A 71518-nucleotide genomic window follows, 5' to 3' on the forward strand; every position below is an offset into this window, starting at 1 on the left:
CAAAATTTTTTCAAAAATGTAAGGCACAACTGAGTGGACACCATTCGATAAATTCAGCTGGTTTTCGGTAAAAATTTTAACGGCTGATGAGAGATTTTGGTCTGGTAGTGTCGCCGTAAGGACGGCCCACGGCGCCTGACGGCGATCTGCGCTTCGAGGCGGCAGCGTCTCCAGAAAAAATGTTGATAAAGCAACGCGCGCCATCTCGAGCAGCGTGTGAAACAAAGGAATTCAGCCGAGAGGGTGGGACCACATCTCACTCAAGGCCTGCCCACAGGGAAATGACGTCACCGACACGCGTGAAAAAACTCACGCATGCGCACGAGGGTTCAAGCATGATTGGTGTAATCGCACGTCATTCAAATCCATATAGTTAAAAAAAAATAAAAGGGTCGGTTTATTATCTAATAGACCTCGTACCTATTTTATAAACATTACCTAATCTAGAGCCCGTGGATCCGCACAGACAACATGCTACTATACATGAAGGTTGCTGTTGCTCATTCTTTGTGTCGTTGAGGATCAGTCATTTTAAGCTGACAAGTTTTCACAAATTCTAAATTCAAGTTGAGGTGATCTTTTGGAACTGTTTGTCAGTGGATTTGCTGTAGGTTGATGATATGGAGAAAAATGTAAAAGATACATTTGAATTGAATCTAAATTGCTGCTGCTATGTGTCTTTAACATTGGCTTTTAATACAAAAATCACTTTAATACATAGAAGGGAAAAATTAAATAAGGATACAATTAAATGAATTTATTTCTATCTTAAATGTATGTGCACATAGTGTGGTTGGCTATACAGCTGCTGCCTGGTTGTATAACATTTATATGTACTTTGTAGAATAATGATACATTTTTCCTTAGGTGTTTGCACAGTAGACTTAACATCGGGGATCATTACTGTAGGCCCATCTTAGTTTGCTGCTGCATCAGTTGGTGTTGGCCGGATGCGCTGAACAATAACCTGTTGAAGAAAAGGAGGAACAGCAGGTAAGAAACAGTGACACCAGCAAAGCAAGAAAAAAGCCTCAGTGTCTTTAAGACAAGAAATACTTTTATGTGGTCAGAGGTTCCTGTGGATTTGGATAAGTAAGGTTCAAGTGATGTGAAAGAACGTTCTGAAAACCTGGCATCACTGTTAAGTTTAAAGAGAAAAGTTGTAGAATTTCAAAGCATCTAAAGACCTACAACAGGGGCCACCAAGCGTGCTCCTGGACATCATTTGTCCTGCACATTTCAGCTTTAGCCGCTCTAGACACAACTGATTATTGGAATCTGGTGTCTGTCAGTGGAACTGGTTGAGCTAATTAGCTGTCAGTTATGCAGAGTTGTCGTCTTATTCTTCTTCTTTCAGGTGCTCCTGTTAGGGTTCACCACAGCAGATCAGCTGTTTCCGTCTCGCCCTGTCCTCTGCCACACCAACCGCTGGCATGCCCTCCCACAGCACATCCATAAACCTCCTCTTTTGCCTCCCTTTTCTCCTCCTGCCTGGTGGCATCATCCTCAGCATCCTTCTCCCTATATATATCCTGGGTCCACCCTCTGCACATGACCAAACCACCTCAATATCACCTTGTTGTCTTTCTCTCCAAACCGTCCGACCTGAGCTGTTCCTCTGATATGTTAATTCCTAATCCTGTCCATCCTTCTCACTCCCAAAGTAAATCTTCAGCTCTGCCACCTCCAGCTCTGCCTCCTGCCTTTTTTTTAGTGCCACCGTAAGCGTGAGGCTAAGCTGTACAACATAGCTTGTTTCTTGTAGACTTGCCATACACTCTGGCAGATATCCTTCAGCCACATAAATCTCCTGCCACCTTTCTTCTGCCACTCCCCCCCTGCCTGCAGTCTCTTTTTCACCTCTCTGCCACATTATCGATTACCTTGGACATTTGACCCAAAGTATTTAAACTCATCTAATTTCACCACTTCTACTCCTTGTAACCTCTTGCTCCAACTAACTTTCATTCCCCTTCTCTCCAGAGCATATCTTTTTTCTCTCCAGAGCATATTTTTTCTCTCTCATTTTTTTCATTTATAAGCGCATCAAAATATTCCCTCAGCCTTCTTAATATACTCTTCCCACATTCCTGCCCTTGATACCATATCTACCCATTTCTTCCTCATCACCTCTGGTCCTTTCACCAACATGCCCACTGAAGTCTGCTCTAATCATGATTCTTTCATGCTTGGGTACACTCCAGAAATCTTCTTTCTCCATCATCTCACAACCTACCTATGGGGCATATGCAATGATGACATTCATCATTGTCCCTTCAATTTCCAATGTCACACTCATCACCCTGTCAGACAGACAACCAGCCATAAGGTGGCTTATGTAATTAATTTGCTTCGGGGCAAGGCACGCGCCTGGGCTACTGCGCTCTGGGAGCAGGACTCACAGCTCCTTTCGACATATACTGGGTTTATCAGGGAATTTTGACAGGTGTTCGATCATCCTAATAGAGGCGAGTCAGCTTCAAATATGCTGCTGTCAATGAGACAGGGACGTTGCAGTGCAGCTGATTACGCAATCGACTTCCGTGTTGTGGCAGCGAGGGCCGGTTGGAACTCAGTAGCACTCCGCGCCGCCTTTGTAAACGGGCTGTCTCCGGCCCTAAAGGAGCATCTGGTGGCTAAGGATCAGCCGCGGGATTTAGATGGGCTTATTGATCTGGTTATTCGCTTAGACAATCGGTTAGAGGAATTTAAGCGGGAGCGAGACGAAGGGCGTGGCTGGGTGCTCGCTGTCCCTCTCCCATCCAAATCCGAGTTAGTGCCGTCCTCTCCCCGCTCCAAAGCCAGGGCTCTCCGCGTTACACCAGCTCCCACTGCTGATATTGCCATGGAAATGAGCAGGGCAAAAGTGACAAAAAAGGAAAACCAAAGGAGACTGGCACATGGAGAGTGTGTTTACTGCGGCTCGAATGAGCATGCGCAGAATAAGGGGCCCCAGGCGGTTAAACAACAAGGCTCAACCTTAGAGACTGGGCTAAGAGTGAGTCATACTAACCATACGGGTGTCCCACGCAAATGCGCACGACTCCCAGTCACAATCCTCTGTGGAGATTTAACCCTTACCTCTCCAGCACTGATCGACACGGGGTCGGAAGGGAACCTACTGGACAGTAGGTGGGCTAAGGAGGTAGGGCTCCCTCTGGTGGCCGTTCCTTCACCATTGAAGGTGCAGGCACTAGATGGCACCCTACTCAGAAATCACACACCAGACACAACCTTTAACTTTGGTTGTCTATGTAAATCACAGGGAGGAAATTGTGTTCTTTGTAACACCTTCTACCTCCAGGATTATTTTGGGATTTCCATGGATGGTTAAGCACAGTCCCCGGATTGATTGGCCATCTGGGGTTGTGGCTCAATGGAGTGAAACCTGCCACCGGGAGTGTTTAGGATCCTCGGTGCCACCCAGCGATGAAGTTAAAGAGGAGATCAGAATCCCCCCCAATCTTACGGAGGTGCCGGCTGAGTATCATGACCTTGCTGACATCTTCAGCAAGGATCTGGCACTCACCCTGCCCCGCATAGACCGTATGATTGTGCCATTGATTTGGTTCCAGGCACTGAGTACCCATCCAGCAGACTGTACAACCTCTCACGTCCTGAACGCAAATCAATGGAGACCTACATCCGGGACTCATTAGCTGCCGGGCTAATCCGAAATTCTTCATCCCCGTTAGGTGCAGCTTTCTTTTTTGTGGGCAAGAAGGACGGCGGTCTCCATCCATGCATTGATTATAGAGGGCTGAACGAGATCATGGTTCGCAACCGATACCCGTTACCTCTATTGGATTCAGTGTCCACGCCTCTGCATGGAGCCAAAATATTCACAAAACTGAATCTTAGAAATGCTTTTCATCTGGTTCGGATACGGAAGGGAGACGAGTGGAAGACGGCATTTAACACCCCCTTAGGTCACTTTGAGTACCTGGTCATGCCGTTCGGCCTCACCAACGCCCCGCGACGTTCCAAGCTTTAGTTAACGATGTTCTACGGGATTTCCTGCACCGATTCGTCTTCGTATATCTAGACGACATCCTCATCTTCTCCCCGGACTCTGAGACTCATGTTAAGCATGTCCGTCAGGTCCTGCAGTGGTTATTGGAGAACCGGCTGTTTGTGAAGGCCGAGAAGTGAGGTCCACCGCACTTCTTTGTCCTTCCTAGGGTTTATCATCTCCTCCAACTCCGTCTCACCCGATCCGGCTAAGGTAGCGGCGGTGAGAGATTGGCCCCAACAGGTAAATTGTAGGAGGCTGCAACAGTTCCTAGGGTTCGCCAATTTTTACAGGAGGTTCATTAAAGTGGAGATGACACTTCAAAAATTAGGGAAAACTGATATAAATATCAAAATATACATACAGTATAGTAAGTTGAAAGTAATTTTACTCATTATCACTGAAAAATAAAGTTTGTACAGCTTCTCAAAAGTATGTTACTTGGACAGCGCGCTTGCAGCGCTCCTTCAGCGGTCACGTGATGCCGTGACGACACAGACTGGAGAGTCCCGTCTTTGTCTGTTCGATCGACAACAGGAACAGACAGACCTCAGCATGGCCAGTGACAAGATCGAGAACTTTTCTGACTCCTCTTCAAGTGTGGATTATTTCTGACTCGGATCCTGAGATTGTCGCAGCAGTGTTTAGACCCTACAGATTGGAGCTGTATCTTTTGGACGAACATTCAAACCAGGAGTATTCTGGCAGCGAAAATAATGCAGACGGTGTTTATGGCAGAGACGAAGCAAAGACAAGAGATGTGCCAATTCCGATGGATTTTGAAAGGCTGCAGAATATGGAATGTTAAGGGAGGCTTTGATTTTTGTTGCTGCTGTTTATAACACTATAATTACTGTATAGCATTTTCGATTCGAGCATCTGTTTACTGCCGTTGTTGTTGTTCCAGAGCCACGATAGTGTAGCTGCTACTTGCGGACCACCGTCATTACCTTCGGGTTTTTGCCATTTTCGAGTGCCTGGCATTGCATTCATCCATGTTTAGTTATGTTATTCTTTCACGAAAGAATAGGAAATAAACGGCGAAAGTTTCGAAAAAGGTCGCCGAAAACAACAGTGAACATGCTGCCGCCGTGTTTACATGCCGCCGTGTTTACATGCCGCTGCCGTTTACATGCCGCCGTGTTTACGTGCCGCTGCTGTGTTTACTTACGTAAGTTCCTTGACCATTTCAAGATTATTGTGAACATATTATTTGGGGTTCACATTTTATGGGTTCCTGTGAGCAGTGAGAACATGGAGACGGTAGAGGAAAGTGTCTGCTGTCGGGAGCAAATGTGTGTGTGCGAGCGGAGCAAGTGGCAGCCGGACATTTCGTGCATCACACAACAGCATGGCTTTTTATCCATCTGCCTGGACTTGAAAAGGCTAAAACCTTTCGCCCTTGTGTTTGCTGCGACACACTGGTCAGGCATATCGACAAGTCCCTGAGAGCTGTATTTAATCAAAGTTTCTGCCACTAAACAAAGTGTAAACAACGGGCGCCAGGCGCGCAAGCCGATACGGTCTACACGTAGTGACGTATTTTAGGCTTGGTCCTCAGCGGGAAGCTGATCACGGGGCGTGCACATTTTTCAGTGGCAGGACGTTCAAATGTTATATATAACGGGAGAATTGCGTCCATTTTCCCAAAACGCTTAGGTTGACCGAATGATATAACCTTTGTTACATGTAATAAGACTATGTTATCTTTAAGTGTCATATCCACTTTAAGGGCTATAGTCAGGTAGTCGGTCCCCTTACAGCCCTGACCTCCACAAAAGTCCCCTTCACCTGGTCGGATCGGTGCAAAGCCGCGTTTAGGGAGTTGAAACACCGGTTTTCAACTGCACCAGTTCTGGTGCAGCCTGATTCTAACCACCAGTTCATTGTTGAAGTGGATGCCTCTGACTCAGGGATAGGAGCCGTGCTGTCCCAGAGCAGGAAGTCCGATAGTGTTCTCCACCCTTGTGCTTACTTCTCCTGCAGGTTAACCCCCACTGAACGGAACTATGACGTTGGCAATTGGGAACTCCTGGTGGTGAAAGAGGCCCTCGAGGAGTGGAGACATCTGTTGGAAGGAGCTGTGGTCCCATTTGTGGTTCTCACTGACTATCAGAACCTGGAATACATCCAGACCGCTAAGCTTCTGAACCCCAGACAAGCCCGATGGTCACTGTTTTTTGGACGCTTCAACTTTAAGATCACCTATCTCCCCGGGACCAAGAACATCTGGTCTGACTCCCTGTCCCGGGTGCATGAAGAGGAAATTGGAGCAAGGCTGTTGGACCCACCGGACACAAGCATACCGGAATCCACTATCGTCACAGCCCTCACGTGGGATGTGGAGGGAGTGGTCAGGGAGGCCCTGACGCGACACCCAGATCCCGGATGTGGTCCTCCCAACAGGCTGTATGTCCCACCAGACGCTTGGACTGCCATATTGGACTTCTGTCATGGTTCCAAGCTCTCCTGCCATCCAGGGGTGCGAAGAACCGTGGCAGTGGTCCGGCAGCGGTTCTGGTGGGCGTCAGTCGAAGCAGACACTAGGGACTACATCCGGGCATGTACCATCTGCGCCAGGGGCAAGGCTACACACCAGCCGGAGAAGGGGCTCCTCCAGCCATTGCCTGTGCCTCGTCAACCCTGGTCCCACATAGGAGTGGACTTCGTCACGGGTCTCCCTGCATCCCAGGGTAAGACTGTCATCATGACGATAGTGGACCGGTTCTCCAAGGTGGCCCACTTTGTGGCCCTCCCGAAGCTCCCGACTGTCCAGGAGATTGCAGACCTCCTGGTCTACCACATCGTGCGTCTGCATGGTATCCCAACGGACATAGTGTCAGACCGTGGTCCTCAGTTCTCCTCGCAGGTCTGGAGGAGCTTCTGTAGGGAGCTGGGGGCCACAGTGAGCCTGTCGTCCGGGTACCACCCTCAAACAAACGGTCAAGCAGAGCGGGCTAACCAGGACCTAGAACAAGCCTTAAGGTGTATCACATCTGCGCACCCGACGGCCTGGAGTCAACACCTGGCCTGGATCGAGTACGCACACAACAGTCAAGTGTTGTCCTCTACCGGCCTCTCCCCGTTCGAGGTCTGCTTGGGGTATCAACCCCCGTTGTTTCCAGCTGTCGAGGGAGAGGTTGAGGTGCCATCGGTCCAGGGTGACCTCAGGAGATGCCGTCGGGTGTCGAAGAAAGCCCGCTCTGTTCTCCTGAAAGCCCGGACACGGGCTAAGGACCATGTGGACCGCCGACGAGCCCTGGCCCCAGTTTATCAGCCTGGGCAGGAGGTTTGGCTATCCACTAAAAACATCCCTCTTCAGACCGACTCACCAAAGCTCACCGACCGTTACATTGGACCATTTAAGATCGTCAAAGTGATCAGCCCCGCCGCAGTGAAGCTTCAACTCCCGGCTTCACTGTGGATTCACCCAGTTTTTCACGTCTCCAAAATCAAACTGTATCACACATCAGACCTCTGCAACCCCGGACCGGCGCCGCCTCCTGCCCGCATCATCGACGGTGAACCGGCGTGGACTGTCAGGAAGCTCTTGGATGTACGTCGGAGGGGTCGGGGGTACCAGTACCTGGTAGACTAGGAGGGTTATGGCCCAGAAGAAGAGGAGCTTCATTTTGGATCCCGCCCTCCTGGCGGATTTCTACAGGGAACACCCCGACAAGCCGGGTAGGGCACCAAGAGGCGCCCGTTGAGGGGGGGGGGGGTCCTGTTGTGTGGGCCGCTGAAGAGGAGGTACTGCTGGCCCACCACCAGATGGTGCCCTGCCATGCTGGCACCTTTTGCCCTGCAGAGGGCGCACGGACCGGTTGGATCTTCCAAGTGCACCGTTTTGGCTGTCAGCTGCCAGTCAATATTCATCACCACATCCATAAGAACCTGGGAGAGACACCATAACTCTGCCGAGTTATCAGCTTACCACGCAGGTAAACCGACTCAGCCGTTTTGTGCCGTTCGCACATTCATTGTTACTGAAGTCTTTGCAGTTGTGACTTATACTTGCAGCTTGTAGCCGAGTTTGTGGAAGTTGGAGGAGTTGGCGTCTCCACTCCTCATTTCTGACTTACTAAGTATAACAATTGACACTGCACGTCCTCCAGTTTTTCCTCTGCACTCTGGGAGTATCTGGATTTATTCCTACAAGAGGATTACTGTGAGTTGCTGACTGTTTGCTGGGTGTTCACACACCTGCCCTAACCTGTTTTTGTTCCTGCCAGCAGTACCGGGTCTGACAGCCACGAGCGGTGGCCACCTGGGGGAATCAGGACTTGGAGGCTCTGGTGTGTTGCAGGTCTCCGTTGGCGGTGGAACTTCGTGGGTTCCGGCTCTCCTCTGGATAGGCGTCTCCTACCCTCGGGCCTGCCCACGCGTCACATTTTTGATTACTGATTGACTGAAGCATATTTGGTTTTGTTTGCACATTTGCATAATAAATTGTCATTTATTTGACTTCCTATTGGCCGTTCATTTACGCCCCCTGGCGTGGGTCCGTGTACTTCACTTTCCCAACATGCACACCCCATGAAGCTGTCAGTTATGCAGAGTAAAAGGAAAAAAAGCATACAGGACAGGTGTTTTTCAGTCGTTATTTCCTGTTACAACTCCAGCCTTGTCCAGCAGATGGCAGACATGTCTAAGGGATATTACAAAATCAAAATAAATTTGCTTTTAGTATTGATGTCATGAATCAAAGTTAATGACATTTTAAACAGTTTGTCTTCATTATATGCCCATTTTGTTTGAGAGATTCACAAGATATCATTTATTATGTCCGCCAAGGATGTAATAAAATCATCAATATTTATTTATTTATTTGTCTGTCTGTTAGCAGGATTCCATCAAAACTACTGCATGCATTTTGATGAACTTTTCACCACAGACAGATATAAAGCCATGGAAAACTCCATTACATTTTGGAGGTGAGCTGGATCCGGATTCTGGATAAAGATTTCACTTTATATAGGCTTTGAAGGATTACGTCAAAACTACTTCACAGAGTCTCACCAAATTTGCACCACAAATAGATATTAGGTCATGGAAGTCTCCACTGAATTTTGGAGGGGATCTTGATCTGGATTTTGAATCAAGATTTCACTTTATATAGGCTTTGAAGGATTACGTAAAAAAAAAAAAAAAAAAAAAAAAAACTTCACAGATTCTCACCAAAATTGCACCACAAATAGATATTAGGCCATGGAAGACTTCACTGAATTTTGGAGGTGATCCAGATCACCGATTCTCAGCACATTTGCACCACAGATAGATATTAGGGCATGAAAGACTCTACTGAATTTTGGCGGTGATCTGGATGCGGACTGGTGGACGTCAGAAATCTCAGATTGCTCTTGTTGTTTTTGAGTTGTCATGTTCACAAACTGGATGGGATTAACCCATTTATCTTTATTCATTCACCCACGACATTTTCCAGAGAAAAAGCCTAGGATTTTGCCAAAGAGTCCAAGAGTTTTGCCATAGGACTAAGAGATAGGTCATTCATGACATAATTAGTTTCTAACAGGAAGCAGATGTGTATTTCAGTTCAATTTATTTAAATTGATTTAATTTAATCACAACAAAGCTGCCTTCAAGGCACTTCACACAAGTGTCTAACCTTACCAACCCTTAGAGCAAGCACACAGGCGACAGTGGTAAGGAAAAACTCCTTCTGTTGATTTGAGGAAGAAACCTCAAGCAGACCAGACTCAAAGGGGTGACCCACTGCTTTGGCCTTGCTACCGACACACTTAACAATACAAATATAGAGGAAATTTTGGGATTCCTTGCTGGTATACAGGACGGGAGGGTTGCAGAACAAGACACCCACTCCCACTTCTGGATGGAGCTGCACCTCAAACAGAGAGAGAGAAAAAAAACAAAATCAGGCAACAGAAAGACTACAAATAAGGTTTGTCAGCATTAAGCAACAAGAAAAACAGAAGAAATAATAATAAAGTGATCGCCGGCCACTAGCCCTAAGCTTCACTAAAAGACCCAGACTCTACATAAAGTTAAATGGTAAATGGACCGCATTTATATAGCACTTTTCCATCTGCATCAGATGCTCAAAGCGCTTTAAAATTATGCCTCACATTCACTCATTCACACACACACACACACACACACACACACACACACACACACACACACACACACACACACACACACACACACACACACACACACACACACACACACACACACACACACACACACACCAGTGTCAGTGTGCTGCCATGCAAGGTGCTTACTACACACCAGGAGCTACTCTGGGATTAAGGACCTTGCCCAAGGGCCCTTAGTAATTTTCCGGTCAGACTGGGGTTTAAACCGAGGGTCCTCTGGTCTGAAGCCCAACGCTTAACCACTAGACCATCACCTCCCCAAGTTGAGGCTGCGACCCGTTCTGTTTACTAATAAAATGAATTTAAAAGGGTAGGAAGCATAGTACCATACTATGCCAGTTGGCTAACCATACGAAAGGGAAAGTAAGTGCATCTTAAGTCTTGACTTGAAAGTTTCTATTACGCTATGTAACACAATTTTTGTTCCTGGCTTCTAAGTGTTATATTTCAACTGCTTATGTCTAAAATCTATGGAAAAATGACATTCACCACAAACTTTGATTTTATTTTTTTTTTTAACGTTCTAGAAAGTTCTAAAAGTTTCTTGGAATTTCTAGATAATTCTGGAAACTTCCAGAAAATTCTGGACAGTTCTAGCAGTTAAAGAATATTCTAGAAGACTACTCAGTAGTAGTGAAGGCGAATCAAGAATATTCTTGAAAACAGACAAATTTCAAAATATTGTCCTGATCACAGAAGCAAAGTTTCTGTGGAATAACAGCTATTTTCTATTTATTTAAGGTATAACAGGTTAGGAAAACACACTGTGTACCCAGGAACAAAACAAAAATAAGAATTTGTTACATAGTGTTTCAATGCAGGGAGATCATTCCACAAAGCAGGTGCATGAAAGAGAAAGCTCTGTGACCCGCAGACTTTTTATTCACCCTAGCGACACAAGGTAGTCCTGTGCCCTGAGAACGCAGAGCCCAGGCCGGTACATAGGGTTTAAATAGGTCAGCTAAGTAGGGAGGTGCTAGTCCCTGAATAATTTTATAGGTTAATACCAGAACCATAAAATCTGATCTCACAGGGATAAGAAGCCAGTGAAAGATGCCAAAATGGGTGTAATGTGGTCAAACGTTCTGCTTCCTGTCAAAAGTCTCCTATCATTCATTCCATACTATATGGTCATTCATAGATAAAGATTTAGACCTTGCTCTGGGACCTTAATTTTTGACCAAACTGTCTCACTATCAAATTACTATGCACACAGCTGACTTTCAACAATTTCCCCAAGTTCAACAAAAATTGGAGCAAAATTGTTTGGATTATCACACAGAGAAATGGACACGACTGAAAACAATATTGACAACATGAAAACCTGTGGAATATGGTGCATTACCTGACTGTGTGTGGATGTCAGTGCTGAACGTGCAACAGCAGTCAAGAAGATGAGGAGCACAGACACACAGAGAGAGGAAATGAACAATACACCTTCTATACACAGAAGCTGACTCTGAGAAACACAGAGACAAAGAATACGTTATTATCAGAGAATTTAAGAAAAGTGCAAGCTGATTTAAAAGCACATACATAACTCACCAGTCTGTTGCGTGACCACTCGTTCTCCAAATAGGAGATACTATTAGACAAAGAATAACCGAGTTCGGCAAAAGAGTTGATCCTGTAGCAAATTGAGACAACGATTCCCAGGAGAGAAACCACATACATCGCCAAACACACAGTCACCTGGGAAAAATACATTCAACAAGTTCCAAGTCACCGAGGAAAAAAACTGATTCTTTGGGTGACAGGAAAAAATAGAAGCTGAAGCATAAAATCAGATGCAGTATAATGTACAGTGCCTACCATCTTCTTGGATGGGTTCGTCTCCGTGTAGATGGAGAGATTTCCACACACAAAAAACTTAAAAAGGAAAAAAAACATAATTACTGATATTTACTGTATATAAATATGTTTAGTTGATATTTCAGACTGGTAGGATAGGCTACAGCCACCACCACCCCCCACCCCACCCCCCATTACCCTTAATTGGAGTAAGTGGGTATGGAAAATGGATGGATAGTTTCAGCCTTGTGCCAGTATGTTCATTAACCTTTAGCTTTTATTTCTACAGATTAAGATGGCAAGATGTGTTAAAACCTACGTCACAGCCGCATCCTCTTGTAATTTAAGTAATTATTTTTAACATCCCACATTTCATCACCGAAGTCTTAAAGCGGTCATAATATGCGCTTTTGCAGCGTGATCACAAATGTCACTAGTAGGCTTAAAAAAATTTAAGGTTTGGAGCCTAATGCATCTCACAGACACTGAAATAAGGAATCATACAATAAATGAACAAATGTTTTTGGTGTTTGTTAAATGATCTGGTTTTATGCCTGTTACTTTAAATAGAGAGGAGCTGTTCGTCACCACGCCCACAACAGACTTTGTGATGCTGACCAGCTCTGTTGATGTGACTCACAGAGAAAGCAGGAGTCCAAATGTAGATGTCTATGACATACGTCAGGTCAGGGGGCGTCCTGGTGCCATTTGTCGCTAAATCCACCACACTACAGAACTGCCGTGAGTCTTGGATGACAGCCACCCAGGGAGAAAACCAGACCATCCCCACTTCTGGAGAGCATCTGCCACAACCAGCTCTTTCCAGTTGCTACTGTATTCATCACTGAGACACCTGTATGGTGGATCACACCCAGAGAAATGCACCACATGGCCAAAATGTTAATCGTAACTGATGTTCCTTCACAAAACAGTGTTATTCCAGTGATACCTAATGATCCTCTGAAGAGACCTGGTACCAAAGACATCAGGTCATCCCACTGGGTTACTGGGTAGTGTCCAAGTCTATCAACTATACAGTAACATCCCACTTACACCTGGTCCATGACTTTGTTGCAATCAAAAAATGGCCTCTGATCGCCGTCACTCTCATTGACTCCCACTGGTGTTGCAGACTTGTTACAATGGGGTCTCCATGGTTGGAAAAAAGATCCCTATTGGTCTCCATCACTCCCCATCGGTCTCTAACAGGTGTGTGAGTGTATTGAACTGTTTAAAACATTCGCTCCAGTTGTGCGATCAGTTAACAGATACATAGGTCTCACAATGGGTCTTAATAAACTCTCACATCTCAACTCACTCTCAACGTAATAATGTGGGTCGTAATAGACTCTGCAAGGGGTTGCATCAATGATCGCAGATATTAACATGTTTTTCACTCGCGCAACTCAGTCCCAATGCATACTTGGTGTAAACACAAATAACAGATCACAACAGAGACCAGCCAAGACTTGAGAGAGTTGGTAAAATGTCAAGATCTTGTAGGTGTTATATAGGTCTCAATAAACGGGGCATTAGACAGGAAGTACCTTTCAAGTAACCTGGACCTTAACTCTCCTGCAAAGGTATTGGCATCGCCAAACAATTCTGCCCAGTGACGTCGTGACTCCATAAGCTCCTCCCAGGTGTGTCTGGACCTCAACAGCCTTGGACCCAGAGACATGAATGTTCCAACATGTTTAACTTACAGATATACTTCTGATGGCTGAGTGTCAGAACTCATTGAAAGACTGAATTTTAATCTTGTTCCAGAACAACTGCAAAGCAGATACTTTGATTCCTCACTCATCTTCTCAAGTGCTGCAATCAGATTAGATTAGCTAGAACTTTATTGATCCCTTGGGAAGACTCCCTCAGGGAAATTGACGGCATTATAGCAGCACACAGGGTAAGAAGCACACAGAGTATCAAAAGAAGAAGAAAAAAAAAAAGATAAACAGTTTGCAAATATAAATACAAATACACAATATAAATACCAGACATACCGATCAATACTGGTTTAGTGGCTACTACTGTTTCTCTCATTCTCATTCCGGACCTCTGTCTCCCTGTTACTCCTCCTCCCTCCACGTGAGGAGTTGTACAGTCTGAAGGCCTGAGGGTGAAAGGATTCTGCAATATCAGAGCATTGTCTGTGAAGGTCAGAAAATCTTTCATCATCAGCAAAGGATCCTACAATACGTCATTAGTTTCCACAACATGACACCAGTCCATGCAAACACTTAACAGCAAAATTCACTGAGAAGTTTCCACTCCTGCTCCGCACAGCGGTTGCAGGCTGGCTGTGATATCCAGCAACTTTCTAGGAAACATGCAAATCTTCATGATGTACCAGACAGCTGCCCAAACAACCAAATCAAATGATTTGTGAAAATCAACATTGGCTGACGTATGTCACAGAGGTGTAAAACAGGCCTTAATTTTCTTTAGAAGAGGTGAGTTTTTGCATGCACAGATATAATTATGGTTTTTTGAGGATGTTTAACTGTAAAATTCCAATAAACACAGACTTAAACACAAGATGACCCACTTGTCGAACATGACCACTGTTGTTAGAAATAAGAAAAACTGGCTGGACTGCAAACATGCATCCGTTTTTTTCTACCTCTGAAGTTATTGAATCAGCTTGTCGGTGCTAACACCCACATATTCCGTACCAAGGCCCCCTGCCAGAATGGAATGAAGATTGTGCAAGAGTTTTGGAGTGTTTCGCTGGCCAGCTTGAATCCCATGAGGAGCTCTGCACATCCAAAGATCAGAATCACAATCTGTGAAGGACAAGATTGTGGGATGAAAGCCTACATTGTCAAGTTTACCCGTCCCCTTTGTGCAGACACATTCTGTGCACATACAACTAATAAAGGTTTCGAGTGTAAGATTCATAAGTCGACAGTTTGAGGTGTTACCCCAAGATTTCGAGGTTCTTTTTGGACAAATCGATGCAGAGGCTTGCTGGACATCAGCACCATGTGGTTTGTCTCCTCATTTCCATTCTTCCCTGTTTCCACTCTGACGGCTGACTCCTCGTTCGACATTGTTGGAAAACAAAAACCTAAAAGCCCGTACAACAGGATTAATCCAACACTTTCTCAGCACAATATAACATTTCAAGCTGTAACACGTCTAAAATGTTGGATGTGGATGATCAGATCATCAAATTCACCAAAAAAAAAAAAAAAAAAAAAAGTCCCACCTTGTTTTAGTTCTCCATGCAGAGGAGGACTGTAAATAATAATGGAAAGGGAATTTTGTGGGTGGGAAGAGGAAGTAGGGAAACCTGAGACTGAGACTTTTTTTTTGTTAAAGAGGAGGCGCTGAACACAAGATAAAAGGCTGAAGCTATTTTTCAGTAAAATGTTCAGACAGAGAGTCAGAGTCACATCACAGACTGAACAACATGTTTACATACGTCTTGCAAAATTTCTCTGGGGAAAAAAAAAACAATTCCACAGAGCTGAGTATCAATAATTGTTTCTCATCATTAAGCAACAAAAACATTTTATAAGTGGGTCCCATCATTATACGTCATTAAACGATGCGTTTCACTGGCTTACAATCGGTTCTCAAAAACTGGAGTTGAGTGAAGGAAGCCACCAAGGCTCCTATTACAACGGTTGAGGAGTAATATGTGGATGCAATTGGAGAAAGTGTTAATAGTGTAATTTTTGTTTGCCTCACCAGTTAAGGAGTGGTACATGGAAGGATTTTCTTAAAAAAAAGAAGAAGAAAAAAAAAAAAAGAGGTTTCAGCTGTTTGCCAGAAGGTACATCAGAACATCGAGCTTATAGTCCATGGGCCAAGCAGGTTTTCGGTACCACTTAGGGGGGAAAAAAAAACGACACTTAGAATCCAGCCTTGGTCTATCATGGCCTACACTAAAATGTATGATAGCCATCTCAGGATAGTAGCTGTACGCAGGTAGGGATCAATGAAGATTTACACAGAGGTCAAACTTTAAAAATGCTCCAATCATGTTGAAAACTATGTCACATTACTTGTCTGATCATAACGATTCCAAAAAGGTATAGTTTGGACCATCTATGACGGAATGTTCTGGGGTTATGGGGTAAAAACAGCAAAAATGGTGAAAAAGGTCAATTTCAGTTTGTACAGGGGTCAAATATTAATTTGGGTTAATAGGGTTCTGAAAAAGAAGTTTGCACCATCTGTCATGCTTAGTTATCACGTTACAGGGTAACATATGTCACATATCATAGAATCCAATGGATGTTGGCCTTGTTTGACCTTTACTTTGGAGACAAAGCATTCAACACAGTCACACCTATTCCATTTATTGATCCTTTTATTTCAACCAATAATTTGCATCACTTTTTGCTGAAAATGGAGCAACTTTAACTTCTGACCCCTGTACAAACTGAAATTGACCTTTGTCACCATTGTTGCTGTTTTTACCCCATAACTCCAGAGCATTCCATCATAGATAGTCCAAACTATACCTTTTTGGAATTGTTATGATCAGACAAATAATGTGATATAGTTTTCAACATTTTTGGAGCATTTTAAAATTTGACCTCTGTGTAATTCTTCACTGCCCCCTACATGGCTACAGCTACCACCCTGGGATGGGTATCATACATTTTTGTGTAGGCCATGATACACTGAGGATGGATTCTAAGTGCCGTCCCCCCCTTAAGTGGTACCGATTAGGTCAAAATTCATGACTGGCTCAAGGACTATTAGATTTGATGTTTTCAGGTACTAAAATACTTCTCTACTCAAAGCGCTGTATGATGATGCCTCACATTCACTCATACACCGGTGCACTCAGCTGCATACCTGGAACAACTTGGCTTTAAGGATCTTGCTGAGTTGCCTGTATGACACGGAATCAAACTGAAAACCCACTGGACACAATATCATCACAGAAATGTGATGGAACCCACCAACCCTTTGGTTAATGACTAATCTAAAATCATCACTTTGGCCCAATTCTAATATCTGCCCTCACGGACTCATAGACCTTCAAGAGTATTGCCACGTGTGAGGGTTGAGGGCTGTCCCAATTAATAGTGGAGCAGATAACTGTAACAACCGTTCAACCTCTAGTGATCGTCTTCTTTGAGACGACAAGGGCTTAGCCAAGTCATTCACTGGTGTCTTGGCAGTTGTTCTGGGGTCTTTAGACATCTCTCGCTAGTTGTCTTTCCATTCTTTGAAATCTTTCAATTCCTTGGCTTGTTCTGTACTGTGAGCTCTTTGGATTTTTCGATACGTCTCATCCAGAGAATTATCCAGTTCTCGACACTTACAGAAAAGCTGTGGTAACTACTGCTCCTGCTTTGTGAGCACCAACTGATTTCTTTTTAACTTTCTCACGTGACAACTCAAACCCTTACTGTCGTTTTTATACTGTGTGTACATTGGAAGATAACCTGAAGTTTTAACTTGATTTTACAAGCTTTGAGCATTACAAAGTTAAACAACGTCATTGCACACCAGTGGTTTGTGCTGTGGTTCAACAAAAAGGTCAGTTCTTAAGGGGGTTAATAATAATGGTAGCTTTTGTGAAATTATTTTGTTTGTGTGCAAAGTAAAATAATGTAAGCATCCAAAATAAAATGAGGATGTCTAGAAGGGCTGTTAAAAATTCCTTGCTCTGTTAAATAAAGGGAAAATGTTACATTTCATTCGGGAGTGGCTAAAAATTTATCCTCATCTGTAAGTACGAGTAAATGTAACATGGTGAGTCCCATACTTAATTATACCATTTTGAACCCTTGCACTCTCTTTCACTCAGTCATTTTTCAGGTGATGTCATTTAGGGTTTAGTGGGTAGGGAGAATATGGGGATTGGATCTAAAAGTATTTAACCTCTGCCCACAAGAATAATTGCCCCAGTTTGTTGAAAAAAAAATTTGGTGACGGAGATGGATCAAGCCTAGAAAAAGAAGTAGCTCAATTTTGGGAACGGACGACAGGGTACATTTCAGTTTAATGAAACTTTTTTCCATAAACACATTTTAACTGATGGGGTGGGAAATCAGGGAAATTCTTTAGAAGGGAGGAAATAAAACCTGTTATGAAGCCTTTCATTCATAAACCCAATAATGCAACTAGAGTATCATTGTTCAGGAAATGTTCTAAACCCAAGTATGTAATTTCCTGCTTCCTAACTGGAGAAGGCTGAGATGATGTTAATGTTCCTGTGAGACAGACATCAGTACAATCACTTAATGTGTCATTTATCATAGTGATGAGGCTAAAAATCTCAGGGTGACTTTTGTTCCCACAATGTGGTTTGACAGACACATTTGAGGTTACAAGAATGCTTATAAAATCTTTAATTTTTTTAACATTTAATTTATATAGAACAATTTCATGATCCAGTTTAAAAATGACCACATTCTCATTTTTCTAGTTAAAATTTTCAGTATAAATTAGATACAACAACAGAAGACACCAACGACATACATTTAGAGCACCACACTCATAGAATGCACACCTCCGCCAACACTAGTTTCAAATTCCACAAATTTTTACCTTGGAAAAAATCTGCAAGGTCAAATTTCTGTTAGAAACGGTTTTTCATAAGCTAAAATATAGATCAAAACAGGCTTTTTAATGTTAAAAAGAATCAAATATCCACTAAATGTGCAATACAGATCAGATGAGGCTCAAACTTAGTCTATTCATTGAGAGTTCCAGTTTGCATCTCATTGTCACAAATGAGAGTGACTGAGTCACTTTTGATTGAGCTATAATACAAAATGTACACCAAAGGGGGTTTTCAATATTAAATTCAAATGTCCACAAAATCCACGACCCAGATCAAACTTTGTCAGGTGATAGTGAGTGCTAGTCTGCGACTCACTTTCAAATATGAGTGTTTGGGGCACGTCTGATTAAGATATAATGTAAAATATACATCAAATTGGGTTTCAATGTTAAATTTAAATGGCCACAAAATCTGTAATTTGGATCAGATCTGGATCAAACTTTGTCAGTTGATAAAGAATACCATCCTACATAACATACCCAAATATGAAAAATTAGCAGGCTCTCGGCTGTTCACAATCAGACAAACAAACAGGGCTGATAACATAACCTCCAACTTTGTTGACAGAGGTAATAATAATAAAAACAAGAGCAACAACTTTAAGTGCTAATTGCTCAGATGTTCAAATGTAAAGAAGCAAGAATGTGTCCTCAGGAGTCCCATATGGCACTGGTGTTTGGTCACAAGTACTCATCAGTGTCGTACTGCTGATTCTGAGACACCCGACATCACCAAGTAACATACACAGAACATTCATTGTTCAAATCCAAATTTGAAATACTGCACCCAAGTAGCAACCACAGTCCAAAAACTTTTAATTGTGCAATCGGACACCTAGACCTTGAGGTAGTGCTCCAGTAGGTATGTTGCTTTTCTTCGCAATTCCTCATTACTGTTGTACTGAATAGTTTCCAGCAGTGAAATCCCACCTTGTCTCGCAAAGTCCTCTGCTGTCTGAGGAGAAAGGACATATCACCTTATAATGCAGGTGTTACAAATATCACCATTTAATTAAAGTGATCTTACTGACCTGTGGACTATCAGCAACCAGCATGAACAGGATGTCCAGGCTCAGAATCACCATCTCACAGTCAGCCATTCTAAGTGTGGCACACAGTGCGGGCAGCAGTCCACTCTGGCTCAGCTGGGCACAGAAGTCCATCTTCTTATGGGCAACATTTCCTAAAACCCTCAGGACCTGAGCATGAAAAGAACACAGGAGATGGAAATGTAACAGTTTACAGTTACTACAATCACTGTGTGCCACAGTGGAAATCATCTATAAAAGTTCTACCATTGTGTTGATGCCTTGAGAAAATGGCAGTAGCTGAACCAGTCCAGGAACCAGGTTCAGCGTCAGCAAAGTTGAACAGAATGGACTGGAGTGAGCTGCAGCAGCAGAGAGACAAATCCACTTAAACAAACACAAAAGAGAGAAATACCAAATGTATGTGTGTGTGTGTTTTGGAATGAAAAGAATTCAGAAATTAACCTGTGAGGTTGTTGAGAACCCAGGCGCTCTCTCTAGCCAATGCAGGCTGGGTGTGGAGGTAGGTCTGAAGAAAAGTGCACAGTGCCACCAAGAGCTGAGCGTCACCCACATGTGTGTTCAGTTCTTCAATCAGGCCAGACGCCACAAAGTTTCCCACACACCGCAGCAAAGGACAAATCAGCTACAAAGGAACACACCCAAAACTCTTATCACCAATTTGTTCATACCGATAATCTTTCAAATTTTTTATGGCTTTGCTGCCTTTTTTATGAGGCTAAAGACACTTTGCACAGGCAATGTAGCATTATTACGCTAACAAGCTCAGTTTCTGTAAGTCTGAAGCCTCCCAACACGATTAACCACTGATCTCTGTACACTGGGTGGCGCTATAGTTTAGTTCACACTGCACATTTAATAATGCAACTTGAACTCAAAAATGCAAACCCACATCTGTCATGGGTTTATATGTTTAGAATATGTGCTGCCTCAAATGCAAATTAGCCCATTGGAAGATGTGCTAATCTGCACAAATGATCAACCCTGTAGGTTTTGCAACTCAGTAACCATAGAGACACAGAGGACGATGCATGGTCTTTGAGTAGCAAAAATACATGTGTGTTTTATGTTCATATTTCCATCTATAAAGTGGTCACAATTTTCAGACAACATATGGTGGCATTTTTTTCTGAATAGAGTGCATCCGGAAAGTAGCCACAGCACTTCACTTTGTCCACCTTTTGTTGTTACAGGCTTTTTCCAAAATAGAGTAAATTAATTTTTCACCCTCAAAATCCTACTCCCAACACCCCATAATGACAACATGAATAAAGATATAAATATATATTTTTTATTTTGGCAAATTTATTAAAAATAATAATAAAAAACCCTAAGAAATCACATGTACATAAGTATTTACACCCTTTGCTTAATACTTTGTTGATGCACCTATGGCAGCAATTACAGCCTTAAGTCTTCTTGAATATGATGCCACAAGCTTGGTGCACCCATCTTTGGGAAGTTTTGCCAGTTCCTCTTTGCAGCACCTCTCAAGCTCCATCAGCTTGGATGGGGAGTATCGGTGTACAACCATTTTCAGATCTCTCCAGAGATTCACAGAGTTGTCCTGAAGCCACTCCTTTGATATCGTGGTTGTGTGCTTAGGGTCATTGTCCTGTTGAAGGATGAACCATTGTTCCAGTCTGAAGTCATAAGCACTCTGGAGCAGGTTTTCATCCAGGATCTGTCTGTACATTGCTGCATTCATCTCTCCCACAATCCTGACTAATCGCTCAGTTCTTGCCGCTGAAAAACATCCCCACAGCATGATGCTGCCACCACCATGCTTCACTGTAGGGATGATGCCTGGCATTCATGCCAAAGAGTCCAATCTTTGTCTCATCAGACCAGAAAATTTTGTTTCTTTTTTGTACCATAAAAGCCTGATTGGTGGATTGCGGCAGAGATGGCTGTCCTCTCTCCTCTCTCCGCAAAGGAATGATGGAGCTCTGATAGAGTGACCATCAGGTGCTTGGTCACCTCCCTGACTAACACCCTTCTCCCCCTGGTTCAATCAGTTTAGACGGGCAGCCATCTATAGAAGAGTCCTGGTGGAAATGAACTTCTTCCATTCAGGGATTATGGAGGCCACTGTGCTCATTGAGACCTTCAAAGCTGCAGAAATGTTCCTGTACCCTTCTCCAGATTTATGCCTCAAGACAATCCTGTCTCGGAGGTCTACAGACAACTCCCTTGACTTCATGCTTGGTTTGTGCTCCGACCTGCACTGTCAACTGTGGGACCTTATATGTAGACAGGTGTGTGTCTCTCCAAATCATGTTGAATCATTTGAATTGACCCCAGGTGGACTCCAAGTAAGCTGTAGAAACATCTCAAGGATGATCAGTGGAAACAGGATGCACCAGAGCTCAATTTTGCACTTCATGGCAAAGGCTGTGAATAATTATGTACATGTGATTTCATAGGTTTTTAACTGTAACAAATTTGCAAAAATCTCAAAATAGACTTTTTTCACATTGTCATTATGTCTTGTGTGTAAAGGTTTGAGGGAAAAAAAAAAATTCCATTTTGGAATAAGGCTGTAACATAAAATGTGGAAAACGTGAAGCACTGTGAATACTTTCTGAATGCACTGTATGCCACAAAATGGAAGACCTTGGAATGTGGACAAACAAGAGTTTGCAGATTAATGACTGTGGTTACACCATCTACACGTCAGAGGACTGCAGTCACTCTGTGTCCACTTACAATTCGATTGTCCATCTACATTGCTCTGTGCTGTAAAATATGTGCGCTGATAAGGGCTTTATCCTCCTGAGATCCAGCCCATTCATTATGTCCTCTGTAGTGGACAAAAAAGTTAAACTGAAATATACTTTTTCCCCTCAGTTCTCAGGAGGATATGATGCATTCAACTACACCTGGTAGCAAATAAAAAGTAAAACTTGGTCATATATGGCTGAAATAATTGAGATTGTCAGCCAGAATTTGTAATATGTTTCCTTCTCAAACAAGTTTCTTTTCTCTGCATATTCATTTTCAAAATGTGGAAAGAGAGAGAGAAAACAATTTCTAAATCTAAAGTATGTTTTGAAAAATGGTCAAAAGCAAGATTTTTTGTTCAGAACGTTAAAAGAAAGGTCAACAGTGTTTAAAAGCTGAGCTGTTACACAATGCAACAAACCATTCCTTACCAGCTCCATTCCTCCTTTATTCCCTTCTACTACAGCACCACCTAGTGACACCAACAGTGAACTACATCGCAACAAAGCGTCCTGAGCCAGCAGTGCTCTGTTGTTCACAGCGCTATAGGTAAAAACCAGAAAAATGTAACATTATAATGGTTAGAAATCAGGAAAACCCATCTGTGCAACATTTACACACGTGAAATGGTGTAAATAAACAGAGGTAGTTCTTGTGGATGTTCCTTAGTTCTAACCTGCACGTGAGGTAGTGCAGACACCAGGCACTCTCGATGGCGGGAGCCAGGCCAAACTGAGGGTCAAGGGTCAGCATCGATAATAAATGTGACGGCAAGCTACTGTCCAGGACCACCCTATAGAGATGGAGCTTGTTACACAAATGACAAACTTTTATCTAATACCAGCAAACAAGAAATTTGATTTTACACAATACAGAAGTGATGACACATACTCTATGCTGCCTTCAGACTACCCAGAACTCAAAGAATTTTGTAGTGATGGAGCTGTTATTGGGTGTGTACCTCTGCTCCCCAGCTGTTTTACCTTGAGTTAAGAAGAAATGTTTTTTTCCCCCTGAAACAATACAAAAACAGCTGAGGTGGGGAGCAGGGTGCAATTGCGGCAACAACCTTGAAAAACCAATTTTCATGATTAAAGAAGATAATGCTGCTGGGTTACTACATGCGTTGCACAAAAATGCACATCCACTTCTTTGATCATGTGAAAATTCAGTGCAATCCTGTCTGACTTATTTTAGCTGTCACAGCCGTGTTGTGGGAGCTACAGAAATGACTTCCACCTGTGTGTGTGCCTATCTGTGTCCTTCACCATGTGATTTCTCAACACAAATCTCTGCAGACCTCAAATATTTGGTAACAGATATACAAGTTCATCTCACGTAGGTTCAGAGGGCACAGACCTTAAACTACTTTTTCTGGGTCAAATCAGGGAGGATTCAACTGTGAGTGAGTGAACAAATACTTTTCCCTCTACCAATACAAGAGGACAGATGTTTGGTCGGAAAAAAAAAAAAAACCCAAAAGGACCTCGAGTAGTAGGTCAACAAACAGACAGGCAGACATGACCTTGACCTCAATGATTGCCCTTTGGTAAAATTAAACTTGCCTGGGCAATGTCCAAACCCACCCACCTACTTACATATGTACCAAGTTTGGTGGACATGGGAGGAGAGATAAAGCAAAATTTAGACTTTTGACCCTAATGACCTTGACCTTTGCCAAATCAAAGCCCTTAAAGGGCGATTTTGGGGTTGAGTGTCATCCAAATTTTACATTTGGTGGAAATTGGCCAAAAGACGTGAGAGGAGTAGGGGACAAATAGATAGATAACCCAAATCTTTGACCCCAATGACCATGACCTTTGCTAAAACAGAGCCCTTAAGGGAAATTCTGGGGTCAATAAGGTACTGTGAGATATCTAAACCTTTGAAACTCCTGATGTAGTAGTGTACACAGTAAGTTTAATTAACAATAATAATTATAATTCTTTACTTTTCTACATGAAAGTTTCATAATACCAACATTGCAAACACTTCTGGATGAGAGACTGATTTAGTGCCATAAATTTCAACTGTCCAGCTTCTTACTTTGAAAATCGTGCAAGAACTGAATGAGAGCTTACGGGATAATTTTCTCTTCTGCATCTTTGGCCTGGAGAAGCTGCGAAAGTGTGAACGCCGCAGCTTCTACTACTGCTAGGTTATGTCGCTGGGTCTTGGTACAAACATAGACATGAAGACAGATATTATTATTAGTGTACATGTGTTTGGCACAGAGTTTAAAATGATTCTGCCAATTGTTTTGAAATCAATTTACTGCCAAATTCATAGGCAAAGCCCCTGAGAAAAAGTAGTTGTGTTGTTAAAATGAGAAAATCTGAATAAATCGTGTTTGGTTACCTCTATACAAGTGGCCAGAGCAGGTATAATTCCCTGGGCTAAGAGTTTCTCTGTTACAGCATCACTATCAGGGCACAAATTACCCAGCGTGTAAAGACACAGCTCCTGTAAACACACAAAGACAAACATCTTGCAGTAATTAGTGATAAAACATTGCGCATTACATTCACTACCTACACCATGAAGTACACCTTGCTAGCACCAGGTTGGACCTACACCAGTACACCACAACCAGCCTCAGCTGTTGGTACAAGGCAGGATGGAACCATCCTTCCATGTTTTTACATCACTTCTGACCCAGCCATCGGAATGTTCCACCAGAAACAGAGACCCAACAAGTTTTACAATCTTCCAGTTTCAAATTTTTTTCCATCTGTGCCCACTCTAGCTTCAGTTTTCCTGTAGCACACTGTGCGACATTCTGCTTCTGCAGCCCATGTGGCTGAAAGGTTAATGCTTTGGTGGTTTTGAGACAATCTTCTGACTGCAGCATAAAGCAGGAGTTCATCCCTTTGCAATATCATTTAAATGTCAAATAACTCAAATCGTTTCACCTCTCAATAATAGCATGTTACTCAAGGGTACCTCAGTGAGCTGCACGTCTAAAGAGGAATCTGTCACTGTCCTACCTCTTTGACCTGCAAGCTACCACTTCCCCAAAAGTGTGAATACCCTTTAATATAACATTTAAATCATCATATTTAAAGCCAGCGTTTTCTTTCTAACAAATCCAGGGATGAATACAAGAACACCTCCAACTAAATGAATATCTTTCAGAGTTCAGCTAAACCAATCAATAATAAGACAGTCTAGTACCAATATGGTACTGTAAGTTAATTTTCTTTGGGCAGGCTCACTTCAAAAACAATAGTGACAGTAGATGAGGCAGACTGGTGAGGGAAGCTCTGTAGTAGTTACAGCCTTCTGTGGATGTGATTGTAGTAACTTGGTAAAGAATTGTTCTTGTGTCCATCCACCAAATTCTTTGAAAGCCGGTTGAAGAAGTGACGATTTTGATGTGATATTTTAAAGGGAATGCATACTCACATTGACTTTTTGCTGCGATTGTCTATTTTGCCACCTGTATATTCAATAGTCTTTTCCAACCTCGACCAAACAACACATTTTGCCCAGAGAACTTCTCCTAGTGGACAGTTCTTCTTTTTGGACCTTTGTCTGCAGACATTAGAGATGGTTGTGTGCAAATCCCAGTAGAGAAGCATTCAGTCCAGAACCCATAAGTAATTCGACAAATAATATAGAGCTAATAAACTTGTATGCAAGTAGTAGTGGTTGCAAGTACGAGACATTTCCAGTAACGTTCAGCGACAGTACCGACTGAGTGGCACACCGACACTCTGTGCAGCTACGACAGAAGCCAGTAACATTTTGAAGTTATTATTTTTAGTAGCAAATTGAGTGTAAAAGATGTTAAAAATTATTTTACAGCAACAGCCGAATCAAAATTGACACTGCTCGGTAGGATATGCTTGGGTCTGACTCGAGGTTAAAATGCTTGAGGAAATAATTTTATCTGTTAACCATATTTGTGATTTAGTGTATAATTTTACTAACAGCAGCGTGGTGGCAAAGTGGTTAGTTCACTCACTTTCAGGTTCCAAAAGGTTCAAGTTCAAAAAGGGAGAGAATGAAAGAACTTAAGAGTATAATTTTACTTACAAGCGTGCAGAGCATACATCAAACCCAAATCTGACTGACAAAATTCTCACCTGCCCTTGTTTACTACCGGGTTTTGTCATAGCCATGCAGTGTTGGAGTGCCACACTCTGGGCCTCTGCAGAAATGCCTCATATCTGTAGTTTGTATTACTTGAGATATTTGTTTCGTACCTGTAGCCACATCAAACACATAACTCCGAAAACTGGCCCACTGGATACAAACAAGCATGCCTTAGTTCAACATTCTGATACTTGGTTTGAACTTCAGCAGATTCTCCATCATGACTACATGCTCAACTTGAGTATCTGCCCTGTGAATGACTGTTTACCTATTTGCTTTAATTGGCAGTTAAAATGGTGTACCTAATAAAGTTGCTAATAGACATACATAAAAGGGTACTGACCGTGAACTTGGTGCTCTGGCCAGACAAGTATGTGAGCAGGTAGGACGTGGCAGGCAGACAGGCCAGAGCCACAACAGGGTTGGGTGAATGAGAGAGCACATGAAAACACCTAACAGCCTGTAGACGACACTGAGCATCGGAGCCGGTGAGGAGCCCGACTAGCACATGCACGCTGTTCTCCTGTCTTAATTGAAAGGCAGATTCAGATAAGCAAACACTATATACAGACAGTGCAGCGGGTGCATTTCAATTAAAATGATACAGGAATAAATGTAACCACCGTACTTGATGAAAGTCAGCTGAGCTGTTGGGTGGCGGAGAGCTTTGCTCAAAGCTTTCAGGAGGACCTCCCTGCCTGGTGCGCTGTGTCGAACTTTATGGAACAAACTGACCACATCCTGAGAAAACCAGATGCAGGTTGAGACCTGAAAATTGTGAATGTTATTATACCAAAATGTCCACCACACTCACTTGTTCTCCAGAGACAGAATCTCTGGCAATCTCTGGCTGGTCCTCGTCGTCAATCAGGAGGAGTCTCTTGCTTACCAGTTGTCTGTCACGCCGAGCTTGTCTCAAGACTACAACAGAACATTTATACACCTTCTGCATCAGACAGACGAGGAGTTTGACACATGGCAGTGTCAATAAGCCAATTAAAGGGATTGAAGCAAATAAATAAATAAATACAATTAAAAAAAAAAAGTTTTTTTTTTCATGGCCAAATCAAACTGTTCACATCTACCTTTTTATAGAAACCCTTTTGCAATCACATCCTAGAGTTTTAGGTAAAACAAGGTGGAAACAGCTAAGAAAACAGCAAATTGTTCTCCTGCTGAACAATTATATTTCACTCACTAACCAATGCTGTTCTTTTCTAATGCATCATCATAATAGAAAGACTTTAACCTACACAATATTTAAGTACTTCAGAGAGAAAAAAAAAAAACATTAAGGTGACAGCTTTTCTATAGCTTTTACTTAATTCAATACCAATTAAAACCCCAGGCATGTAGCCAGGATACTTTTGGTGAAAATGGATCTTTGTCAGCACGGGTTGAAGACTCCCAGAAAATTTTGGGTTTTTGATATCTAGGGATGCATTCTGGAGGGTTTTTCGATGACTATTTTGTAACTTAGATCCGCCTCAATTTAACTGAACTTATTTTTATATGGCTCATCAATTAAACTTAGTCCAGAGAGAAGCTCATTTAAACATTGTTGTCGTTTATTACAATAAGCAGTAGTAGTATGAAAAATGTCTTCAAAAATGTAACTTTAATCAAGGGGTGTTGTGGAGAGCACCCACCCAACACCCTCTTTCGGCCTTTATTCACCCCTGGTTTGCAGTCTTTGAGCAGGAAAAAAAAAGAACTTGTGTATTTATGTGGAAAGCGCATTTACATCATGCTGTCCTCAGAAAGCGATATCACAATAGCATTTTAAAAATAGATTACAGTAGAGTATGTCAAACTATTACGAGTCCGCACTGTGTGCGTGCGTGTCCTAAATGGGTTGAATCAAAGCAGGACACACTTTGACAACGGTTCAACAAAATGGTTGAGCAGTTAAATGATTTTATAGGTATATTAAGCACATAGCAAACTTATAATCTGGTGTATCTGCATAAAACGGATATATATATATAATTATTGGCTGCACTGTAACACCCTTTCATGATTTGGCTATGAACTACTCCCACCACTAGATGTCACCAGTCTGAAGCTTCGAGCTAGCTTAACGTTTTAAATACATATTCTTTTAACGACGTCAAACTCACCTTTTTCGTGCTCTCGCCTCTGTAACTTGAGTTCGTCCAAGCTGCTTCTCTGACCACCGGCTTTGTGGCGAACTTTATTTAAGCGCCACATGTCGGCAGTTCCTAAACAAACCTAGAAATAAAATGTTGACATCGCCATCGCGCCACTAATCATCATCTTCTTCGCTGCGACAGTTGACAGCTGGGTACTGTAGCACCACCTAACGGAGGTACTTTCTTGGCTATAGTCTTAACATGTATACATGATATATACACGATGGCAATAAAATGAAAATATGAATCAAAATAATGGACTGCTTTAAGTACACACTCATGTAATCTAACTTCAGTCAGTGGTTATCCTTTGGACTTTGGTTAAATCTAATCGGTAAATCAGACAAGTGAGGGAAGCCACCAACATAATTTTCCCATTCAATTAAATGGGGAAAATGTATAATCAAGTCAATTGGATGGAAAAATATAACCTGGCAGTTGTAACAGTCATGTTTGTTTCACAATAAGCACAGAATATTTATAAAAATGTTCTTTTTATTTTCTAATAAAAGCATAATGTACAGAAGATAGACAAAAGTTATATACACATTTTGACTTAACCTTACCCAATACTATAATCAATCTTTAAAATCAAACAAATAGTTTTTTAAAATAAATATGAAACTGAAAAAAGTAATCTTCTAATTATATTTGTTTATACCCTCTATGTGATCACTATCTTCTGTGCCATACACCACTGGTTAGGAGTGGCAGTAAAACAAAACAAAACAAAACAAAAAAAAAAAAATATATATATATATATATATATAAAATAAAAAGAATTGTAATTTAGTGAAATGATATCTCCCTCATGCAAGTTCAACATCACTTACCTTAAAAACAACCCCCCCAACCCTAAAATAATAAAAAAAAAAAGCCAGCTGACAGACACAACATATTAAAAAGTAACAATCATTATTATTATTTTTTTTACTTTGCAGTGTTCATTGATGATCCAAAAAAAGATACATTAAGAAATGTGATAAAATGGATTTGTTGTCTGCATTTTTCCGCAGGAATGAAGATTTCTTTTCATGTTGTTATTTACACAGAAATCAGGCAGAAGGAGATTGTGGTTCTGTAGCAAATAGTCAGAGTTGGACCCACAGTCCTTTTTCTTTTTTCATCTTATCTGCTTGAGCTTTTCCTCACTTTCACTGGCATTTAGAGTTCTTTGTCTTTCCATCAGCTGTTTCCACCGATGAAGCATCTTTGTGATCAGATTTTTTTCTTTTCTTTTTTGTCTTCTCTTCTACAGTTTTCGGCTCTGTGTGGTTCTCATCGTCGTTCTTGACCTGCTCTGAATTTTCGTCACCCTCCTCTGTTTCCATTTTCTTCTTCTTGGCTTTCTTTATTTTAACTGCCTGTTCTGCATTGTCTTTAATATCTTTCTTCTTCTTTTTCATTTGCTCTGGATATTCCTGATTAACTATAGTTTCACTTGCATTCTCAACTGTCGTTTCATCTTCAGGTTTATGTTTCATCTTTTTCTTCTTCTCCTTCATGGGCATAGAAAGTAAACTCTGCTGGTTGACTTCTTGGTTTTGTTCCTTCTCTTCCATATGCTCTCTTTCTCTTTGATCTTCTGCAGTCTCAGTTGGATTCTCTCCTACTTTTTCTCCAGCTGTCTGCTTTTTCTTCTTTTTCATATGCTCAGGATATTCCTGACTAACTGCCGTTTCACTTGTATTCTCTGTTATTTCATCTTCAGATTTATTCTTCATCTTTTTCTTCTTTTCCTTCACGGGTATAGAAACTAAACTCTGCTGGTAGATTTCTTCTCTTTGATCTTCTGCAGTCTCCTTTGCATTTTCGCCCATGTGGGTTTTCCTCTTTTTTCCTTTGGGCTCAGATTGTACCTCCTCAATATTTTCTTCGCCAAATGCCACACTTTTCCTTTTGTCCTTTTTTGTGACCTGCTTTGCTGGGGAAACACCCGGTTCACATGGTTTGTCCTCTGTGGTGATGAGATTTTCCTTTAGTTTTAGGGAGGCGGTCACAGATCCTGATGTCTTGGTTCTGTTCTTTCTGGGTTTTTTAGTCTTTCTTGGCATTTCTTTCATGATGCTGTCGTCTACCTTCACATTCTTTTCCACTGTCCCATTATTCTGTTCAGCAGGAGCATCACTTTTTGTAGGAGGCTCATTTGGGGGCTTCCTGACTCTGCTCTTCTTTTGTGGGGATGCAGAGGAGTCCAGAGCATTGATGATGTCCATCTTGATGATGTCAGCCTCTGTGGACAGAACAAACACCACACTATAAACCAGACTCTACTCAGAACGTATCCACATAGACGCATCGAGTAATTCGGCTGCAGATCAGCTCGGTAGTTTTCAGAGAGCCTTTCCTCTTGCCTGCCAGTAAATATCACTCACTCACTCATTTTCAACCGCTTATCCGGGATCGGGTCACGGGGACAACAGCTCCAGCAGGGGACCCCAAACTTCCTTTTCCCAGTCCACATTAACCACCTCCAGTGTGGCAATATAATCTCTCCACCTAGTCTTCCCCAGGGTCTCCTGCCAGCTGGATGAGCCTGGAACAGGTGTTCCAGGTGGCATCCTTACCAAATGCCCGAACCACCTCAGCTGGCTCCTTTCAATGTGAAGGAGCAGCTGTTCTACTCAGCTCCTCAAGGATGACCAAGCTTCTCACCCTATCTCTAAAGCCCCGGTCACATGGCACTAACGAAGAACACGAAACCAAAACAAAACAAGAAATCTGGACTTACGTTGACTTTCAGAGACATCGTTTAACCGTCGTCCAGCTTTGTTCCTGTAGTTGGCGCTTCATTAGAATTTTCAAACTGCTGAAAAATGTGAACGAATCCTGACGACAACCTCAATTCATCCATATTCCATTTTGCTTTCTGTCTTGACGGTTCCTTGTCATTTACGTAGTTCCCGTACCATCAGAGTTCCGTGTGATTGTTGTCCAACCTCCCAAGTTTGACATCTTGCACGACGATATCTGAACGGATCAATAACTAAAGATCCGACGAGCTGAATGTGACTCGTCCATGTGTGGGAGGAAATGCAACATTTTCATACAGAAACTATAGCAGCAACAACGTTTTATCAACTACTTTAACTATTTACATACTTTCGCATGCTGTCTCTGGCTCCAAAGTGCATGTGCATACACACGTTCAAACCTGTTGTCAAGACCACGCAGCTGTGGAGCTGCTGTGGAGAGCACAGACTCGCTGCAGAAATGATCACAGCGTCAAGGTCGCCGTTTGCTTCATTTTTCTTTTGTTAGTTTTGGTTTCAGTTCGGTCTTTTATGCACTCTGCACTTGCAGGCTTTTCGGTGACGGGAGACGTGCCGGCTCATTCGTCCACTTTTTCTTAATGATTTGTGGCTTTGTGACTTTTTTCCCCCTTCGTTCAGCAAAGGCTGTGTGCCATGTGACCGGGCCATGAGGGAGACACCAGCCACCCATTTCAGCTGCTTGTACCTGCCAGTAATCAACCAGAATAAACATGACAAAGGACAAAGAGTCATTAAAGATCTCATGGTGATATGAGCAAATTAGCGGTCTGGACACACTTCATGGAAGTGATGGAGAACTTAAGCAGACCACTCACTAATGACATAATGCACCTATCAGTGTAATGCAGAAACCCATTTCAGAAGAACTGCAGAACACAGCATACACATCACAGTACACGGCTCTATCAGAATGGGCAGGAGTTTCGTTTCCCACGTGGATTAGCTCACGTGCACATCTGATGTAACAAACTGTCAAGTGTGCAAAGACTTGAGATAGAAAAGAACACCCTGTGTGAGAGACACAGAAACATATTTATTGAGCATAGATCAAAAATCTATTTAAGCATAAAAATTCAAAAAGAAAAAAATAATATAGCACCTTCAACTGCACCACAGACTAAAACAGTTAAATGTGGTCTATTAAACATTAGGTCTCTCTCTTCTAAGTCCCTGTTAGTAAATGATATAATAATTGATCAACATATTGATTTATTCTGCCTTACAGAAACCTGGTTACAGCAGGATGAATATGTTAGTTTAAATGAGTCAACACCCCCGAGTCACACTAACTGCCAGAATGCTCATAGCACGGGCCGAGGCGGAGGATTAGCAGCAATCTTCCATTCCAGCTTATTAATTAATCAAAAACCCAGACAGAGCTTTAATTCATTTGAAAGCTTGACTCTTAGTCTTGTCCATCCAAATTGGAAGTCCCAAAAACCAGTTTTATTTGTTAGTATCTATCGTCCACCTGGTCGTTACTGTGAGTTTCTCTGTGAATTTTCAGACCTTTTGTCTGACTTAGTGCTTAGCTCAGATAAGATAATTATAGTGGGCGATTTTAACATCCACACAGATGCTGAGAATGACAGCCTCAACACTGCATTTAATCTATTATTAGACTCAATTGGCTTTGCTCAAAATGTAAATGAGTCCACCCACCACTTTAATCATATCTTAGATCTTGTTCTGACTTATGGTATGGAAATTGAAGACTTAACAGTATTCCCTGAAAACTCCCTTCTGTCTGATCATTTCTTAATAACATTTACATTTACTCTGATGGACTACCCAGCAGTGGGGAATAAGTTTCATTACACTAGAAGTCTTTCAGAAAGCGCTGTAACTAGGTTTAAGGATATGTTTCCTTCTTTATGTTCCCTAATGCCATATACCAACACAGTGCAGAGTAGCTACCTAAACTCTGTAAGTGAGATAGAGTATCTCGTCAATAGTTTTACATCCTCATTGAAGACAACTTTGGATGCTGTAGCTCCTCTGAAAAAGAGAGCTTTAAATCAGAAGTGCCTGACTCCGTGGTATAACTCACAAACTCGCAGCTTAAAGCAGATAACCCGTAAGTTGGAGAGGAAATTGCGTCTCACTAATTTAGAAGATCTTCACTTAGCCTGGAAAAAGAGTCTGTTGCTCTATAAAAAAGCCCTCCGTAAAGCTAGGACATCTTACTACTCATCACTAATTGAACAAAATAAGAACAACCCCAGGTTTCTTTTCAGCACTGTAGCCAGGCTGACAAAGAGTCAGAGCTCTATTGAGCCGAGTATTCCTTTAACTTTAACTAGTAATGACTTCATGACTTTCTTTGCTAATAAAATTTTAACTATTAGAGAAAAAATTACTCATAACCATCCCAAAGACGTATCGTTATTTTTGGCTGCTTTCAGTGATGCCGGTATTTGGTTAGACTCTTTCTCTCCGATTGTTCTGTCTGAGTTATTTTCATTAGTTACTTCCTCCAAACCATCAACATGTCTATTAGACCCCATTCCTACCAGGCTGCTCAAGGAAGCCCTACCATTATTTAATGCTTCAATCTTAAATATGATCAATCTATCTTTATTAGTTGGCTATGTACCACAGGCTTTTAAGGTGGCAGTAATTAAACCATTACTTAAAAAGCCATCACTTGACCCAGCTATCTTAGCTAATTATAGGCCAATCTCCAACCTTCCTTTTCTCGCAAAAATTCTTGAAAAGGTAGTTGTAAAACAGCTAACTGATCATCTGCAGAGGAATGGTCTATTTGAAGAGTTTCAGTCAGGTTTTAGAATTCATCATAGTACAGAAACAGCATTAGTGAAGGTTACAAATGATCTTCTTATGGCCTCAGACAGTGGACTCATCTCTGTGCTTGTTCTGTTAGACCTCAGTGCTGCTTTTGATACTGTTGACCATAAAATTTTATTACAGAGATTAGAGCATGCCATAGGTATTAAAGGCACTGCGCTGCGGCGGTTTGAATCATATTTATCTAATAGATTACAATTTGTTCATGTAAATGGGGAATCTTCTTCACAGACTAAGGTTAATTATGGAGTTCCACAAGGTTCTGTGCTAGGACCAATTTTATTCACTTTATACATGCTTCCCTTAGGCAGTATTACTAGACGGCATTGCTTAAATTTTCATTGTTATGCAGATGATACCCAGCTTTATCTATCCATGAAGCCAGAGGACACACACCAATTAGCTAAACTGCAGGATTGTCTTACAGACATAAAGACATGGATGACCTCTAATTTCTTGCTTTTAAACTCAGATAAAACTGAAGTTATTGTACTTGGCCCCACAAATCTTAGAAACATGGTGTCTAACCAGATCCTTACTCTGGATGGCATTATCCTGACCTCTAGTAATACTGTGAGAAATCTTGGAGTCATTTTTGATCAGGATATGTCATTCAATGCGCATATTAAACAAATATGTAGGACTGCTTTTTTGCATTTACGCAATATCTCTAAAATTAGAAAGGTCTTGTCTCAGAGTGATGCTGAAAAACTAATTCATGCATTTATTTCCTCTAGGCTGGACTATTGTAATTCATTACTATCAGGTTGTCCTAAAAGTTCCCTGAAAAGCCTTCAGTTAATTCAAAATGCTGCAGCTAGAGTACTGGCGGGGACTAGAAGGAGAGAGCATATCTCACCCATATTGGCCTCTCTTCATTGGCTTCCTGTTAATTCTAGAATAGAATTTAAAATTCTTCTTCTTACTTATAAGGTTTTGAATAATCAGGTCCCATCTTATCTTAGGGACCTCATAGTACCATATCACCCCAATAGAGCGCTTCGCTCTCAGACTGCAGGCTTACTTGTAGTTCGTAGGGTTTGTAAGAGTAGAATGGGAGGCAGAGCCTTCAGCTTTCAGGCTCCTCTCCTGTGGAACCAGCTCCCAATTCAGATCAGGGAGACAGACACCCTCTCTACTTTTAAGATTCGGCTTAAAACTTTCCTTTTTGCTAAAGATTATAGTTAGGGCTGGATCAGGTGACCCTGAACCATCCCTTAGTTATGCTGCTATAGACTTAGACTGCTGGGGGGTTCCCATGATGCACTGAGTGTTTCTTTCTCTTTTTGCTCTGTATGCACCACTCTGCATTTAATCATTAGTGATTGATCTCTGCTCTCTTCCACAGCATGTCTTTTTCCCAATTCTCTCCCCTCAGCCCCAACCAGTCCCAGCAGAAGACTGCCCCTCCCTGAGCCTGGTTCTGCTGGAGGTTTCTTCCTGTTAAAAGGGAGTTTTTCCTTCCCACTGTCGCCAAGTGCTTGCTCACAGGGGGTCGTTTTGACCGTTGGGGTTTTTACGTAATTACTGTATGGCCTTGCCTTACAATATAAAGCGCCTTGGGGCAACTGTTTGTTGTGATTTGGCGCTATATAAATAAAATTGATTGATTGATTGACAGATCAGATTTTGTTTATTCAGACAGAAAGCCACATGCCTCACTTTTCCCAATCACTTAATGCACGATTAATCAAACTGTGGAACAAATTATATGTCATGAGCATGCAATAAGATTTAGTTTTTTGTTTTTTAAATTTTGCCTTCTATATGGTCACTCCAACAATTTGGACACCTTGTGTATTGGAAGTCAGGTCCCTTAAAGGAGCGCAGCTTTACTTAATTTTTGTTCTTGTGTTTTAAAACATTCTTTCGGCTGCTCTTACGAGTATTTGGGGTTTTAACAACAGAAACATGGATCATGATGGAATATAGAAAATACAGCACTGGCCCCATAGCAGATGCTCTGAGCATGCTCGAAATACTTCAGTGTGTTAATCTCACCACCTTGCAGTAAAGACTTGCATTTCTGCAAGATTGTGGCAAAATGTGCATTCATACTGCATCGTTCTGTAGCAAGCAGCTGGCTTTAATTTCTTGTATCATTCTTTTTTTAATGAAAAACTGGAAACAAAAATAAGAAAACATTCATATCCTCCTGACTACCAGGACATACATACACACACACACATTTTACAGGGCTTTTCCACCTAAAGCAGATGGTTGAAGCACTTTACAGTGATGATTCACATTTACAAACACGCACGTGCACACACAGACACACAGAGTTCAGAGTGCTGCCATCCGAGGTGCTTAACTGCACAACATAAGTAACTTGGGGATTAAGGACCCTGCCCAAGGTTCTTTCGTGATTTTCCAGTCGGACTGCGATTTGAACCTCTGATCACAAGTCCCCCGCTTTACCCAGGAGACAAAGCCACAAACCTAAATCTGATTCAATCACACCGAATTTATCTGAAGCATTAGATAACACACTGGATAACATTTAAATGTGCTTCAACATCTTCTTTCTAAAACGTTACGTCATCCCGCTCCTTCGAACGCACCTGTCATATCCAGAACCAGCTTCTTCCATTTGTCCACATCCAGACTGCTGTCCGAGTCTGAATCTTCATCTCCAGCAGCCATCGTTGGCAAAGAGGACCGCTTCTTGCCCTTTTCTCGAGTCTTTGGTTTCTTGACCTTGATATGTTTATCTGCAGTTTTACTATCTCTCTTTTTCTTTTTCACCTTAAGGGACAACCCCCCCCCCCCCAAAAAAAAAACAAATTCTAAGTAAAACTAACTTTAATTTCAATGGTTAGGGTTAGAGTTAAAACAGAGGCTCAAAAACCACATAAAAGACAACTCACCTTTTGTTTTTGTTTCATTGCTTTTCCTGAGTGCTGCCTTTTGTTCTTCTTTGGTTTTGTTGGGGACACTGAAAATGCTAAAACATTTTAGTATTTATTCAGTTTCCAAACTTGCTATAAACTTGCACCTGACGTACCATCAGACGGAACAGTTATCTGTGCTGGTGACGTGGCTGATGTACTGTTGTGTTTCATTCTTGGGGATTTGACCTGAGGAGACACAGTCTGCAGAATCATCACTACCTCTGAGTTAATAAGTACCAGATAAAGGCAAAGAAACACGATTAACAATGTTTTCAAGGAAAAACAAGCAAAGTTTCAGGATGAATACAATCAGTACAGAGGTATTCCCCAACGGCTGCTAAGTTAATATCATTTGTCTGCAGTCATAAAATTAGCAATGTGCCATCTATCCAAAATTTGATTAAGATGGATATTGGGGCAAATACTAAAGGGTCATTAACTGAGCAAGTGACATTAATAATGAATTTATTATATGGCTATTATATATATATATATATATATATATATATATATATATATATATATATATATATATATATATATATAAGCACGCAAAATTACGGTATCGCCCGAATATGAAAGCTGCTGATGGTTTTGACTGCAGTGTTGACTGCAGGCTTACTTGTAGTTCCTAGGGTTTGTAAGAGTAGAATGGGAGGCAGAGCCTTCAGCTTTCAGGCTCCTCTCCTGTGGAACCAGCTCCCAATTTGGATCAGGGAGACAGACACCCTCTCTACTTTTAAGATTAGGCTTAAAACTTTCCTTTTTGCTAAAGCTTATAGTTAGGGCTGGATCAGGTGACCCTGAACCATCCCTTAGTTATGCTGCTATAGACTTAGACTGCTGGGGGGTTCCCATGATGCACTGAGTGTTTCTTTCTCTTTTTGCTCTGTATGCACCACTCTGCATTTAATCATTAGTGATTGATCTCTGCTCCCTTCCACAGCATGTCTTTTTCCTGGTTCTCTCCCTCAGCCCCAACCAGTCCCAGCAGAAGACTGCCCCTCCCTGAGCCTGGTTCTGCTGGAGGTTTCTTCCTGTTAAAAGGGAGTTTTTCCTTCCCACTGTCGCCAAGTGCTTGCTCACAGGGGGTCGTTTTGAACGTTGGGGTTTTTTTTCCGTAATTATTGTATGGCTTTGCCTTACAATATAAAGCGCCTTGGGGCAACTGTTTGTTGTGATTTGGCGCTATATAAATAAAATTGATTTGATTTCACCTCCATGAAGAACTTGCTAACAGATGGTCAGGTTTCAATCTGTGTTTTTTTCTGATACTGTTTAGATTTATGGAGTATGTTCATGTTGGACTTGGTTTTTCTAATTGTGTTTTTAGCTTTCTAGTTTGTAATGAATTTGATCCGCGATCTGGACCGATTGACATGGTTAACGGTATGATAATCAGCCAATCAGAGCATGCGCAGCATTGTAGCCATATAATAATGAAGAATTATTGCTACAATGCCATCTCTAATGATATCTGACTTACCACAGATGGAACATTCTTATCCTTTCCCGATATGTCAGTGCTGTCACTGGACTCATCTGGTGCGACAGGCACGTGTGTGAATGTGCTCACTAGTTTCCTTTCAAATGGAGATGCTGCTGCCACTGGTTTCACTGGGGATGAATGGCCTGACTTTTTGTTGGTAAGGCAAGGAGTCTACAGAATCAGCACGAAGACACCAATGAGAATGAAAGAAATTTGATAAATCAGACCATGTCTGACTGAAAGCAGTGATGACTGTAAACTTAATAAAACAAAAAGGCTTTAATCTCAACATCACCTGTGGCAATAAACTCTGACTCAGATCCTCTCTGTCGGAGCCACTGGCACCTGCTGATGTTGGAGTGTTGATCTTTGTAGCTGGCAGATGATTGCAGGTTTTAGGTAAAAACAGGAATGAAAACTCTATGAATACATCAATTTCAATTAATTTAAAGATACGAAGAAATGATATTACTCTGGGAGAAACAAAGACAAAACAGATGCACAGAAAACTCTTCAACATCTAAATAAATATTCATGACAATTTTGAGGAGCAGTGTGTATTGTAGATCTTTTAAATAGCTTCCAGCAATGTTGAACTGTGAGGAAAACATCTAAGAAACTACAGCAGAAAGCGCTCAGAGAGTTCATATCGCCAAGGCCACATATGTTCCAGAAAATATGTTTTGGGTCAAATTCAAAATGAAATCCCTCATTTTCTGGGACAGTATTCATTTGCTCACCAAATTTCATCAACATCCCATCACAACGGTTTTGAGTTAAATGATGCTAAGTGTCAAAGAGTCTTCTGGATCTTAGTTCCAGAATATCTTCTGGATTTCCTCTAAATGTGAATAACCTTTTTTCTGGAGCATTATCTATTACCAAATTTCAGTGACATCTGTTCACTTCTGTTTGAGATATTCCACCAATATACAAAAAAGAGGCAAACACTCCTTGGCACAGGTTAAAAGAAAGAAAGCTGAAGTCATTTGAATATCAAATGATGTGAACATGAGTGGAACAGGTATTTACAGTACCTACCTTTAGCTGGACTTGTTCCATGTTTCACAGAGTCAGTATTCTTTCTTGAGTCACTGTCAGGCATTTTTTAAACAGTATTTTAGATATCTATCAAGGCAACAACAAAAAAGGTACTTGATTTTCAGAAAGGATGAACAATCACACTCACTTTAACCATGAACTGTAAATTTCCATTAAGGATACTGATGTGTTTGTCAGCTCCTACAGAGAACGAAATAAGAAGAAAACAGAAATATAATCGAAATCAAATATATTTTCCTATTCAATGATGAGAGGAAGAAGAAGAAAGAGGAGAAGAAGGAGGACCGGTGTCGCCGACCAAACAGTCCCCCCTAAAAATCAGCTCCCCTTCCTTCACTACACATGCGTCATTTCGGAGCGTCACCAGCGATTCACCGATTATCGTCTCGTTTCTGCTTAAAACTGCACTCCATTCATCATCTATCTCAGCAACAGATATCCAAAGTTATGTGCAACAATCATTTCCAAATAAATTCAGCATTATTTTGTAATAAAAGATGGAGGAGCGATCAGAGCAACAGTGCAATACATCACTAAACAGCTCAAAAATATCTGGAGGAATTTCGCTAAGTAAAGGGAAAGGTTGCAAGACTAAGCTGAACATCCATGATCTCCAATCCATCTGACAGCACTGTATCAAGAATGATCATTCATCAATAGCTGATATAACCACATAGACAAGGGATTACTTTGAGAAACCTTTGTACAATATGGAGTTCCATTCACAAATGCCACTTTATCTGGCAAAAAAAAAGAAAAAAAAGAAGCCTTATGTTAATCTTATCCAGAAGTGGTACAGACTTCTCTGTGCTCATAGGTGTCTGACTTCCCTGGGTAGACCATCACAGTGGACGTGTGTATTATGGTCAGACAGATCAGCTTTCCAAATTGTTTTTTTTTTTTAAAGAAATGCTGTACAAAAGTGACCATCCAGACTGTTATCATTAACAAATCCAAAAGCCAGTGTCTCTTATGGTATGGGGTTATGTCAGCATGTGTGGCAAAGGTAATTTACACTACGATAGCCGCAAAAATGCAGAAAAGTACATTTAGATTTTAGAGCAACATGTTGCCTTCGAGACATCTTTTCCAGGGTCATCCATGCATTTTTCTACAAGACAACGCAAAACCACATTCTGCACACATTACAAAGGCATGGCTGTGGAATAAGAGGATACGGGTACTGGATCGAATCAGTTTCCAACAAGGAAACATGTCTGCAGTGAAATACAAGTCAACGTAAATGTAAGGAATACTGCGTTTGTGCATTTCCCATATCATCCCAACTTTTTCTGTTTGGGGCTGTCACGTGGTGCAAAATGTTAGTGCCCATTGCACACACTGAGCTGGTTAAATTTAGGCAAAAGCAATGAATCCGGTGACAGCAGAGACTTCCCATTCACACTTGTGAGAAGTTGTGCGGATGTGTGGGTCGTATGGACCTGTGCACTCTGCTTGCGGAGCTCCTGAGCTGCTGAGTGGAAACCACAGTCCTTCAGGTGTCGGTAGATCAGACGGATCAGCTCGTGCTTCGATGCTTTCACAAACATATTGGACACGTTTTTCTAAAAAAACATACGGAAATAACACTAGAAAGCGACCTCACAATAGACCGACGCACGAAAAATTCCTATCACCAAAACACATGTTAAAAAGCTCAACTTCGAACTCCGGAAGTCTTTATTTTGTGCCACCGTGCTGCACCATGGGATTTGTAGTACTTCCACCCCCCCTTTTTTTTTTATTCGCAGCGCTGTGCCATAGTTACCGCCACCTTGTGTTCCGGAGTTTTAAACAGGTGACACCCCCACCCCCAGAAAGAAAGAACCCACAGCAACTATTCCTTCCAAAAAGATCAGCTGTAAACGTTTATTTAGCTTTTTATGTACATTTTGGGTTCTTGGCATCCTCTTTGGTTGACAGCCTTTTATGCCATAGTAATGAAGGGCCGTCTTTGTAAATAACCCACATAAAATGTTTGCTATTTTAAGATAATTATTTGCTTTACATTTGTCAGATTACTATTTTTTGATATTTGGTTAAATGATTATTTATACTTGTAAGAATTTATGGGTAAAAAGGGCTTATGTCACCAACTGCCTTTATATGGAAATAGGGGACTTTTATTTTGATAAGGGTATTATAAGATTTGTTTATGTTCCCCTGCCTGACAGCATAACAGTGTTTTACCATGGTTTACTGTAAATGAATAAACTGAACACTTACTTCACCAGCAGTCAAGAGTCAATTCCACAACATATTACAGGAATCTGGTGACTCTTAAAGGTGGACAATGTCATATTTCTGTTTGGGTCTAATACTGCCCAACTGGCATTGGAAGCAGCCTAGGAGAAAGGCCTTGCAACATATCAAAGCCTTGTTGTTTCTCTCTGGAAGTGAAAAGGTCATTATGAGGATTGCAACAACTACAAGGGTATTACACCGCGCTCTGTGCCGGGTACTTTGAAGGGTATTTCTTAAAAGGATTCAGTGTCATCTGCTTGCTGCTCATTGTAGCCTGGTTTGACACTTAACTAGTCAACTATCCACGTCATCCTCACTCTCAGGGTATTTATTAAATACAAGTGTTAATATCAGCAGGAAGACCCTCTTCTGGTTGGGGTTTGGTTGTGAATTCTGGGTATTCAAAATAAAAACTTAAACTCAATGAGATGTGACATTTTTGATATTTTCACACATTTCTCTAAAACTAATTCACTGATCAAGAAGAGATGAGATTAGAAAGAACTTTAATAATCCCTTGGGAAGACTCCTTCAGGGAAACTGAGGTTCCAGCAGTATTATATAGCAGCATACAGGGTAAAGCCCCTTTCACACCGGTGCAAACGTAGAGTAGCATTTTGTTGCGTTTACAGTACGCCTGAATTGCAAGCATACTCGGCGTTTAACCTGCGTATTGAGAAAGAGCGGGGGGGGGAGAGAGAGAGAGAGAGAGAGAGAGAGAGAGAGAGAGAGAGAAAGAGAGTGCTGTCTCTCTGTCTGCTCTTTTTTGAGAACTGCTGTTTGTATTCTCTGGATTTTAAAGAAATCCATTTTATGAATTGAAAGAATGTAACTATGTTTTCTGATGTGCATTTTAATGGATGGATCCCTGCCGGCTCATGCACACACGCCGGGCTGTGTGGATCATTTATCACAGACTCGCACACATTGGATCACACACACTGCGTGCTGCATGGATAAAACCTGTTCACATGTGAATCTGAAACCTTTTCACACTTGCAGTCACACTTCTGTAAACTGCTGCCTGGTTTGCACAAACCAAGGGCAGTTTGCTCTGATCACCGTGTCGGCCCTCAGCAGCACCAAAACAACAAGGGCAATCGTGCTGCTGCAAGCCTCTCCCTCCAAGGCAGTGCTCACAAACCGGCTTCTGTTTCTACCACGTAACGTTCGGAGCCACCGACTCAGTTTCTACAGTGTACCGCTGTGTAGATTTGCATGCAGTAGCTCAGTGTAGAGCACACTTACATGCAGAAGCACAGACTTGCTTAAAAGGCGTGCTTTAATCATACAGTGCTCTACACAGAAAAATTTAACATGTTTAATTTGTTCCCCTTACTGCTCCCTTGGGGAGCAAAAACTCAGCGCTAAGCTGCGTAGAGCTGCATAACTCAACATAGTAGGTACACAGAAGCACATTATCAAAAGTGAAAGTAAAAAACAAGTTGCAAATATAAATATTAATACACAAATATAAATATAAATATAAGAGGCTCCTCTGGTTGCTGATGACAGTGTGCAGAGGGTGACTGGCATCATCCATAATGTCCAGCAGTTTGTCCAGTGTTCTCTTCTCTGCCACAGTTATCAGAGAATTCAGCTTCATGCCAACCACAGAGCCAGCCCGCCTGATCAGTTTGTCCACCCTGGATGTGTCCTTCTTGGGTGTGCTGCCCCCCCAGCACACCATGGTGTAAAAGAGGATGCTGGCTACTACGGACTGGTAGAACATCCACAGGCATTTCCTGCAGATGTTAAACGACCGTAGCCTCCTCAGAAAGTACAGCCTGCTCTGTCCCTTCCTGTACAGGTGGTCGGTGTTGGTTGTCCAGTCCAGTTTGCTGTCCAGCCACAGTCCGAAGTACTTCCACAGCCTCCACCTCAGCTCCCTTGATCAGAACTAGTCGTGGACTTGGTCTGGACTTCCCAAAGTCAATGACAAGCTCCTTTGCCTTTGAGGTGTTGAGCTGTAGATGGTTTGTGTGACACCAGGCAGCAAAGTCCTTCACTAGTATGATCAATATGAAATGTGTGATGGATAGTATACATTATTCCATAATAGACGATGTGCAAGGGGACTTTTGCACAGATTTCAATACAGCATGTCTCCGGAAATGTCAAGTCTTGGAGCATGCACTGGCACTGCATGTCACTGCATCCACCACACTATGGAACAGCCTTGTGTCCTGGATGGCAACTAGAACAAAGTAAAAATACTTTGTTACTGTACTTAAGTAGAATTTTGACGCATCTGTACTTTACTTCATTATTTACATTTCTGGTGACTTTCACTTTTACTCCAATACATTTCTCTTAACCATCTTTGTTACTCGTTGCTACAGTATAAAAGTAGAAGAAATTTGATTGGGCAAAGCCTGTTTGCAGAGGTGAAAGTAAGCCGGAGGGCAGCTGTACACTGGGAAGAGATACAGTCCTCTACAGCCGCAGCACAGCGCCAACAACAACAACAACAACAACAAAAAAATAAAATAAAAGATGACAGGTTGAATCTGCACCCCTGCTAAGGAAAAGACTGTGGAGGGTGAAAACCATATGCGCTTTGGACTCCAAATGTGTACAGGCTAATGCACACACACATACACATGGATTGGCTCCTGCCGGAGGCCAGTGCACGGTTGGAGTTAACACACTCAAGAGGAAAACTTCACTAACAACAAAACTGGCTGGTGTGTCTGTTTCATTTTATTTTATTTGAAATTTTCACAGAGAAGCACTGCTTAAAAGCAGCGCCGTGTTTTGGATTTAAGAGCATGAAGAGCGCTGTGTTTGGTTGCTTTGCAGTGGTTGGTGGTGGTGACACTTGAAAAGTTGTTTTTTTTTAAATTTTCCTTAAATTTGGCACAACTGTGTAACTAGAAATGACTGTGCCTGTTTCACAAGAGCCTGGCTGTTGTGCTTAACAGAAAAGTGTGTGTGAGTCTTCTAAGAAAGACTGTCTTCAGAAAAAGAACGGCAACTTTATTTACAGCCTGTTGCTCTCTCATCCCCTCACCAACACCAACTCCTCTGTCAGAGGTGAATCCAGAATTTTATAAGGGCTGAGGCCCCCTCCTGGTTTCTCCAGACGCTACACTGGCTTTCTTTTTGTGTCGCTGTTTCACTCTCCACTCAATTTTGGATTTTACTTTTATTTAAAGTACATTTTATATGACAAATTTACTTTTGATACTTAAGTACTCTATAGTAAATGTCAGATACTTTAAGACCAGTCTTGTATAAAGTTCCTCAAAAAACATTACTTGAGTAAAGGTCTTAAACAGTGTTGTAATGTAAGGAAGTAGAAATACTTCATTACTGTACTTAAGTAGAATTTTAAAGTATCTGACATTTACTGCACTTAAGTATCAAAAGTAAATTTCTCATATAAAATATGTGTGTTAGCTCTGACTGTGTGCTGCACTCCCGTGCAAGGTTGGGTAGGATTACTTTGAAAGAATACATGTGGATTACATGTATGTATGTACATACATTTGGATTACTTCTAATCTGATTACTTTTGGATTACATTTCAAAGTAATCCTGCCCAACCCTGCTCCCATGTATGTGTGTGTGCATCAGCGTGTGTGCGTGTTTGGTGTCCAAAGCGCAGATGGTTTTCAACCTCCACAGCCTTCCTCTTCCTCAGCGAGGGCACAGATTCAATCAGTCATATATATATTTTTTTTAATGTTATTTTTGTCTTTTAAATGTGTTTTATGTCAAACATGACATTTGCTGCAGGGGTGAAAGGCGCTGCGCTCCGGCTGAAGAGGACTGTATCTGCTGCGCTCCGGCTGATACTTTCACCTCTGCAACAAACAGGCATTGCCCAATCAAATTTCTTCTACTTTTATATTGTAGTAACGAGTAACGATGTTTATGCGAGTAAAACATTTTACTGAGGAAATGTAGTGGAGTAAAAGTAAAAATCGGCAGCAATGTAAATAATGAAGTAAAATACAGATACGTCAAATTTCTACTTAAGTACAGTAATGAAGTAATTCTAATTAGTTACATTACAACATTGTTTAAGACTTTTACTCAAGTAATGTTTTTAAAGGAGACTTTAACTTTTACCAAAGTAATTTTATGCTAAGATACTTGTACTTTCACTCAAGTATCACTTTGAGGTACTTTATACAAGATTGCTGGTCTATCCTCACCTCTCAAAAACAACCGTCCATCTGCCACAGCCAGGTGAAATGCACACGTCTTCTGACCTCTCCAGCAACTACGATCCTCAAAACTGAGGTACCTGTGTGCTGGATCATGCACAGAGAAACGCACATGTCCAAAATGTCAGAGCTTGTATGTGATAATTCTCATCTGAGTCTCAGTAAGTAACTGTTTGACACAAAGTCATTGCAGCAATACTCAATAATCCACTGAAGAGATCGAGAATCAAAGACATTTAGTCATCACCTTACGTCACTGGTTAGCATCTAAAGCTCACAACCATACAGTGATTGCCCCTTCACACATAACATGAAGTTGGGCGAAAGAAGCGGGACCTGGCAGAAAAACCGCAAACAAAAATTAAATGGGCAACCGCGAAACATTCCACCTGCTGTCGGGAGGGACACACGGTTGGACAGGCGTGAACAATACCGCAGTGACAGTTTTGTGCACGCTCGCGTGTGCGCATGAACATGGTGCGAGCACCTGGAACGTGTGACACCACATTGCGCCACTGCTGCGTGTGTGTGGGGGGGAAGGAAGAAAGGAAGCAATAATTAGATAATTAAATGAATAATTAGATCTTCCTGCAAAGCTAACAACATCACCAAACACCTCTATTCAGTGATCACATGACTCTCTCATTCCCATGTGTCTCTCGAGCTCAACAAGGATCCAGAGACATCAATGTCACTGAATCTCTTTCCAAGTTCAGCATTTTTGCTGCATGCAGATACACATCTGATGGCCAACTTCAGGAAGCCATTAAAAACCTGGATCTCTTGATCCAGGATAGTCGCAGACCCAGACACTCTGATCCCTCGCTGTTTCTCAAGTTGCTCCAATTAGAGTAACTCCTGATTCTCCAAAGATCATCGTCCATGAAGTAGAGCTCAGTAAAGACCTCATCTCATATCACCTCATCTTTTGACAAGCTTCAATGAGAACAACAGTTTGGGTAATCTCAAAGCAAAAAACATTGTTCAGTCTTGTTGGAGGTATGCACTTTCTGAGTGCTTTTTGAGATATAAACACAATGTTTAGAGTAGAGGAGCCACTTATTTCCAGTAAGCTTTGGATGTGTTGATCAAGCCAAACCCCTGAGAGTGGACTGAGGTTATTGGTTCATCTATCTGTGGCAGAATTCTGCTAATATAGGACATCTCTTGAAGTTCTGAATGTTTTTCTGTTGGCTGAATGTATGAGCTGGTGCTGAGGTGTTGGGTGAATGAAGAGGAGAGTTTTGGGTAAGCAGAGGGTCAGCAGGAGAAAATGTCTGAAAGAGCTCCATTCATGGGACAAAACCAGGAAAGTAAAGCAGTGCGTGTTCTAAATGTGTCTTAAATGTTCAGCAGATCTCACTAAACATGATTTCGCCATTTAATCACAAGGCCAACATATACACAGTCTACCAAGGTTTGATGGTGGAATAATGATTTGCAAAATGGGAAATGGGATATTTTCTCAGCTTTTGATTCTGTTTAAAAAAAAAAAAAAAATCACCATTTGTTTGTATTTGTGAAAAGTGTGGTGATGTTTTCAGACAAACATGAGACAGCAACGCTGTGATCCATAAAGCCAAAGGACCATCACGTCCATCAGGGACAGAAAAAGTACAGCATTTCTCTTGCCTTTGGTTACCCATTAAAGCAAAGTGACTGTTTGTACAGGTCACCCTCGTAAATAGCACTCTGTTTTACAGGAAATAACCCTACTTTACATTCTGCACGTTTAGCTGTTCACATCTACGCTCACTCTGCTTGTCGTTAACAGCAACTGCAGCTGGTGAGATTTGTTATTACTGGAGAGTTTTCACGATTCACAACTTGTTAGTGTTACCTTGTAGTGAAAGCAATAAAAAATATGCAAGCACAGCACTTTTCTGTTATTGTTTGAAAGGATTAATGCTGATCATTTCATTAGTTGGATGCCAAGCGATTGTTTAATGAGTTTGTGGAAGCTGTTCATCCCGATGCCTTTTAAGGGAGGGTTGTAATGAGGTGCTATGCCTGGCCGTGCGGTCCAGGTGATGCTGTGGCTCTGTACAGCCAAGTCAAACACTTTCCAGTCAGTGCTGCCAACACATGACTGCACACCTTACTTGCAATGACCCACCTGGTAAGCCTGTGTGGTCGCTGAAGTCAGAACACATCTTGAGAGTGTTTATTAATGGGACAACTGTTTGTTGTGATTTGGCGCTATATAAATAAAATTGATTTGATTTGATTTGATTTATTATAGTGAGTGAAACATTTATGTTGACTGTAATTAACAACGCTGCCAGAGGTGTATGTGTTTGTGATCGCCTTGTCTCTATGTATGCATGTATGTTAGCAAGATATCTTAAGAATGCCTCATTCAATTTTGAGCAAATTTGGCAGGTACAAAAAGCCCATGGGTGGGGAAAAAGGGATTTGATTTTGGTTGGGGTCAATGATCAAGGTTAGAAGTCAAGATTAAATTGCAAGGCGCCATGCTAATACTGTATGTAAGAAAATGGCTAGTTTTATGGAAAAAAGTTCATATTTTTTCCTTCTTTGTGTTATTTCTATTCCACTTATTTACCATATTTTGGAGATCACCTTAGTATTTTCTCTGCTTTCCTGTTCCTTAATGTTGATAAATTATACCGTAGGTGTAATTTTTCTGGCTGACTGATTCTACTTTTTTTCTCTCTGTCTGAGGTGCGGATGACGTCACGACATCATGGGCTGGTTTTGATGACTGGATAGCTTCTGAAAGGGACATATGACATGGAACATGAAACAGACTCTGTTGCGGGAAAAGGCTCACTGAATGGCTTAAGCACTTCTGGATGACCCCTACCTGTGAACTGGACGCTTGCATGGACTTCTCATCAAATGCATTGTTGGGAAAGTGTAATGACACGGACCCACAACAGGGGCGTAAATGAACGGACAATAGATGAGCCAAAATACAACACTTTACTGTTGTGAAATGTGCACAACGAGAATACAGACAAACAGAATTTGGGTTACAATCAAAATGTGCAAGGTGACGTGTGGGCAGGCTCGAGGATAGGAGACGTCCGTCCCGAGAAGAACCGGATCCCACACGATTTCCACTGCCACCGAACCCGAAGGATACTGGAGCCGCCAAGTCCTGAGTCCCCAGGTCACCGTCTCCGACTGTCGGATCTGGTACTGCTGGCAGGAAGCAGAGGAACAGATATAATGAGTGTGTGGAAACACACCCAGTAAACAGTCAGCTGGAACAATGGTTTCTGTTAAGGTGGGAAAGACACCTCCACCGTCGAAACAAGTACACAGTACGTGCAGAGCCTGAATAACTACTTATCAGGTTTGGTGTGAGGAGTGAAGAGCGTCGACTCCTCCACAATCTGCAAACCCCAGCTCCGACTGAGAGTAATCACCAGGTAAGTCTACAAAAGTCTCAAAAAAAGATTACGTGCATTCGGCACAATAACGGCTGAGAGTTTTACCTCGTAGGTAGACGATATCTCAGCGACGAGGTGGAGATATCGTCCGGCTTTTGTAGTGTGGGTGATGACCTGGTGATTGGTGACAGCTGTTGTAGTTGATGAGTGACAGCTGTCACTCCCGGCTGTTCCTGTGAGGCGGCAGCGTCCTCTCGTGCCTGAAGCCCGCACTTCAGGCGGAGCGCCCTTTGGTAGTGGGCCAGCAGTACCTCCTCTTCAGCGGCCCACACAACATGCATCTTCTTTTGGTGTGTTGTGTTTTGTAAAATTTTGCAAAATCTTGTAACTGTTAGAATGGCCAAAGCAGTGGGTCACCCCTTTGAGTCTGGTCTGCTTGAGTTTCTTCCTGATTATAATCAGAGGGAGTTTTTCCCTTACCACTGTTGCTTGTGTGTTTGGTTTAGGGGTTGGTAAGGTTAGACCTTACTTGCATGAAACTCCTTGAGGCAGCTTTGTTGATTTGGTGGTATATAAACTAAATTAATTGAATTAAATTGAATTTAAATTATTTTCTGTAGTGTAAGTCACACTGGAGTATAAGTTGCACCTGTTAATAAGTGCCTCTTGAAGAAGAAAAACCCATATACAGTATAGGTCGCACCAGGGTATAAGTCACATCTTTTTGTTTGTATTATCAGCACTTTAATTTGGAGTTTCAGGCATTCTTGTGGAGTTCTTTTCATCAGTAGCATTTATTATTTTATTAATGGAGTTTATTCTGTTTAGTGGATTGATTCTTGGGAAAGTCATATATAAATAGTCATTATAATTATTATTATCAGTAAAAAATGCGTGATTTTTAGATACATAAGTCACACTGGAGTATAAGTTGCAGGACCTCCCAAATTAGTAAAAAAACAAAAAGCAAAAACAATTGCGACATACTTCAGAAAATACGTTACGTCTTTTTGATTATATTAAGCGAATTTCCCAGTTGTGGGATGAATAAAGTCTTATCTTATCTTATCTTATCTTATGTGTTTATTGTTGTTAATCTCACTGTTTAAAAACCCACATAATGTTTTTTTTTCTGTATGGCTGATAGTTTGCAATATGGGTGTGGTGTCATCATGCTTTGATGTTGTTTTTAATTTTTTAAATTGTAAACCAGCTAGACTATATCCATATTGCTGTTCTAAACTGAAGTTGGTAAGTACTGAAAATCAAAAATCATTAAGAAATCATCAATCAAAATCAGCAACTGGTTGTTAGCTATACACCAAAGCACTTTACTGGCAAAGCTTGATGCAAGACACTAAGAACAATTAGACAAAACTTCACAAACATTTGAGGTTTTGAGGAACAAGTGAGTCCAATAGACCCTGGGGCCCATTGGTGCAAATACGTGCCCCCGGATTCCATAGCGTGAAGTGGTCAAGAGCTAACAACTCCCCCTGAATGGGACACTAATCCGATAATGTGCATGAATCAGAATAAGAATCTAATTTATTGCCAAGTTCTCACGTACAAGGAATTTGATCTGGTGTCATTGGTGCATAAACACGAAAAGGAAAAAAATACTTCTGTTAGAAGTAAAGGAGACAAATAGGCAAAACTATGAAGTGTCTTGTACAAGGACTGTTTGCCTGGGAATCAAATCCAGGTCTAAATATTGGACTGCCCAACCCCTTACCCCACTTTCCATTTTGGAATGATTTGTCCAGGTTGTACCTTCCCTCTGCTCCCCCCACCCCATGCTAGAATTGATGGGCTTGAAACTAGATGACGGTGGATGGATGGATAGTTGTAAAGGGATAGTGATGCCAAAAATAAAATGTTTGAGAAATCAAATAAAAATGACATTACTGACTGAGAAAAAGATTTTTTTTTTGGAATGTTTGAAACATCTTGCGATAGTGACATCTGGTGGCCGAATGCATAGAAAAGAATTAATAAAAAGTGAGGTTAAACTATCCTGCTGGATCATTTTGCATGAGGAGAGATTTTATTTTGGGAGTGCTTGTGTACACTTGAATTTAATAATGAAGCAGTTTTAGTGCAGTAGATAACTGAAACAATCCTGGAAATGGTGATACAAGTACCAACCCACTAAACATTAGACATCTTATTGACATGCAGATCGTGGCTATATTGAGTTTGTAGGGTCCGTAGAACATCCATAAGACGTCTAATGTTTAGTGGGAAAGTAAGCACAAGTACTCCTTAGACATTACTCTTTTGAAAAAACCGACTAGCCACTTGAATTTTCAATAGGCGGCCAGGTAGGGGTCAACTGAAGAATTACACAGGGGTCAAAATTAAAAATGCCCAATCAAATTGAAAGCAAAGCTACATTATTTGTCTGATCATAACGATTCCAAAAATGTATAGTTTGGACCATCTATGACTGAATGATCAGGAGTTATGGGGTAAAAACAGCAAAAATGGTGACAAAGGTCAGTTTCAGTTTGTACAGGGGTCAAAAGTTAAAGTTGCTCCAATTATGGTAAAAAGTGATGCAAATGATTAGTTGAGCTAATAGGATTAATAAATGGAATAGTTTTGACTGTGTTGAATGCTTGGTCTCCAAAGTAAAGGTCAAACAATGTCAACATCCATTGGATTCTATGACATGTGATATATGTTACCCTGTAACACGATAACTAAGCATGATACATGGTCCAAACTATACCTTTTAAAAGCCCCGTTAATGCAACTAATAATTTGCATTTTTTTTTTTTTTTTTACCAAATTTGGAGCAACTTTAACTTTTGACCCCTGTACAAACTGAAACTGACCTTTGTCACCATTTTTGTTATTTTTACCCCATAACTCCTTAACATTCAGTCAGACACATAATGTGGTATAGCTGTCAATATGATTGGAGCATTTTTAAATTTTGACCCCTGTGTAATTCTTCACTGACTCATACCTGACCACCATATTGGATTTACAAGCGGCCCACACTTTTTTTTTCTCTCAGACACTGATTTATGAAGAATGTTTATGCCAAATCTGATGCGTGTATTACCAAGTGAACAATTCTGGCCAAAAGGATACTTATCTGCTCCACTCTTCTCATTCCCACGGGTGTGTGCTATTATCTAGTTTCATAAAATTCAGCACCAGCTGTAGAAATCTGCCTCCAGTGTTCCTCCACCTCATGGCTCAGCGTCTTGCAGATACATTACATTTTATAACACATTTTAAATGGTATTTCAGCAGTAATTCTTTTATTTTATTTTCAGCAGAAAAGTATATTAAATTAAGCACATATGAGTGGAGAGTTGAGCAGCCTGTGCCCTAAAAGCAGCCGTGATGTGATGTGAAGTGTTGCAAAGATAACAGATTTAAAAACTATTAAGCAAACACGGGGCATAAAAACACTTTTATACAGTGGGGCGATGGTTTGAGTAGTGTTCTTTTGAAGTGAGGGGTTTTGGGCTGTGGGTTGAGCCACAGGAAGAGAAAAAGTCCCATCCATGCTTTCTCAGATTAGAAAATTGGGCAAATAGGGCGTGATGTGATGGTTTACTGGCAGGGCTGCTTTGATTAGAAAGGGGCAGTGTTCATGGTGATGGGGAACAGCTGTGTTCACTAACAGCACCTCTTCCCTCAGCCAAAGCCAACAAGTGGCGGTGACTGACACAAGGCAGCACAACTAGTCTTTGCTTTAACACATTTTTGCATTCATGGATTTTTTTTTTTCATCTGTACAAACTAAAATCACCTTCAGTAGACGATGACTGAACTGAACAGACATTGCGTGTGGGCATGCCTGTGTATCTTTTTGTATTTGGACATAAAACCTACTTGTATTAGTGTATAGTACAACCACAGAAGCAGGAGAATATTTAAAAGTTGAACACCAGGTTGTGCAAAGATGCAAAATGCTTAATATCAGGGGAAAAAAAAAAAATCTGTAGCTTCAAGGAATCAGCTCCAGCTGAATGGAACATAAACTATGTTCAAACTGTTTTTAATCAAGCTAGACATGGAAGTGTTGTTTAAACTGGCCCTATGCCGATTTCATCTCATCACCTGTAATAACACCTGCATCAACACTTTTTTGGGGGAGTGTAAATACAGCCTAAAGAATTTTGTGACACACAGCTGACCCTCCTAAGGTTAATCCTGTTAACTGCTGGGAGGGGCTGAAGAAACACCAGACGCAGTTCCAGTTTGGATGAATGCCTGTCAAACATTTTAACACAGTGGTACAGTGTCATTTGGAGAATGAAAACCCCTGGATTAATCTGAGTGTGTATTAAAGTGTGGGAGAGTGAGGCCCCCCTCAGAGAACAAATGAATAGCTGCCCCCTCCCACCTCCCACAACACACACATACACAATTTCAACATTTTCGTGTGTTTCTTTTTATTCTTTTCCACATGTTAAACACGTTAAATATAGGGGAAACCGGGGCACTGTGAATCAGTAGCTATATCTGCAAAACTACATATATATTTGCAGCAGTTATGCCATATTTTCATGCATAAAGACATCCCCCTTACACATTTGTGTTTTGTTTTTGGATACATTAAGAGTAAAACTAAGTGTTGAACTGTCCTACTCAGCCCTTGGACCGTGGTTCAGGAGCGTAGGGGAAAACATTCATTTGTCCTCCAGGGCTGAACTACTGTAGCTTCAGGTTCAACAACCCAATCGACTGCACGGCAGCCAGTGAACAGACGGACGGACACACTTTACCCTTCTAAGCCTCATTTTTATTACGGCAGTTATTAACCGAACACTTCTTCCGCAAAGTCACACTTTTCTCTTTTTTTTTTGGGATATTTTTCTCTCTCCCTGCTAACCTGCTACGTTCCGCACTCGTCTCCTCCCGCTCAGCCCGCCACACACGCACACACTGACGTCATCACAGCATGCAGAGCTCTCTCTCTTAAAGGGGAAGACTCCTCAGTATTAGCTGCTCTCATAACACTACCCCCACTATGGACGGCAATTTACATATTTCCACTCCATGAAAGTACACATACAAGCACATCATGGCAGAGCACGAACCTGGAAGTATAAACGAGATTAGTATCACCCGTCGCGTGGCTAAAACCCTTCCATCTGGGGCTCTTTGTTAGCAGTTAGCCGACCATTTCAGGGCGGGACATTTGTAACACTCAACCCTTACCTGAACAGCAAAATAACAGCAAATGCAATATCAGTGCAAAAGTCAAAACACTCCATTCTCGGAACTCTTTTTTTTTCAAGTGCTTACAACCTGTGCACTTTTTTTTTAATTTTTTTTAAGAAAACCCTGTTTATGAATGATGAATTCAGTTAACCCACTCACCAAACCGGACCGGCAACCTTCGCTGGCGAATCGGCCTCCAACAGTTATGGCCCTGCTGACATTCCACCACCCCGCCCCCACTGTCCTGCAAGTCAAGGGGAGCAGCTGAGTCCGGAGGCAGGGTGGAGGGAATAGGTGTGGTGGCCATGGCTGGATCTGAAGAGTTGCAGTCGGGGGCCTTCCCAGCTGCGGTGTTGATGCTGTCGAACAGTTGAGTCAAACCAAGGGTATAGTCTGCAGGATCCTCGCTCAACGTCGGGGGTGACACCTCCACAGGTGCCCAGTGTTGTCCAGTAGGTCACGGCAGCGGTACGGCTTCAATTGATCGTGGTGAGCTACCTTCACTTTGGTCTTCGGGCCTTTCTGGATGTGATACACCAGATCGTCCAAATGCCCCAAGATGAAGTAAGGGCTCTCATAGGATGGCAGGAATTTCTTAACCCTGTTCCTGACTTTCCGGGTGCCCTTGATTAGATACCACACAGCGTCGCCAATCTGGTACTGTGTGCGGCAGCAGTTTTTGTCATATTGTTTCTTTGCACGTTGCACCGACTCACCAAGGACTTCCCTGGCAATTTGATGAGCTAGTTCCAGGCGCTCTCGGGTCTGTTGGACAAATTCGGGGACTGAGGGGGCTGTATCAGTGCTTGGGGGCAGGCCAGCCACCAGAGCCACCGGTTCGCTCACTTCCCGGCCAAACATCATGAAGTTGGGAGTGAAACCAGTTGCGCTGTGCTTTGTTGCTCTGTAGGCCATTACAGCATAGGGGATCATGAGGTCCCAGTCCCAATGGCAGCGCTCAGCCGTAGTGGCTAGTATCTTTTGCAAGGTGGCATTAAATCTCTCAACTTGGCCATCAGACTGAGGTCGAAAGGGTGTGGTGCATGTCTTCTCAATGCCGAACAATTTGCACATTTCCTGGAACACCTCTGATTTGAAATTTCGGCCTTGGTCACTGTGCAGTGTCTGTGGCACTCCATAACGGCACACCCACTCTGAGGCCAACACTCTGGCCACAGTCACAGCCTGCTGGTCAGGCAGGGGAAAAGCTTCCACAAACTTTGTGAAATAGTCCTGAATCACAAGCACAAATGAGTGTTTACGCTCTGTCTCATTCAATGGTCCCATGATGTCCAAGGCAATGCGTTCCATGGGGGCTCCAACTCTGACAGTGCCCATAGGTGCCTGCGGTGTCTTCCGGGGCCTGGCTTTGGCTGCACAGCTGATACAGGTACTGCACCAGAGGGTAACGTCCTCTCTCATTCTGTACCAGTAGTATCGGGTCTGCAGGCGAGCTACAGTCCTTTCCACCCCAAAGTGTCCCCCCACCTGCCCCTCATGCATCTGTCTCATGACATCTGATTGAAGGGCCTGAGGGAGTACAACCTGTGGGTAGAACTGGGTATCATCTAGGCAGTAGAAACGCCTGACCAGTATTCCATCTCTGATGTAGAGCCGCTTCCACTGGCTCCAATATGTCTTTGTGGCTGGGCTGTGCGCTGAGACTGTTAGCCAGGGTGGCTGTTCTTCACTGGCCTCCATCCATGCCCTGATAGGTGCAATATCTGGATCAGCCTTCTGAGCCTGCTGCAGCTCCTCTGCAGACCAACCACTGAACAGCTCAGAGTTATTCGCCTCAGACCTACAGATTCTTTCATGAAACCCAGAACCATGCACATCAGCTGGGATTTCCTTGTGTACCCCCACTGGATTTGCTACTGTGGGAGCTGTGGGTCCCTCTACCCCCACTGGGCTCAACATCACCTGGTTGATGTCAGAGTCCAAGTCGCACTGCACAGCTTGATGACTGACATTCTCCGAGTAAAGGGAAGGGTCTGGAAGCCTACATGGACAATACTGGCGGCATGGTCTCCTAGAGAGGCTATCAGCATTTGTGTGTGACCGGCCGGGGCGATGGACAATTTCCAAGTCATATTCGGCAAGCCTTTCCAACCACCTGGCAAGCTGTCCCTCAGGTTCTTTCAGCCTTGTGAGCCACCGAAGACTGCTGTGGTCTGTACGTACGATGGAGGGCCGCCCCAGGAGATACTGCCGAAAATGTCTTGTGAACTCCACCACGGCCAGCAGCTCACGCCGTGTGGTGCAGTAATTCCGCTCAGTTTTTGACAACTTGCGACTCCCATATGCTAATGATGCCCACATCGCTCGCATCAGTGTCCAGTATCATGTCACCTTGGCCAAGTGGATAGCCCAGGACAGGGGCTGTGGTCAGCCGGTGTTTGAGTTCATCAAATGCTGCCTGGCATTCTGCACTCCACTGAAACCAGGCATATTTCTTATTAAGGGCATGGAGGGGTTCAGCCACAGCAGCAAAGTCTTTCACAAAACGCCGATAGTATGAGGCAAGGCCTACAAACTGACGTACCTCCTGGGTTGATCGAGGTGTCGGCCACTCTTTCACCTTCTGGATCTTGCTGGGGTCAGTGGCTACACCATCCTCTGAAACGATGTGGCCCAAGTAGGTCACCTGCCGGCGGAAGAGACAACATTTGGCAGGTTTTAACTTGAGGTTGGCCTGGCGAAGACGGTCAAAAACCTGGCCTAAACGCTGCAACATCTCTGCCACATTCCTGCCCAGCACAATTATGTCATCCAAGTACACCAGGCAGGTCTCCCACTGCATACCAGTCAGGACACGGTCCATCAGCCGCTGGAATGTTGCTGGTGCATTGCACAGTCCAAACGGCATGACATTCCACTCAAAAAGTCCTTTCCTGGTGCAGAAGGTGGCTGCCTTACGTGCCCTGGGGGTCAACTCGACCTGCCAGTAGCTGGAAGCGAGGTCCAGTGTGCTGAACCATTTGGCGGGAGAGAGGGTGTCGAGTGTGTCTTGGATGCGGGGCAGCGGATATGCATCCTTGATGGTGGCGTCATTTAGGGCTCTATAGTCTATGCAGAGACGGTACGTCCCATCCTTTTTATGCACCATCACTATTGGGGAAGCCCAACTGCTATGGCTGCGGCGGGCCACTCCCGCCTCTAATCCGTCCTGAATTTGCTTGTCTGCACTTTGTTGTTTTTCAGCTGCCTTCCGACGTGGTGGCTGCTTAACTGGAGTGCCAGGTCGGGTTACAATGTCATGCTGCACCAGGCCGATGCAGCCAAAGTCACTGGGGCCAGTGGAGAACACGCTCGCATAAGTGCGTAGGAGCTGGGCTAGCTGGAGCTGCTCTTCTGGTTTAAGTTCAGTGGAGCTCTGGGCATGGAGCTCTTGTAGGTGTGAGGGAACAGCAATAGTGCAGCTGTCAGCTTGCTCAACCTGATCTGTGACTTCTGTGGGCTGTACAGCTTTGACAGGGTGGAGAAACCCCACAATGGCCCCTTTCTTTACCGCAACCGCGGTATTGCCAGGGTTAAAACAATGGAAGGGCACTGCTTTGGAGGGTTGAGCATCCACCAAGACATGGGCAACTAGCAGTTTATGTTTTTCAACAAAGCCTTTGGTGGGGCCCAGCATTACTTCCCCTCTAACTCGTTCCCCTTTGCAAGGGTGGCCTCGAACCAGATACTCTTGTCCAGGTTCTAGCACCACAGTTCGTGACACTCTTACTGCATTTGACCTTGTACCTTTTTCCCCTTGAAAATAAGGTATTGTCTCACCAAAGAGTACTATCTTCTGATTTTCATAGTCCAGATGTGCTTTGGCTTGAACCAAGAATGGGTGGCCCAGCAGAGCATCGTCAGTGGCTACATCAGCCACTAGAAAGTGCACACTCACTTCATGGCGGTTGATCTGTACAGGGATGTAAGCCTCACTGAGCACAGGCACATCACCAGGCCCGATACCAAGCAGAGTCTTTGTGATTGACGGCTGGAGTGGAGGCCGCTCGGCAGGGTGGAAGGCATTGTAATAGAACAGTGGTAGCACACTTTTCTGAGCCGCACTGTCCAGCACAGCACACACATCCAGGTTATGCACTCTCATGTGGATGCTCATTTCTTGACTTGGTGCTTTTAGGTGAAGCACAGCAGGGCTCTGGGTTTTGGGGGAACTTGTTGAAGCTTGGGCTTTGTTAGCGTTCTTTGGTGAGGGGCAATTTCTCCTCATGTGACCCCACCCTGAACAATTGTGACAACGAATCTCCTCCCAGTTCGTGTTTTTATGGGCTAGTGTTTGGGGCTGTTCCTCTAACAGTTTCTGTACCATTTCTGTATCTCCTACAGCATTAATGAAGACTTCAACACCAATGGAGTCCTGCTCAGTCTCAGTCCTGTTGTTGTAGGCTACGGACACTTTCTCATAGATGTCATCCCTCAAGACATGAAGAGCCTCACCCAGTTTGCGGATGCGCCGTCTCAGCTCGACAGCCACTGCAGCTGCATTCTCTGAAGAAGGGCCATATGCAGTCTCCATTTCCTCCACCAAGCGGCAGTAATCCCACTGTGATGAGCGGGGATTTCTGTGTACTACCACTCCTGCTGCACCCACCAGACAAAACTTTAGCTGGATGGCTTTAGTCTTTTCTGACCAGTAATTCGCTTTAGCACAACTTTCAAACCGGTGCAGGAACTCTTTCCATGGGGTGGTGCCATCATATTGACCGGGACGTAAGGTTGGAACTCGTTCTCTCTGATCGCAATCATCCTCACTTTCTGATGAAACCTGGTGATGTGCATGCCGAGACTGATGTGTACATGATTTTGGCCGCACAGATTTGGGTGAAAGGCTCTTTAGCTGCACAGTCTGACTGGGCTTTTGCTCTGGTGAAGGTTCACAGTCAAAGTCCAGTGGTATGTTACAGTACGGAGCCTGCGGCCCTGGGCCTGTGGGGCATGGGGGGTTACATGCAACTGGTGTACTCTGGCAGTACCTCCCCATATGGGAAGAAGGGAAAGGGTTTGCGTAGGCAGCAGTTGAAGGCGTAGCTGCATGCTGCATTTTGTGGTTATATGCATGGTGACATGGTGCTTTATTCTGTATATCACAGTCATGGAAACAGTACTTTTGGTCAGCGAAGGGGTTTGTGCTGGAAAACTGGGACACATGTGAAGTTTGTGTCCCTCCTTGCCTCATTTCAAATGGCTCCTCTTCACAGAAAAAGGGATTCACACTTCCAGGTCTCTCATTCAGCTCACCTACATTATCTTCTTGCTGTCCTCCAACTGCAGTCCCTGTCATGAACGGGTTGGAATAATTCATTTCATCCCTAGTAATGCGACTTGTGTTTGCATCAGCAGGCCGGCAGCTAGTGGCTACTGTTTTACTTAGCATCTTGGGCTTGCTAGTCAGATAGCAATTATTGTCCGTATCAGTTTGCTGTTCATCGCTCACCACTGCCGTCTTATGTAACTCCAAGGTCCCTTCATGGTCGCCAATGTTGAACTTTCCTACTCAGCCCCTGGACCGTGGTTCAGGAGCGTAGGGGAAAACATTTGGTTGTCCTCCAGGGCTGAACTACTGTAGCTTCAGGTTCAACAACCCAATCGACTCTGCACGGCAGCCAGTGAACAGACGGACGGACACACTTTACCCTTCTAAGCCTTATTTTTATTACGGCAGTTATTAACCGAACACTTCTTCCGCAAAGTCACACTTTTCTCTTTTTTTTTTGATATTTTTCTCTCTCCCTGCTAACCTGCTACGTTCCACACTCGTCTCCTCCCGCTCAGCCCGCCACACACGCACACACTGATGTCATCACAGCATGCAGAGCTCTCTCTCTTAAAGGGGAAGACTCCTCAGTATTAGCTGCTCTCATAACACTGAGTGACAAGTGAAGTCAGTTTTTTCCTATCAAAAGTAAATTTTGTGGATGTCAGTGTCTTTGTATTTATTTCTCACAACAGAGAAAAGTGGCCCAAAAATTGTTATTAGTTAGAAGACTACCCCGTCCAATGGATGAGCATGTGTTATGTCTTCTCCAGACTATCATCTATTTGATAACATGACTCATGTGTGTCACATGCACCAGGGGCACAGTCAATCAGTCTAGAAAGTGATTTACTAAGCCCCAGTATCACATGGATGACAAATATTACTTGTTGAAGCTTATACATTTATTTTTCAATGAATTATTTCTATAATTTGTGTATATAAACAACTGTTTTCATGTTTGAACAGAAATTATGACAGTTGTATTTATAATAGTTTCTATGTAAGACACTCACACATTGCATAGCTGGTTTGCTGGATTATAGTTTGTATATGCATCAGGATATATGTAATAATTTTGAAGAAATCTTTATAATCATGTGTTTTTTCATTATATTCTAAGTTGATTCACTGTGCCCCATGAATTAGTGTCCGGGGCACAGTGAATCAAAAAATTTTAAACTTGATTTTAAACACCTGCAAATTACCCTTGGGAGACATAAATAACACAGCCTTATAAACAATAACTTGCTGTATTAAATCCACAATAGAATGACCTAAACCTATGCATAATGTGTTTATGCTGCCACAAAACAACATTTCTGATCCACTGTGCCCCAGTTTCCCCTATTTATGTGTTTTTAAGGAACTGTCTATGCATTTATACATTTTACAGCCTTTGTAAACATTTTAAACATGTTTTTGAAGAACTTTCTATTCTTTCATACATTTCACACCCTTTTCAAACATTTTAAACATGTTTTTAAAAAACCTTATATTCTTCTATTTTTACGTTTTGTCATATTTTAAACATCGTTTTTAACATTTAAACATTTCTGTGTGTTTTTAAACGTCTTTGGCATAGCTAATAGAGGTGGGTGATACCGGGAATTTTGGTATTGATCCGATACCAAGTAAATACAGACCCAGTATTGCCGATATCGATACCGATACCGATACTTTTTCATATTTAAGCTTCATAGATCCAAAGTATCCAAAAACCCAGGATAGAATTTCACCAAATAATGTACATGACAACAAAATACTTTATTATCACAATCAACATTTTTGTTTAAAAAAATATCACTCAATACTCAACAAAATCTCCTGACGTAGACGGCTGACTCAAGGAGAGCGCTGAGTGGGCGGGCCAGGCTAAGCCTACCTGCATGGCTGTTGGCTGGCACTGCTGAGCCATGTGACAGCGCAACAACAAAAGACCAGAGGGGTGAGGGTGCCCTGCTAACCCTGTTGTGTGACACAGCGCAGCGCTGCTCTTACAGACAGAGAGTAGACTTTGATTAATCTGCGCAGCAGTCAGTACGTGCGGGAGAGAAAAAAGCTTGAGTATCGATCTTTTTACTCGAGGATTGTTCAATATCAATACCAGCGTTGGTATTGATATTATCGATATTAGGATCAATCCGTCCACCTCTAATAGCTAACACATTTGAACATAAATAATATTAATTAAACTTTTATACATATTTAGTCTCTTATCTTGTCTCACCTCTTGTTTAATGTGAGCAATGGGTCTGGGTCTTTGACGCGCACAGCGGCTGATGCGGGGATGCACTGTGGAGAGGAGCAAATGAAGATTGTCCTCTACGGTACTTTCTTCTTTTTTTGGTTGCTCCAAACTGTCTTTTCACTGGCAGATTAACGCACACACTAAAATGTATCCATTTTGCTCCTGGCATGTTATCTAACAATGTTTTTCTTTTTCCTTTCCCCCCCTTCTTCTTTTGTTGGTTAACAGAGCTTACAGTTATTTTTTTTGCCCCCACCCGAAGAACTCTGGGCGCACTCCCGGGGGGGGGGGGGGGGGGGGGGGGGGGGCATGCCTCACAGTTTGAAAACCACTGAATTAGTCATTATTCATGCTGTGGTGGGCTTGGTGGACACCGGCTTAAAAATGAAATTGACAAATCAGCATATATCAAGCTACAAGTGACTTCAAAACCACATGCACTGAGAGAGACAGAGAGAAAAGAGTTACATTCATATAAATCCTTTCTGCAGGGTTGTGTGACTTGTGACCATGTTAACTTTGTTACGTCCACCAAGGACGTAATAAAATCATCTGCGTTTATTTTCTGAATGTAACTGGTGTAAAACAATCAGAAAAAAACCCTAGTTAATTTTTTATTCTGATTTCGTAAATTTCAGTGTGGAAATGTTCTTTCTATCCCATTGGACCGCGTAAACTCCATACCTCGTTCAACCATCTGCCACACTCTCTTTTTCTTTCACAGCTCAAGTCATACAAAATCATTTCTGCTGAATGGGCTGTGTGCACGTCGGAACGTGACGTAACTTCCGCTGAGATGTCAGGATGGTTGTAAACATCGGGTGCCGGTAGCGTTAGCAAGAAAGCCGGCACTTTGGTGCTCGTTAGCCGCGTACTTGTACTTCTGCTTCTACCTACACTTACATGTCATGTTTTCCGTTTACATGTTCTAGGCAAACATGACATGTAAACAGACAAAGTTATCATTTCAGCAACGCACAGATAGTCGGGCTAATCACCACTGCTGTGTGCCATTCTGCACAGCATCAAGTAGGTGCAATTCACTACTGAGTTTCCACAATTTTCCAAAGGACTCGGAATTGCAGAGACAGTGGGTTGTTAAGATCAGGAGAGACCATTTTATTATCACAAGTACTTCCCGAGTGTGTTTGCGACACTTTGTCACTGCTGATTTGATCGAGCCTCCCACTTCTGCTGGAAGACGACGACTACGACCTGGAGCTGTTCCTCTGCTTTTCCATTGGAATAACTATACTATCCCAATGCCACGACCTGGAGTATGGGAAAGAACAGAGCGTCCACTCAACACTGACCCAACAGAGATGCAGACTGAACCGGATGATGATGATCCATGGCCCCATGGACATGACTACTGCGCCACCACTTCAGAGCCTCCGGCGATTGATCTCTCCCTCAATGAGAGTGATGAGCTACGCGAGGAGGTATCAAGGCTCCGGAAACAAATCGAGGAGATAACCATTAGCAGCAAGTTTGGTTTAGAGCGGTTTTCTACCTCTGATGAGGATATACGATTCTATACCAGGTAAATAAAATATCCACCATGTCTGACTCCATAGAGCAATAGGCTAGAGCTTAAAACAATGTTTGTGTGTGTGTGTGTGTGTGTGTGTGTGTGTGTGTGTGTGTGGTCCAGGTACTGACCATAGCCCATTTCTTAAATGTCCCTAAGATAAGATAGTACTTTATTTATCCCATAGAAAATTCAAGAGTTGTATAATTTGTTCCGGTTGTTTTGTCATTATCAGAGATGCCAATATTGAGGTCTAACCATAGCTTTCCTATGCTATTGTATTTTTTATGTGTCATAGGCCTATAGCCTAAATTTGAATATGGCAGCAAACACAATACAGCATACAATGCCCATTCTGCAATAAAAATAATAATAATTATTTTTTCTACAGATACATCCTCATGTGTCCTTGGACATAACCAATACATTAAATATATTCAACAGGTTTGCAAGTCATGCCCATCTCATGGGCTTGGAAGCAAATTGAGCCAGCCACAGTCAACATTGTACGGGTTACAAGAGCACGGAGTGCAGCAAAGACTGATCTGGTCCCTCACTGTGGCAGTGTAACGGTAAATGTTTTCCTGTTGCCCTTATCCTAATAGATTAGCACCCACCTCTCCCACATGCACACAGTACACTGCTTGTCAATGTAAGTCTCCTCAACATACTTACAGTACACACACAGCACATTGCCCCCCCCCCCCCCCCCACACACACATGTACAGCACAGTGACTTATTAGACAGCCCTCTAACCTAGACACAGCCCACAAGAGGATTTTCTTTAAATGAAGACCTGAAAGTTTAGCAAAAATTTGCTAGAGGTACATCTGAGATGCAAGCTGGATTTGATCTGTTCTGGTGAAAGGACAATCTACTCTCACTATCTGGATAATCTTCGGAGTGAGATTGCATCAGAATTTTGGCTCTCTGTTGGGACTGTTTACACAGGACTGCTACCTGCTGCTTTGGACTTGAACTAACAGTCTTTTTCAAGACTTTTTTACTTTTTTACCCTTTTTACTTTTTTTTAACTTTTTTACTGTGCTCCAACGCCTAAGGAAGACCTCTAACGGTCGAAACATCACGACGGAGCACTTTATCAGCTAACTTTCATTAGCGTTGGCAGCTAACTAGCTTGCTAACGCTTTCGTTTTTATTTTTTATTTTTTATTTATTTATTTATTTTATTTTATTTTAGCACCGTTGTCGTGCGTTCGCTGTTGTCGTGCGTTGCCTGTGCTGCTTCATGGCCTGTTTGGTGCCTTGATTGGGGCACTCCTTCTGCTGAATCACCTCTGGATTATTTGCCACATTATTCACTTTGTGGTGTTTTTGGGAATCCGCTAGCTTAGTGCAGCTACTAGCTCTTAGCCGATTTAGCATGGCGGCTTCTCCTGTCTCTCCCGTACTTTTCTGCTCTGGGTGTGAAATGTTTAGTTATTCCTCTGCCTCCTTTAGCAGTAACGGTACTTGTAATAAGTGCACCTTATTCGTAGCTTTGGAGGCCAGGCTGGGCGAATTGGAGACTCGGCTCCACACCGTGGAAAAGTCTACAGCTAGCCAGGCCCCTGTAGTCGGTGCGGACCAAGGTAGCTTAGCCGCCGTTAGTTCCCCCCTGGCAGATCCCGGGCAGTCGGGAAAGCAGGCTGACTGGGTGACTGTGAGGAGGAAGCGTAGCCCTAAACAGAGGCCCCGTGTACACAGTCAACCCGTTCGCATCTCTAACCGTTTTTCCCCACTCGACGATACACTCGCCGAGGATCAAGCTCTGGTTATTGGTGATTCTGTTTTGAGAAATGTGAAGTTAGCGACACCAGCACACCATTGTCATTGTCTTCCGGGGCCAGAGCAGGCGACATCGCAAGGACATTTGAAATTGCTGGCTAAGGCTAAGCGTAAATTTGGTAAGATTGTAATTCACGTACGGCAGTAATGACACTCGGTTACGCCAATCGGAGGTCACTAAAATTAACATAAATCGGTGTGTAACTTTGCAAAAACAATGTCGGACTCTGTGTTTTCTCTGGGCCCCTCCCCAATCAGACCCGGGAGTGACATGTTTAGCCGCATGTTCTCCTTGAATTGCTGGCTTGTCTGAGTGGTGTCCAAAAAATGAGGTGGGCTTCATTGATAATTGGCAAAGCTTCTGGGGAAAACCTGGTCTGTTAGGAGAGACGGCATCCATCCCACTTTAGAGTGAGCAGCTCTCATTTCTAGAGATCTGGCCAATTTTTTTTGGATCCTCCAAACTGTGACTGTCTAGCGTTGGGACCAGGAGGCAGAGCTGTGGTCTTATACACCTCTCTGCAGCTTCTCTCCCCCTGCCATCCCCTCATTACCCCCATCCCCGTAGAGACGGTGCCTGCTCCCAGACCACCAATAACCAGCAAAAATCTATTTAAGCATAAAAATCAAAAAGAAAAATAATATAGCACCTTCACATTGCACCACAGACTAACAACAGTTAAATGTGGTCTATTAAACCTTAGGTCTCTCTCTTCTAAGTCCCTGTTGGTAAATGATATAATAATTGATCAACGTATTGATTTATTCTGCCTAACAGAAACCTGGTTACAGCAGGATGAATATGTTAGTTTAAATGAGTCAACACCCCCGAGTCACACTAACTGTCAGAATACTCGTAGCACGGGCTGGGGTGGAGGATTAGCAGCAATCTTCCATTCCAGCCTATTAATTAATCAAAAACCTAGACAGAGCTTTAATTCATTTGAAAGCTTGTCTCTTAGTCTTGTCCATCCAATTGGAAGTCCCAAAACCAGTTTTATTTGTTATTATCTATCGTCCACCTGGTCGTTACTGTGAGTTTCTCTGTGAATTTTCAGACCTTTTGTCTGACTTAGTGCTTAGCTCAGATAAGATAATTATAGTGGGCGATTTTAACATCCACACAGATGCTGAGAATGACAGCCTCAACACTGCATTTAATCTATTATTAGACTCTATCGGCTTTGCTCAAAAAGTAAATGAGTCCACCCACCACTTTAATCATATTTTAGATCTTGTTCTGACTTATGGTATGGAAATAGAAGACTTAACAGTATTCCTTGAAAACTCCCTTCTGTCTGATCATTTTTTAATAACATTTACATTTACCCTGTTGGACTACCCTGCAGTGGGGAATAAGTTTCATTACACTAGAAGTCTTTCAGAAAGCGCTGTAACTAGGTTTAAGGATATGATTCCTTCTTTATGTTCTCTAATGTCATATACCAACATAGAGCAGAGTAGCTACCTAAACTCTGTAAGGGAGTTAGAGTATCTCGTCAATAGTTTTACATCCTCATTGAAGACAACTTTGGATGCTGTAGCTCCTCTGAAAAAGAGAGCTTTAAATCAGAAGTGTCTGACTCCGTGGTATAACTCACAAACTCGTAGCTTAAAGCAGATAACCGTAAGTTGGAGAGGAAATGGCGTCTCACTAATTTAGAAGATCTCACTCTGCCTGGAAAAAGAGTTTGTTTGCTCTATAAAAAAGCCCTCCATAAAGCTAGGACATCTTTCTACTCATCACTAATTGAAGAAAATAAGAACAACCCCAGGTTTCTTTTCAGCACTGTAGCCAGGCTGACAAGAGTCAGAGCTCTATTGAGCTGAGTATTCCATTAACTTTAACTAGTAATGACTTCATGACTTTCTTTGCTAACAAATTTTGACTATTAGAGAAAAAATTACTCATAACCATCCCAAAGATGTATCGTTATCTTTGCTGCTTTCAGTGATGCCGGTATTGGTTAGACTCTTTCTCTCCGATTGTTCTGTCTGAGTTATTTTCATTAGTTACTTCATCCAAACCATCAACATGTTTATTAGACCCCATTCCTGCCAGGCTGCTCAAGGAAGTCCTACCATATTAATGCTTCAATCTTAAATATGATCAATCTATCTTTGTTAGTTGGTATGTACCACAGGCCTTTAAGGTGGCAGTAATTAAACCATTACTTAAAAGCCATCACTTGACCCAGCTATCTAGCTAATTATATGGCCAATCTCCAACCTTCCTTTTCTCTCAAAGATTCTTGAGAGGGTAGTTGTAAAACAGCTTACTGATCACCTGCAGAGGAATGGTCTATTTGAAGAGTTTCAGTCAGGTTTAGAATTCATCATAGTACAGAAACAGCATTAGTGAAGGTTACAAATGATCTCTTATGGCTTCTTCGGACAGTGGACTTATCTCTGTGCTTGTTCTGTTGGACCTCAGTGCTGCTTTTGATTACTGTTGACCCATAAAATTTTAATTACAGAGATTAGAGCATGTCATAGGTATTAAGGGCACTGCCGCTGCGGTGGTTTGAATCATATTTGTCTAATAGATTACAGTTTGTTCATGTAAATGGGGAATCTTCTTCACAGACTAAAGTTAATATGGAGTTCCACAAGGTTCTGTGCTAGGACCAATTTTATTCACTTTAGACATGCTTCCCTTAGGCAGTATTATTAGACGGTATTGCTTAAATTTTCATTGTACGCAGATGATACCCAGCTTTATCTATCCATGAAGCCAGAGGATACACACCAATTAGCTAAACTGCAGGATTGTCTTACAGACATAAGACATGGATGACTCTAATTTCCTGCTTTTAAACTCAGATAAAAATGAAGTTATTGTACTTGGCCCCACAAATCTTAGAAGCATGGTGTCTAACCAGATCGTTACTCTGGATGGCATTTCCCTGATCTCTAGTAATACTGTGAGAAATCTTGGAGTCATTTTTGATCAGGATTATTTCATTCAAAGCGCATATTAAACAAATATGTAGGACTGCCTTTTTGCATTTACGCAATATCTCTAGATCAGAAGGTCTTGCTTCAGAGTGATGCTGAAAAACTAATTCATGCATTTATTTCCTCTAGGCTGGACTATTGTAATTCATTATTATGAGGTTGTCCTAAAAGTTCCCTAAAAAGCCTTCAGTTGGTTTCAGAATGCTGCAGCTAGAGTACTGACGGGGACTAGCAGGAGAGAGCATATCTCACCCGTGTTGGCCTCTCTTCATGGCTTCCTGTTAATTCTAGAATAGAATTTAAAATTTCTTCTTCTACTTGTAAGGTTTTGAATAATCAGGTCCCATTCTTCCTTAGGGACCTCGTAGTACCATATTACACCATTAGAGCGCTTCGCTCTCAGACTGCGGCTTACTTGTGGTTCCTAGGGTTTGGTAAGAGTAGAATGGGAGGCCAGAGCCTTCAGCTTTCAGGCTCCTCTCCTGTGGAACCAGCTCCCAATTCAGATCAGGGAGGACAGATACCCTCTCTACTTTTAAGATTAGGCTTAAAACTTTCCTTTTCGCTAAGGCTTATAGTTAGGGCTGGATCGGGTGACCCTGGACCATCCTTGGTTATGTTGCTTTAGACGTAGACTGTGGGGGGGTTCCCATGATGCACTGTTTCTTTCTCTTTTTGCTCCGTATGCATCACTCTGCATTTAATCATTAGTGATCGATCTCTGCCCCCCTTCTCGGCATGTCTTTTTCCTGGTCTTTCCCTCAGCCCAACCAGTCTCAGCAGAAGACTGCCCCTCCCTCAGCCTGGTTCTGCTGGAGGTTTCTTCCTGTTAAAAGGGAGTTTTTCCTTCCCACTGTGGCCAAGTGCTTGCTCATAGGGGGTCGTTTTGACCGTTGGGGTTTTTCATAATTATTGTTTGGCCTTGCCTTACAATATGGAGCGCCTTGGGGCAACTGTTTGTTGTGATTTGGCGCTATATAAGAAAAAAGTTGATTGATTGATTGATACTCTGCTCTACTCCACTATGAAGCTAAGTAGTGATACAAAATGCAAGCTTGCACTGTGCGCAATTTCTCCAATCACAGCCACGTAAGCCCATAACTTCTCCTGGGTTGTCTGGGTGTCTTGGTGGCTTTCCTCACTCTTCTCCTTCTTGCATAGTCACTCAGTTTTTGAGAACTGTCTACTCCATGCAGATTTACAATAGAGTGGCATACTGTTTGTATTTCCACATAATTGATGTAAATAAAGTCCAAAACATATTCAGTGGCTGTTATGTGGGCCACCCGAAGAGGAGGTACTGCTGGCCAACGCCAGAGGGCGCCCTGCCTGTAGTCGGGTTTCAGGGACCAGAGGGCGCAGTCACCACCCAGGAGCCAGGACTACCAGCTGTCAGAAATCTCTCATCATCATCCCATCCCATATAAGACTGGAGGAGACACCACATCTCTGCCGAGATATCAGTTTACCACTCAGGTAACCTCTCAGCCGTTTTTAACTGTGCCGTACACATGTGATCTTTTTCTGAGTGTTTGCAGGAGATCCTGGTGACTGCTTTCAGCTGGTGCTGAGTTTTGTGGTCCATGTAGGAGTGACGTTCTTCACCCCTCACGCCAAAACGGATAAGTAGCTCTCAGGCTCTGCACTACTGTGTTTTTGTGTCGGAGGTGGAGATTCTCCCACAAAAGGAACTGAACTGAATTGCTGATTGTTCTGCTGGGTGTGCACACACCCACCATTAACCTGTCTTCTGTTCCTGCCTGCAGTACCGGATCTGACAGCTGAAGTAGAGGCCACCTGGGGACTCTGGACTTGGCGGCTTCGGTTTGCTGCAGGTCTTCGTTGGCGGCGGAACCTTGTGGGCCCCGGCTCTTCTCTGGATAGGCGTCTCCTACCCTCGGACCTGCCCACACGTCACCTGTTGACATTTGTAATTGACTGTCTAAAAATAGTATTCGACCTGTTGTGCACATTTGCCACAATAAATTGTATTTATTTGACTACCCATTGACCGTTCATTTGCGCCCCCTGTTGTGGGTCCGTGTCATTACACTTCCCCAACAGTGGCAGCTTTATCATAGAGAGCCTCGTCCACAAACTCACAAAAGACTCCAAGCTGTCAGTGATGTTAAAGGGGACAATACACAGTATTAAGAACAGGGGTATGTAAACTTTTGATCAAATCTTTGATAGTTGTATTGTATTTTTTGCAGTAGGCTAATAAAATACATATATAATTCCAGGTTCTTCAACCAATTGATGAGTTCTTCCTGTTCATGAACTACCTGTCACTGGGACTGATGCAAAAGGATTTAGCCCACAGATTTAGAATTCATCGATCAACTGTAAGTCGCATTATTAACACCTGGGCCAACTTCCTTTATAATGTATTGGTTGCTGTGGATATTTGGCTAGATGAGGACACTGTGAAAGCTCACCTCCCAGATGTGTTTCAGGACTACGCTGACACTCAAATAATTTTAGATTGCACAGAACTCCTCCAGAGTGAAGTGTTTTCCACTTATAAATCACACTGTACATTCAAAGGGTTGATCGGGATAGCCCCTCATGGTGCAGTGACCTTTGTGTCTTCTCTTTATCAAGGTGCTATCAGTGATAAAGAGATCTTAAAGCAGTCTGGCATCGTGGCCCTTCTTAAGCCATCTATGGCCATCATGGTGGACAAGGGTTTCCTTGTGGAAGACTGTGTTCCATGCAAAGTCCACATACCTTCATTTCTGTCAAAGAGAGCTCAACTGTTTGGGCCAGAGATCAGAAAGACACAGTCCATTGCAAGACTGAGAGTCCATGTTGAGCGTGCAATTCGCAGGGTCAAAGAACAAAATATTCAGCACAGTGATCCCCCTTTCAATCACAGGCAGCATAAACCAACTTTTTGCTGTTGCCTGCGTTTTGGTTAATTATCAAAATGGTCTCTTGGTGAAAGCCTGGGCAAGCAATTGCTGATCTCAATTCAGAATTGGACAGATGATAATGTATCTTGTATGTATAGTTCATATCTTTGTAGTCACTTGTAATCTTTCTCCAACATTAAAATAATCTTTTTAGGGCGTGCACCGAACTGTAAGTATAGGCTGTGATAAGGTGAGTGATTTATTGTATGTAACCTTTTCACTTTTATGTTAAAACTGACATAACACAATACATATGTACATACTGTATATTGTTTTACCTTTACTGTTAAAATGTGAAAATTAAATGAA

At 42.4% G+C, this 71518-nt stretch overlaps 4 protein-coding genes across 8 annotated transcripts in view; all 4 read right to left on the bottom strand.

Annotated features, from left to right (window-relative positions):
- Positions 1 to 865: 865 nt before the first annotated feature.
- On the bottom strand, positions 866 to 15228 carry LOC117520256. Its single transcript, XM_034181569.1, has 7 exons — positions 15152 to 15228; positions 14865 to 15010; positions 14616 to 14726; positions 11962 to 12018; positions 11695 to 11841; positions 11495 to 11608; positions 866 to 967 (listed from the first exon to the last, which is right to left on the bottom strand). Exons 2-7 carry the CDS (start codon positions 14991 to 14993, stop codon positions 917 to 919), a joined length of 609 nt encoding a protein of 202 aa, XP_034037460.1. The 5' UTR covers positions 14994 to 15010; positions 15152 to 15228; the 3' UTR covers positions 866 to 916.
- Positions 15229 to 19242: 4014 nt separating this feature from the next.
- Positions 19243 to 28694, bottom strand: tmco6 (transmembrane and coiled-coil domains 6). The gene is made up of 12 exons (XM_034181568.1): positions 28466 to 28694; positions 27160 to 27266; positions 26974 to 27086; positions 26689 to 26872; positions 24606 to 24710; positions 24329 to 24420; positions 22924 to 23040; positions 22679 to 22790; positions 19968 to 20148; positions 19770 to 19864; positions 19506 to 19673; positions 19243 to 19429 (listed from the first exon to the last, which is right to left on the bottom strand). The coding sequence occupies exons 1-12, from the start codon at positions 28554 to 28556 to the stop codon at positions 19310 to 19312; spliced, it is 1485 nt and encodes a 494-aa protein (XP_034037459.1). The 5' UTR covers positions 28557 to 28694; the 3' UTR covers positions 19243 to 19309.
- A 736-nt stretch (positions 28695 to 29430) lies between these two features.
- Positions 29431 to 59183, bottom strand: LOC117520243 (glutamic acid-rich protein-like). Of its 4 annotated transcripts, none has more exons than XM_034181555.1 (10): positions 59173 to 59183; positions 40968 to 41126; positions 39653 to 39705; positions 39505 to 39557; positions 38759 to 38883; positions 38461 to 38634; positions 37088 to 37175; positions 36951 to 37018; positions 36645 to 36828; positions 29431 to 30731 (listed from the first exon to the last, which is right to left on the bottom strand). In XM_034181555.1, the coding sequence occupies exons 2-10, from the start codon at positions 41073 to 41075 to the stop codon at positions 29653 to 29655; spliced, it is 1932 nt and encodes a 643-aa protein (XP_034037446.1). In that variant the 5' UTR covers positions 41076 to 41126; positions 59173 to 59183; the 3' UTR covers positions 29431 to 29652. The 4 variants fall into 4 exon arrangements, with proteins under 4 accessions (XP_034037446.1, XP_034037449.1, XP_034037448.1 ...); XM_034181558.1 differs by lacking the exon at positions 59173 to 59183 and having other exon boundaries at positions 29431 to 30171; positions 30241 to 30731; positions 40968 to 41208; XM_034181557.1 differs by lacking the exon at positions 59173 to 59183 and having other exon boundaries at positions 38759 to 38838; positions 40968 to 41208.
- Positions 59184 to 71481: 12298 nt separating this feature from the next.
- The window catches only part of LOC117520085, a 7416-nt gene continuing 7379 nt past the window's right edge, over positions 71482 to 71518 (bottom strand). For both annotated transcript variants that reach the window (XM_034181389.1, XM_034181388.1), the window contains one exon: positions 71482 to 71518. This exon is cut by the window's right edge and continues 1063 nt beyond it. The gene's annotated coding sequence lies outside the window, so the exon portion shown is untranslated.

The sequence above is a fragment of the Thalassophryne amazonica genome, chromosome 11, assembly GCF_902500255.1.
Source record: "Thalassophryne amazonica chromosome 11, fThaAma1.1, whole genome shotgun sequence".
NCBI lineage: Eukaryota > Metazoa > Chordata > Actinopteri > Batrachoidiformes > Batrachoididae > Thalassophryne > Thalassophryne amazonica.

Coding starts and splice junctions, on each gene's coding strand:
- LOC117520256 (XM_034181569.1), bottom strand. CDS start 14,993: ATGTCGAACGAGGAGTCAGCCGTCAGAGTGGAAACAGGGAAGAATGGA. Junction 11,842..11,961: donor CGAACCCATCCAAGAAGATG/GTAGGCACTGTA, acceptor TATTTTTCCCAG/GTGACTGTGTGTTTGGCGAT. Junction 11,609..11,694: donor AGTGGTCACGCAACAGACTG/GTGAGTTATGTA, acceptor TGTGTTTCTCAG/AGTCAGCTTCTGTGTATAGA.
- tmco6 (XM_034181568.1), bottom strand. CDS start 28,556: ATGTGGCGCTTAAATAAAGTTCGCCACAAAGCCGGTGGTCAGAGAAGC. Junction 24,421..24,605: donor CTCTGGCCACTTGTATAGAG/GTAACCAAACAC, acceptor GTTTGTACCAAG/ACCCAGCGACATAACCTAGC. Junction 23,041..24,328: donor GCAGAAGAGAAAATTATCCC/GTAAGCTCTCAT, acceptor CCATCTCTATAG/GGTGGTCCTGGACAGTAGCT.
- LOC117520243 (XM_034181555.1), bottom strand. CDS start 41,075: ATGTTTGTGAAAGCATCGAAGCACGAGCTGATCCGTCTGATCTACCGA. Junction 39,706..40,967: donor TCCGCAAGCAGAGTGCACAG/GTCCATACGACC, acceptor CGTTCTCTGTAG/GAGCTGACAAACACATCAGT. Junction 30,732..36,644: donor GCTGGTTCTGGATATGACAG/GTGCGTTCGAAG, acceptor TTCTGTCCACAG/AGGCTGACATCATCAAGATG.